Source organism: Notothenia rossii, assembly GCF_949606895.1.
Source record: "Notothenia rossii genome assembly, chromosome: 1".
In the NCBI taxonomy this organism is placed as follows: Eukaryota; Metazoa; Chordata; class Actinopteri; order Perciformes; family Nototheniidae; genus Notothenia; species Notothenia rossii.
Window position 1 is genome coordinate 88,253,918 of NC_136912.1, and position 70,806 is coordinate 88,324,723.

General features: G+C 40.2%; 7 protein-coding genes and 2 long non-coding RNA genes across 12 annotated transcripts; 3 read left to right on the top strand and 6 right to left on the bottom strand.

Annotated features, from left to right (window-relative positions):
* Positions 1-8,995: 8,995 nt before the first annotated feature.
* Positions 8,996-11,285, bottom strand: org (oogenesis-related gene). Its single transcript, XM_079659972.1, has 6 exons — positions 11,129-11,285; positions 10,920-10,994; positions 10,626-10,845; positions 9,580-9,743; positions 9,210-9,314; positions 8,996-9,123 (listed from the first exon to the last, which is right to left on the bottom strand). The coding sequence occupies exons 1-6, from the start codon at positions 11,189-11,191 to the stop codon at positions 9,076-9,078; spliced, it is 675 nt and encodes a 224-aa protein (XP_079516098.1). The 5' UTR covers positions 11,192-11,285; the 3' UTR covers positions 8,996-9,075.
* A 4,546-nt stretch (positions 11,286-15,831) lies between these two features.
* Positions 15,832-19,189, top strand: LOC307047632 (inactive tyrosine-protein kinase PRAG1). 2 transcript variants are annotated; one of them, XM_079694684.1, is made up of 4 exons: positions 15,832-16,262; positions 16,455-16,594; positions 16,954-17,513; positions 17,846-19,189. In XM_079694684.1, exons 1-4 carry the CDS (start codon positions 16,198-16,200, stop codon positions 18,875-18,877), a joined length of 1,797 nt encoding a protein of 598 aa, XP_079550810.1. In that variant the 5' UTR covers positions 15,832-16,197; the 3' UTR covers positions 18,878-19,189. The 2 variants fall into 2 exon arrangements, with proteins under 2 accessions (XP_079550810.1, XP_079550809.1); XM_079694683.1 differs by having other exon boundaries at positions 15,836-16,262; positions 16,452-16,594.
* Positions 19,190-20,782: 1,593 nt separating this feature from the next.
* Positions 20,783-25,950, bottom strand: oaz1a (ornithine decarboxylase antizyme 1a). The gene is given in 6 exon segments (XM_079666612.1): positions 20,783-20,932; positions 21,119-21,204; positions 21,614-21,789; positions 23,225-23,311; positions 23,313-23,379; positions 25,765-25,950. Coding segments are annotated over 6 exon segments (666 nt in total). The 5' UTR covers positions 25,884-25,950; the 3' UTR covers positions 20,783-20,801.
* A 1,179-nt stretch (positions 25,951-27,129) lies between these two features.
* Positions 27,130-29,632, top strand: LOC307021945. Its single transcript, XR_013803274.1, has 5 exons — positions 27,130-27,283; positions 27,517-27,577; positions 27,663-27,800; positions 28,479-28,555; positions 29,400-29,632. It is a non-coding gene; the product is annotated as an uncharacterized lncRNA (long non-coding RNA).
* Positions 29,627-36,690, bottom strand: amh (anti-Mullerian hormone). 3 transcript variants are annotated; one of them, XM_079654462.1, is made up of 8 exons: positions 36,536-36,690; positions 35,870-35,953; positions 33,730-33,975; positions 33,476-33,645; positions 33,247-33,358; positions 32,992-33,091; positions 32,479-32,903; positions 29,627-30,815 (listed from the first exon to the last, which is right to left on the bottom strand). In XM_079654462.1, the coding sequence occupies exons 2-8, from the start codon at positions 35,946-35,948 to the stop codon at positions 30,418-30,420; spliced, it is 1,530 nt and encodes a 509-aa protein (XP_079510588.1). In that variant the 5' UTR covers positions 35,949-35,953; positions 36,536-36,690; the 3' UTR covers positions 29,627-30,417. The 3 variants fall into 3 exon arrangements, with proteins under 3 accessions (XP_079510588.1, XP_079510587.1, XP_079510589.1); XM_079654461.1 differs by lacking the exon at positions 36,536-36,690 and having other exon boundaries at positions 35,870-36,045; XM_079654463.1 differs by lacking the exon at positions 36,536-36,690 and having other exon boundaries at positions 30,644-30,820; positions 35,870-36,041.
* A 4,165-nt stretch (positions 36,691-40,855) lies between these two features.
* LOC307019764 (uncharacterized protein) lies at positions 40,856-42,833 on the bottom strand (the record flags this gene model as incomplete). The annotated part of the gene is made up of 2 exons (XM_079650864.1): positions 40,856-41,275; positions 42,300-42,833. The coding sequence occupies 2 exons, from the start codon at positions 42,831-42,833 to the stop codon at positions 41,066-41,068; spliced, it is 744 nt and encodes a 247-aa protein (XP_079506990.1). The 3' UTR covers positions 40,856-41,065.
* A 5,379-nt stretch (positions 42,834-48,212) lies between these two features.
* LOC307017803 lies at positions 48,213-52,229 on the top strand. Its single transcript, XR_013802259.1, has 5 exons — positions 48,213-48,353; positions 48,575-48,635; positions 48,721-48,858; positions 49,531-49,607; positions 51,589-52,229. It is a non-coding gene; the product is annotated as an uncharacterized lncRNA (long non-coding RNA).
* Positions 51,816-56,595, bottom strand: LOC307017798 (muellerian-inhibiting factor-like). Its single transcript, XM_079647572.1, has 7 exons — positions 56,409-56,595; positions 55,409-55,654; positions 55,156-55,325; positions 54,927-55,038; positions 54,672-54,771; positions 54,159-54,583; positions 51,816-53,001 (listed from the first exon to the last, which is right to left on the bottom strand). The coding sequence occupies exons 1-7, from the start codon at positions 56,542-56,544 to the stop codon at positions 52,607-52,609; spliced, it is 1,584 nt and encodes a 527-aa protein (XP_079503698.1). The 5' UTR covers positions 56,545-56,595; the 3' UTR covers positions 51,816-52,606.
* Positions 56,596-58,654: 2,059 nt separating this feature from the next.
* On the bottom strand, positions 58,655-61,595 carry LOC307013158 (piggyBac transposable element-derived protein 3-like). Its single transcript, XM_079640414.1, has 2 exons — positions 59,823-61,595; positions 58,655-59,669 (listed from the first exon to the last, which is right to left on the bottom strand). Exons 1-2 carry the CDS (start codon positions 60,874-60,876, stop codon positions 58,939-58,941), a joined length of 1,785 nt encoding a protein of 594 aa, XP_079496540.1. The 5' UTR covers positions 60,877-61,595; the 3' UTR covers positions 58,655-58,938.
* Positions 61,596-70,806: the final 9,211 nt, after the last annotated feature.

Below are 70,806 nucleotides of genomic sequence, written 5' to 3' on the forward strand. Positions count from 1 at the left end.
GGATATAAGATCGTTAATGTCAACAAAAACTAAAGATAAAAATGAACCCTGAAGTCACATTTATTTTCTTTGAACCGCCAAGCCAGAATCAGAATGACAACAACTGTCCATAAAAACTCCAGGTAAAACTGGAAAAGACAACACACAAAATAAATTAGCTACTGAACTTCAAATGATAAACCTTTACACTACCGGACACTGGAAGCTGTAATTAGTTACAGGTAGGGATGTCCCGATCACCTTTTTTTGCTCCTGATCCGATTCCGATCATTTGATTTTCACAATTTGCCGATAACGATTTTTCCCGATCCGATCTTTATGCAATGCATTAAGAGAAAAAAAAGGAAAAAAGCGTTCAAGTTGTCCCTTAAGGTTATTTTTTTTATTTAAATTGGATATTCTATCCAACATGGATATAGCTTATTTTTTTTACAGTAGCATTGGATCAGTTCAGTTGTGCAGCATTAGATCAAAACAAAATAAAGCTTTCAGTACTCGTTAGCTTACTGCTACAATTAGACACTGCGCCCTGCCCACTCTGTTGCCAGATTTGAGAGAAATAAGCAACCAGGTCTATGAAAACAAGCCCCAAAGAAGCAACACATACATGATGTTGTGTCATTTGAAACCAAAACTAAGGCCTCAGGATGACTTTAAGACGTGAACATGGTCATTTTTGTTTTGTAACATGGAATAAAAAAAATAAAAAAAGTATTTAAAAAAAAAAATTAAATCCCGATCCCCCCGATTTCTTTCTCACGATTCTGATCTTTTGAAAATCACGTGATCGGCTCCAATCCCCGATCACGTCATCGGATCGGGACATCTCTAGTTACAGGGCAAATGAAAGGCTCTGCACAGCCTCACAGATAAACAATGATTAAAAAAAAGAAATGAATCGATGCATGGAGGAGGTGTCCATGAAGCAGAGTAGATGCCCACACACTTTCCTGAGAGGAATTACGCAGCATATGTGAAAGAGTGTGTGTGGGCGGACTAATGGGTGAGCAGGGGCTGTAACTTTTACAAAGTATAATTACTTAATAGAATGGGATGTTTATTATTTATCTAACAACCAAGCAGCATAATAAGCTCTATCTCGACCAGCTACATTCAAATGTTGCTTATTTATTTGATTATTACTGGTAATCAGGGTTCATACACTTTTTCACCAATGATTTTCAATGACTTCTCAATGACCTTACCTTAGAAATTACTCTTCCTCAGCGGTACCACTGAAAATGGTTTATTTTAACATTGAACAGGAAAATAAGGTCTGCATATGAAACATGCTGTGCCTAATCCAAAACAAATCAAATAGTAGGCTTACTAGCTCCTACAGACGTGATTGTAAAAATCTCTCACCAGCAAAATACCTCGTCAGTTAAATGCCATTTTACGTTTCATTACTATACCATACAGCATTTATTATCATTATAGTATTTCTATTTCGGCGATTAGATCAAATATAAATTATATTTGATGCAACTTTTCCATGACTTTTCCAAAACTTTGGGAAACATATTGTTTTCCATAACTTTTCCAGGGCCTGGAATTAGCATTTTGAATTTCCATGACTTTTCCAGGTTTATAATGACCGTAAGAACCCTGACATCTATACTTAGACTTCCTATGTTTATATGGATCTACATTTGTATTATCTTTCATTTTCTTTTATGCTAAAATGGATTAAATGTCACAAAACCCAAAGTTCTGAATTCAGATTTTATTGTATTGATTGAGTAGTCAATAATCAATAGGATATGAACAAATATAAAACTGAACTTTTTTTTTGGTTTTACTCAACCCATTTATTAGAAGGCAGGACTTTTTATTTTAAGAGAGCTTTTTTACATTTAAGAATGACTACTTTGACTTAATTAGCTCCTCTGTTTTTCATCAATGCATATATATAGAAAAGTCAAGATTTTAAACCCTGCTGAGAAATGTAGAAGCAGCAACACGTACAGCATGTACTGTATGCCCAACCTCTGCCACAGTTGAAGATAACACGGGATGAAACCTGCCAAAGCGTCTTTCATTCAAGAGCTGCACAAACTGTCAGCCCCGTGTTGAGACGCTGACATTTGACACTTTCTCTCCAGGTTAGAACATTTTATACTTTTCGAGCTCTGACTTTGAGACGTTGTGCCACTCTTACTTGTGACATGTTGTGCATTTTTATACTTTAAAGTTCTTTATTGTACAGTTTAAGGCATAGTCAAACTAGATATAATAAATCAATTATCACATCTTATCAATATATTTATCAAAACATATTTTTAACTGAACATTTCTGTAACAATTATTCCTTCCAACAGAGGATTGTGAATGAAAATATACCTGAGAATAAAGCTCTTTATAGCAATGTGTCCATTATAAATGTAGATATGAAGTATGTCACATTTACTCTTGCTACATCTGGCAGACATCATCATACAAAGCAGCTTACAGTGCTGCTCAGTATTCAGGAATAAGACACCAGCAGAGCAGGTGAAAGTGTGTCATTGAGTTGATAAGGTAAAGAGTTTAACGAGTGTCCTGGAATAAACCGCTTCTGATTAAGTAAGAATTTCCATTTTTGTTCCTTTTATTTTGTAAGTCATTTTTGTTCGTCCTCTGATGGATTAGAATTCTTTAAACTTTCATCAGCTTGTTGTCTCCAAAATGATGTGCATGTGTTCACCTGTGTGTATTATACTGTGTCTTGCATAACAAAAAATGCATGTTAATGTCAGAATTGGTTTTATTACCAAGTAGGTTTAAACCTATGGGGAATTTGCTTTTATATGTTTGCATCTATATACTTGTACTGCGTGTGTATATAAAAAAACAGAGGAAACTGAATTCCTCTCTAGGGGGATTATTATTTATTTATTTAGCTCCAGTCCAATAAAGTTTGCACAAAAAAGCAACATAACTAGAATTTGATTTTTCACACAATGTGCACACATTAAATGAAGCATAAGCAGAGAGAAATGAGTGAAGTTAATGAAACATAATAATAATATAAGGTAAAAGAGTAAAAGTCCAGCACTGAAAATGCTACTTAAATAAAAGCAATAAAAAACTAAACTATATAGAGTAAAAGTATTCGAAGCAGAAAAATGTATAAATGCATTACAGTGTGTTTAAAGGGACATGAAAAGAGAAATCCGAAGTATCTCCAATTTGTACTTAACTACAGTCGTTTTTTCCCATGCTGAGTGATTTACTTAATTGCTCATTCGAAACAGGCTTCCACAACATCACTAGAGGACAACAATGTGCCATAAATGATGTTTCTCAGCTTGAGAATAAATGTAATAAGCTGATGCTAACAGTGCAATGAAAAACTAACAGCACCACACAGAGAGAAGAAGCTTTGAGACAAACAGCGTTTTGTTGAGATCTACATGATTGACATTTGACCTCTCCGAGTCTGTCACATTCAGTCTGGCTTGTAGTTAACACAAAGTGACAGAAGTCCTCCAGCTGCTGTGAACAAATGAAACAAGAGAGAGAGAGAGAGAGTCTAAGGTCAAAGAAATCAGAAGCACTGAACCTCCTAATTGTGAGCAAAGATTTTAAAGCGGTGTGACTTTCAGAACTGTTTCTCTGAATACCCTTTCTCGTCTGGTTGTTAGAAATCTGGCTGCGTCTCTTGGCTGTGTCTCAGAGAAGCTTCATAAATGTGTGAATGGATTTTCTCAGCAGGAGCGCTGCACAATTTGCTGTGAGTCCGAGGTATCGGTGACCTTCGAGCAGACAAGGACAAACACAATCACAGATAGCAGCAAAGCCTTTAAATCCTGCTGGTTTGATCAAGGAGAGAGATGAGACGTATAATACACTCATCCAGATGAGAAGCTGAGGTGATGCTGCCGTGTGACTCTAAAGGGACTCAGAGGATAAGCTGGCTTGTGATAGGGGCGTCAGATTATTATATAAAAACAATTTCAAGGGACAAAATAATATCTGAGAGGCCGAGGTCAGGCCTGGTTGCTTTTGTCTGGGAGCTATCAAAACACACATTTCCGAGATAAACAAAAAAAGTGATTATAAAGTGTTATATAGGTTTGTGTGCATGTAAATGGTATGCAAAGGATAACATGCCAGTTCCTCTCCCACACACTCCCCTGAAATGCCTCCATTGGAGTCTTTTGTTTACTTCTGTAACATAATGACTGCTAATGAGTGCTTCAACACATTGTACGTGATACTAAGCACGCAGTATGAGAAAAATAAAGACCTTTTTGAACATTAAAGCATGGAGACATGTCACTGCAGTGGCACACAGTTGCCCATATTCATGAGACTGAATTCATCCAACCCATTATGATCACAAAACAATAAACCAACACTGTGGGGGAAACTTCTGAAGTAATTGGAAACAGGACTCAGAGAGACACGAGGAGAGCTGGAGCTTTGATGGCAAACACTGGTGGTTTATTTGGAGTTACGGCCGGAGAGTTGACAAGACAGGTGGTGTGTCACGAGTTGACACAGCGGTTGCCAAACCACTTCTGAAGAACTCTTTCTGCAGCTCGAGGTTTTAACTAGTTCGGAGTGTAATGATCCAGTGTGTCCCATACATTGATTTATTTGTGGCGGGCCGCCACAATTAAATATCGTCCGCCACAAATGGATCTCATAAAAAAAAATATATATATATATTATTATTCTTTTTTTTTATGTTATTTTTTTTTTTGTGGTCTAATGGATAGTGAGGTGGGCTGATGATCGGAAGGTTGCGAGTTCAAATCCTGCCTGGAACACCACTTGCCCTTGAGTAAGGCACTTAGCCCTCAGTTACTCCAGGGAGAAAGTCCCTGTAATTGGTCCTTGTGAGTCACTTTGGAATAAGGCGACTGCTAAATGCCTAAATTGTAAATTATATTTTTGGAAGAATAAACCCCACAGATCCTCAACTCTGGTGTGTTTCAATCATTAACAACGCAACACAGAGCGGTGCGGTGCCCGCAGAAATAGAATCAAATTCTGTGGGAAACACTGTAATCAACAGTCTTTATCAGTGAGACTAAACAATTATGGACCGTGAATCTAACTACAGCTCTCGTCCATAGAAAAGAATATGCGCCAGGGGCGGGGGGGGGGGGGGGGGGGGGGGGGGGGGGGGGGCAGCCGGCACCTGCTGCTATTCATTCAAGGTGACAAAAAGCCGATGTCACCACCTTGCTGTGGCTCTGCGGTGTATCCAGCCTCTAGGCTCTAGGTGTGTGTGTGTGTGTGTGTGTGTGTGTGTGTGTGTGTGTGTGTGTGTGTGTGTGTGTGTGTGTGTGTGTGTGTGTGTGTGTGTGTGTGTGTGTGTGTGTGTGTGTGTGTGTGTGTGTCTCAGAGGTTTTATAACCATCTGTGCAAAGTTGCTCACATGAATCAGGTAAAATGTCATCAACAAATGACATAAGGTGGTGCAGGAATGAGTCCTAAAAACCTGAAATGAGTCAGCATTTTACCACATGCAGTTTAGTCGTCATGAAGTCAACTCTTTTTAATTAACATTTTGTTTCAGATGCTTGAAATAAGGTCTGTGGTTAACACAAGCTTTAGAGATTTTCACGTTTTATTCCACGGCATAAAACACGTTAGTAAACAACGTATTTGTACATTTCAGAAACGACTCAATGAGACTAACATCATCACAAAGAACTTTAGCTGCCTTTAGCTTAGCAGAGGTTACGTGAAGTTATTTGACCTTGATGTTATTCTTTTATAGCCTTAGCTTTTTACTTAAAAAGTGAGAGAAGTGGAATTAATATGTTGAGATTATCCTGCTGAAACAAAAACTTAAAAGTTTCAAAAACGTGTGTTTGCCACAGAGCTTATTTTCTGCAACGTTCAACTGCCAGGTCAGCCTACGAAAGATAGTCATTACTGCACCACTATAAACGAAAACCCCTGCTGTAGAAACCACCCTGCATATGAACTGTTCACCTGGACAAATCACTCTGCATGCATCCAGCCATTACACAACAACACCTGCACTGCAATCACTGCATGAGGCAGGCAGCTTTTGTTCTGCGGGACACCTGGGACTGTGCATGAGGTTAACAGCCCCTTTCCAGACACTGTGTTTCACCTTGCTTGTTGAAAGGTAAAAACAGAGCTTTTAGGTTTAAAAGCGGTCTCCAGCTGGTTACAAACAGCAGAGATAGAGGTCGATGCTCTCTAACGCTGAGCAGTCTACCCTTCAAACACTCAGACAGCCATGAGGGACCCCAGAGACGTTTCTGTTCTGTATCTAGCTCTCACTGCTGCTGCCCTTCCCACAAACACACAATCACACACACACACTGAGCATTTAATTCATCAGTGTGCTGCTTCAGTAAAGGTCCCGACTGCCTTCGCACCTGAGCGTCAAGAGGTGGAAAAAACACCTGAGAGGAGAAGAAAGAGAGAAGACACACAGTTCACCGTCGAAACAACTTCATGTGCTTTCAGGATTTAATTGAATTGAAGGCAGCCTGATCTCAGTGTTGACAGATGAATCACATCCCATTTATACCTGAGGCTGTTTTAAAACTCTGAACTTTCCTCACAAAAAAGACGGACTAGACAAATTAGCCCAGACACCATTATATGTGGCGCAGAGCTGTTTAATAAAGCCTATAATAATGTTACCTTCCTGTTTTTGTCACTTTTTGAGACACCGTTTCCTTTGCCACAATATATAATTTAGCTGTGGTTCAACCAGACACCAGCAATTCGGCCCCTCCTCTGTGTAATCTAGGCATACGGGAAATTATTCATTAAAAAAAATGAATTTTTAAGATCGGAAAAAGCTATTTTTCTCCTAATGACTAATAAACTGAACTTTATGTAAAAGATCAGTAGCTTCTAGGATAAGAGCTCTCGGTTGATGAGCGGTTCCTCTCACTTTAAACCTTAAGGGTATGTGCATATAAACTAGAGGAAAAAAAACCTTGTGCACAGGATTAATAGACAAAAGGGAACAAAAGCCCAACATTTGCAAACCTCCAACTATGATCTGCTCCAGCTTCAGCGTGGGCGAGCTGGAAAAGGATGAGCACGGGTTCATTCATTTCAAGAGGTTCATTGGGTTCTTCACAGTAGCCACCCACCTACTCCAATAACCACAGCACACACACTCAGCCCCGAAGAGACACACTGCATGTGTACAAGCGGACAGCAGAGCAACAACCCTGTGGGCAGCACAGTATTACCCTCCAAAACCTCTTTATCTGAGGGATAAATTAAACAAAAGACGAGGATGTGTTCACACTCAAGAGACCATCAGCTAGGTGCATTTAAGAATGAGGTTCATCTCTGGTTTTATAATCCTGTCTGCAAGTCAAAGAGATGTACTTTTTTCAATAAAATGAACTCCATTTAGGCTGATTTCTTTTGGCTGGATGACTGACTGTGATTTGCTTCTTTTTCTAATCAGATGTTATTAGCCGAGCTTGAAAGAGAATCAAGAGTATTTTTGTTTAAACCAAGCTGTAAACTTTTTTGAAAATGGGGAATGTAATAAAACGATGGCCACTGTTACTGGTGAATTGTTAACCAAAAATAAAAGGCAAAGTCCTCAAATCCTCTCCTGATGCCACAACAGAGCTACATGGCAGCAGCTAACGCCTCACCTGCAGAGGGAGAGAGCCAGAGGCAGCGTGAGCTCACGGTAACACTCGTTTTCTGCTAAAACTTGGGTCAAACAGAGGGTCACATGTTTAAAGTAAAAAAATAGCACCGGTTCATCCACTGGTAGTGATGCGGTGTAGTCAACATTCCTTTTGTTTGGCTGACAAGATTCATCACCATTGCCACATCATATTTGCACTATTGATGAAAGTGAAAATTTGAATTCAAAAGCTGAGAATAATTTACATAATGATGCACTCGCATGTAAATCTCGGTAAGCTTACAATCTGATCATCGATTGCATCTGACATTAATCTGTGAATAACTCCTTACAGTTGAATCGAGAGAAACTGAGCGAGAAAAACTCTTACCAGCTAAAATTTGGGATAAACTCCAAGGAACAGATCAGAAATGTTGGCGTTATCATTGACTGACCTTCATTTGCAGTCCTAAATTGAAGGAATATTGCGAGTGTCAGAGGGGATCTCACAGGCAGACAAGTTAAAACATGCCTTTATCTCCGGCAGGCTGGACTAATGTAACACATGTCTGTCGAGGAAAGCTTTTGGACAGGTTACAACTCGTACAGAACATACCCGCAGAATAAACCCAGTAGAGCCCACGTTGCTTCGATCCCAAAATCTTTTCATAGCCAGTCTGTCACAGAACTAATTATAATCGTTTATTGAATCACCGAATGGCTCGGCTTCTTGTCTGACATGTTTAAAACCTGGCTGGATGTTGTAAAGGCTTTTAGTTGTCACATCTTTTACCATTGTTTTTCTGCAGAATTTTACCTGATGCCATCTTGTCAAAGCTTTCATTTTTTTCCCTTTAGCATACATTTTGATCATGTCATTCCACATTTAATGCTTGTTTGAAGAATAGTGCTATACATTAGACTAAAAACTGATATTAGGAAAATGTAAGAGGGGTCCGAGGCTCATTAGAGACAAATGTTGGGAAACTGACATCCTTTAAGCCCTGATTTGAATATTGATAGTTTAACACTTAATCAGGCACAGTGCGCTTTGCAAAAAGTCAATGCGTTTGTTTGTTGCAGTGATCACAGGCAAAGCTGAAATATGCCAGCAACCAGACTCAGGTTTAATTATGTTCAAGTAAGCCGAGAGCAACTATACTGGTGCAGCTTTTATACCACTAACAGTGTTGGTTCTAAGCTGTAGAAAACCACTAAAAATATATGAGCAACCTCAACATGTTTGTAAAATGCAGGGCTATTGAAATACCAACTTGTGAAAGCTTTTAAGATAAAGGCAATGTGATGTCTGTCTAAACAAAAGGAACATGTTATCACTAATGTCGACGTCGTGTTGCTCCACTGTGAAATAGAAAACTCATTACTGCCATCTAGTGGGAGGCCAGAGTAATGTCAAGGCAAATAACAATTTTATTGAATTAATACATTAACATACAAAAGCATCAAATACAACATTCTTCAAGATGACCCATTTAAACAGCAGGGTAAGACACTTCATCTGGAGTTGACAGCTCAACACCCTGTAAACACACAAATTAAATTAGTGAAACAGTCGTGTTCAAATTCACAGATGCTGGTTAAAACATTATGCCTCCACCGATCTTACCGTGTTCACGTCTTCAATGAGCACTGCTTTCCCCTGCATCTCAATGTCGCTTTCCGTGTCATTGTGCGAGCAGTACTCTTCACTCTCAGTCTCGATAGAACTGGGCTGAGAGATTTATCAGCATTAGGATGGTGTTTGCTCCATGTGGCATTAAAGGCTTTTTTGTTTTTATAAAAAAAAGGGTATAGATTTCACAGGTTCACAATGAACAAGGTACTTCTAGCAATAAAGTCAGCCACTTTCAAACACCTTCACTTCCCCTCAGAAATGGGAGGAAAATGAAATGTTTACCATTCAAACACAAGCTTGCAGCTCAGTTAAAAACTGGAAAGAGCCACGATCATGCGCTGCCTTGACCTTTAGCACTAACCTCATAGTCGGGATCCACCTCGGGGCCCTCGTCATCAGCGAGTGCCTGATTAAGCGCCTCCACCCAGGTCCGACTCTCCTCTTCTTCTTCTTCATCCTCATCCAACTCAGCCTGCTTTCTCTTGCTGCCCTTTCCACACGGTTTAGTAGGAGAGACTCTGATTTCTGTGGGGAAACAAGCATATTTAGAAAGGTGGCTGGGGAGAGTCATGGTCTTGCATGACCATCAAAAGGTCAAACCGTAAATCCTTTTTCCACATCAAGCATGACTGTTACACCAACATTGACCTGATCTGAACTCAGTTTGACATCGTAAAACATGTTTGTTTTGGTGCTGCTTAAGAGGGGAACCTTGTTAACAAAGCGATTACATTTGCAATGTTAAAAAAAGCAAAAACTAACAGTTTTCTTTCAAAGTCAGAAAATGCTGCACTTTTCAGGGAACAAAAATCTAGCACTGGTTTCCCTGAGTAGTTAGTTAAATGTTAACTTCTCCTACACTTGTCAACAATGATAGACCAAGTATCAGGGCAAACAGTTAACAACATTACTAGCCAAATAGCCAGTAGGTTCAAGTCACTAGCCAGCTTCCCCAGGACACTTAAGATTAGCTGTTAAAAACAACAACCTTAACACGCTTTAATGAGGCCAAAGGAAACATCCTTCCCAATGAGAACAATTAGCAATAAATTATCATTGCATGAGTTGGGAGCAGTGGTGTAGATTTACACAAGTACAATTGTGAGATACTTTACTTGAGAATCTCCATGTTATGCTACTTTGAACTTCAATTCAGAGGTAAATAGTGTACTCTTACTTCTGGTACTTACATTTTGAATTCAGGACTTTTACTTCTAACAGATTAGTCTTACACTCTGGTACTACTTTTACTGAGGTACAAGATAGGATAACTTCTCCCACATCTGGATTAGAAACTCATAAGCTAACAAAATAAAAATGGGGCAACGTTTTTGGTATTGTAATTTAGTGGACAACAAACAAGGCGTGCTTTCCACAGAATAAGATTTTTTTCACAACTCTTGATACCTGGTGAGAGGGAGAGCCCGATGCTGCTAGACACCGGGTATCCCAGTTTACTCTGCACCCAGCGGGGCAGCACGGACAGCAGCAGGCGGGTGACCCGATGCAGGCGCTTGCGGCCGGAGAGGCTCTGGCGTCCGGGGCTGAGGGCCGAGGGGCTGAGGACGGCCTTCTCCTGCGGCTTTCGGTAACCCAACACCCACCAAAACCCGCGGTATGTGTAAACCTGTAAGTAAGTGCCATTTTAGAGTGCATGTAAAGCTAAGTTGGATGCAAAGGTGACTTAGCTGCAGCTCTTACCACGATGCCGAAGGGCCAGAGGAGGCCGCGCAGAACGGAGCGAAACACGCCACCGCTTCTCACTACGCTGTCCTCCTGCAGAGACAAAACAGGTGAGAGCTACCATTTACGAGTTGTTACGTTAATTCATATTATGTTCTCTATGAGTAGCATCTATAACACTTGTGGAGAACACCGAGATTTGATGCGTCTTTCCACCATTACGTTACCTCAGTAAGACTGTTTTCGACCTGCTCCAGCTCCACGCTTTCAGTGGGGATTTCACAAGTCATCCTGGTGGGTCTGCCGGCCTGCGATGATAAGGAAGAGGCGTTAAAGGGAGTACTGGGTGGTGTGTCTGTGTCTATGTGTGTGAGTTTTGGAGGGTAATATGTAGGCTACCCTGAAGTTGCATCTGTTTAGCCAATCAACAGGGACGAATGCACCTGGCGCAATCAGAGAGGACCAATGGAGAAATCCCGCCAATTAAGCTGAAACCGGTCACATGACCAGTTTGAATTCAAAAAGAGGTCACATCATCCCAGAAATGCATAGTGAATATGCTGCAAAAATAACTATAAAACCTATCAACTAAGATAAGAATAAAGGTTTTAAAATGAATCAAACTAAATTATCTAAACTTGAAAACAAACATGTATGTTGGTAAAACAAAACTTGTCTTGATAAAACATTTTAAAAGAGGAGAAAACAGTTTACTGTAGCATTTCCTTTCCCACAGGTTGCAGCTTTATATGTGTATAAAAAAGGTTTTTATATGTGTATAAATAAGGTTTTTATTTATTGATTGATTAAGTCCAAGTGATATGAACTATTATACAAATAAACTGTACCCTTCCAGCAATAGGCTTTATCAACTATTTTCAGACATTTTTAGACCAAACCTGACTATAATGGAAAATATAACCAGCAGATTACTGCTAATAAACATAGTCAATAGATTTAGCTTATTGCAACCATAAACATAGCCGTAACCATGAAAAGTCAAATAGTTATTTGGATAAAATTAGTAACATGTTCTTTCCTGACGTTCTGAGAGGTAGAGAGATGATGCATGTCTGCTTGTTTGCATATGAAGAGGTTTAAGAGCGAGGCCCACCATTATGTTCCCTCAAGCTCCCTAATTGGTAACCGTTTCCGCTTCTGGCTTTCGTCACATTTTGTTGATGCATTTGGTGGAGGACAAAACGTGCAAAGTGGAGATGTATAAAAGCTGCCTGTTATCCCCCCTTTGCCAGTATACAACCGAGCCTGTTTGCAAAGACAGTGAAAGACGTTCAGCGATGGATCACAACACAGTCACACGGACCTTCAGTTATGGAGCTATTGGCAGTAGGACTGAAGCTCTGGAGGATTGGTCCACATCACGCAGACACAGCAGCGCAGGGATCCGTGCACTCCTGTGGGCTACCAGCAGTGCACGGTCCCTCGGGCGTTCACTAGGATCGGACTTCCAGACCAGCCGGGAGAACATTTATCCAAATATCCTGACACCTGACAGTATCCCACAGTTCACTATACCAAGTCTGTCTGTGCAGAACAGCTTCAGATCATTCGACAAAGAGACATACGAGGATAGTGCAAAGACAAATGATGGCTTAGGGAGTTCTGGGACTGATCTGGAGTCATCTTTATCTGCGTCTCTGGCCTGCTCCACGCTCTCATCAACCACATCTTCCAACAGCCTCACTTTGGTTCTGTCAGATCGCAGGGCCGAGAGGAGTCTCTCCGACCCCTATTCCCGGAGGAAATCTATTCTTCAGAGGGAGGCTTCGTATGATTGCTCCTTCTCCGAGGCCCAGCACTGCCTGGACCCTTCCAGCAGAGCCGCCCTCTCCCTGCCACACTTAGCCAAAGTCACCACCCCGTACGGCTTCGTCACCTTGAGCCAGAGCCCACAGATGGCGAGCGAGGAGGCACTTCTCTGCCAAGCTGGGCCGAGGCGCTTAAACAAGGGCGAGGAGACTGCATGCGCTTATAGCAAAACTCCACTGACAAGGACAGTATACAACAAAGGCAACTCCCTTTACCTGTCAGAAGACAAGAAGAGAGTGTTTAAAAATTCAACAGACTCACAGAACAAAGAAAAATCAGTTTCTTCAGAGATAGAGGCTGCCTCTAACAACAACAACACAACAGTTTCATCCTCTTCTACACCCAAACAACCAGATGGCAAGCGTAAAAAGCAGTTCTACAATGTGATACGGAAACACTTCATCTCCCGCCATTAGAATTTCATCTTGGGACTGATTTGTAACCATGCAAAGTGTGTTTTAAACGTTTAAACTGTGTATTTATTCATGTAAAAACATGCCAATGTACAGCAATGTTCTTGTGAAATACAAAGCATTTGTCTAAAGCTGTGAAAAATGTGTGGAAAATGTATCAATTGTCACTTAAAAAATAATAAACAACATAAACAGACTACTTTTATATTGTGTGTACTATGTTAATGTCTTATTCATTTAAAGTTCCTGTTTCATGTGTTGAGTAGCCTGGAGAATCACCTTATAACCATTCTGGGCAGAGTGAGTACTTCAGATCCACCATAGTGCTTAAGGTTAATGAATTCCTCCACCGCTTTCAGGATCTTAAATGTCACTCGCTCTCGGGCTGTCGGCTCCTATTCAGCCCCTTGTTGAATACGTCTGTGTAGTTTCCACGGTTAGCTGGATCTCTAAACCTGCATGAATGTGTGCTGGTTCGTCCCTCAGGCAATTGTTGCTCCTCAGCATACGAAGTGCGTCAGTGAAGAGACCCTTAATGATGGTCGACTAATGCATCCTCGAGGAGCCCTGCGCCCTCCACACTCCCACACACTGAGATTTAGTGGGTAAATATCATTATGATGCAGAGTGCTCGGCTCTTGGAGCAGTGGAGGGCAATGAAAATACAAGAATAGGTGTGTGGAGAACATCTAGAATGATAATCACTCGCCATAAGGTTTGTTTATTCGCATGATATAAGTGATTCTACATTCACATTGTATGCCTCAGGGTTTCCGCTACCATTTAATTCACAGCTCATTTCAGTCACTTAAGATAAAGAGATTGATGATTTTTTTTTTCAGAACATTAAGCAATAAGACTTAAACCACATTTAAACCCAAAAGCAAGTGTTATAGTTGTACATGCTTTATTTAGCCTGTATCTTTGATCTGTATTGTGTTATAATATTTAATTTACCCCCAGGCCATTATATCCCAATCATTTAAATGGGGTGAACAAAATGCAGAAAATTCAAACCTTCTAAAAGCTATGGATTTGTTAAAAGTATTTATACAGGAAATAAAATGCAACAGGCACTCGATTCTACAAAATAATAATGAAAAGAAAAAAACGTCAAGACCGAAATAAATAAGATAAAAAGGTAATATAATTGGTAACAGAAAAGGGAATGATAATAATTCTTGAAAAAAAGTATAACCTGTTAACACACACTTTAAATGTAATTAAAATCTTAACATGTTTAAGACTGCATTTGTTTTAACTAAGTTTACCAAATAAACTTGCTACTGAGTATATATCTGGAAGCCAAGAAAATTACTTTATTATATAACAAAAGTCAATCAATATCAATCAATACATAGATCAATTTAATAAATGTATATTGATAGAGGAATCAAAATCAAGGAGAGTCTTTTTCATTGTCATGAAATATTTTTTCAAACATTCCCATCTCCCTCCGGATGGATTGTAAGAGGTCTTGTGACATTTTGGATTTGATTGACACTTATTTAATGACCATAACCATTTTTCATTTCTCCTCTGTAAATATAAGTCCGTCCAGTGCTTCCTTTTCAAAATGATGACATTAATGGACCATGACTGTTACGGACATTTTGATTTACACAAAGCTTGTTTTCAGCTCTATATTTTGAGATTTGTAAAATACATCAGTCACAAACATGTTTACACGTTGTCATTGTGATTTAAATGAGACAGTGTTATGATATAAATATAGCAGAAATTATTGTGGAAAACGCTTTGAGAGACTATCACCCTTAACCCAGAGGATGTGAGGGATGGGAGTACTTCAATAGAACACACTCAGGAATACACTCCAGCGCAACAGCACACACAATGGCAGATAACGTATCATAGACACATGCGTGGGAGTTTTTCTGTGGATCACTGACATCACAAAGGTGTTGTATCATCGCAAGATGGTCTCTAGTGCTGTTTTTCCAGAGCTGTGCTACAAAATTAAAGATGGTAATGTTGAATATTCAAAAAGGTCTTTATGTTTCTCATACGGCCTGTGCTGCAGCAGCTCTTTTCACCCTCTGTCCAAAACCAGAGCCCTGGTCAGTCTGCTCTGATTTGTTAGCTGGGCGGCACTGTTGTCATTGGTGAACCGCTTAGAGATGCCCCGCCCCTTATCCTATCAAGTATAATGTGTTGGAGCGCTAGCCAATAGAAGCACAAGTGTTACATAGTGATGTCACCATGTTAAACAAAGGAGTCCAATCGAGACGTTTCAGGCAGGGGGGGGGGGGGACACACTGTGAAACTCCCTCTGAAGGGAAATTTGGGATTATAGCCTTTGCAGACCATTTACATGCACATATTACACAAACCTATAACACACTACAGGAAAGGAGCACTTCCCTTTCCATCTTCATAGTGTGTAACTACTCCTCTCATGTCATCATAGGTCATAAGAGAATGTATCTCCCATTGTTGCCATATATTGTCAAGGTTAAGCTGCTTGTACTTTATCTGCTAAAATATGTAACCTTTCCTTTAAAGTCAGTGAAAGCAAACACTCCTAAATGCAAGCACCGAGTCTTGAAGAGGGCGTTGCATTTGTTGAGACTTAAAACTGCATCATACAAAAGAGAGAAGTTCACTCTGAGCATACACATGGCGAACGTAGATAAACTGAGAGAGAACGAGACGTCAGAGCGAAATGAAGGGGCTTTCTGTAACTGCTCTTCCTCGTTCTGCCAAATTGAGGTTAGCTCAGAGAACAATTTTGCCCTCAAAACAGACCCCACTTTTCCGGTACCCACCTCAAGTACATAAGTGAAAAAAAAATATGTGCAAAAGATAATCAGGGCAGAACATTTACATTCAACTACACAGACGAGAGGCAGAGCAAAAGTGTCAGAGGGAGTTACTGAGCTAAACGGAAAGTATTTCGGAGAGGCACTGAGTTAGCCCTCTGTAAGCTACACACACACACACACACACGCACACACACACACGCACCGCTTTCAGTGTCACAGCAGTGAACAGTGAGAGAGGTGGAGGTGAGGTTGTAACTTTATAGATTTCTGATGGCGTCTGGACCTGGCAGCAGAGAGGAGGAACAGCCACCAGCACTGCCTGTCAAAAAGCACAGGTAAGAGGAACAAACTGACTCTTAATAGAAGTGTATGAGTATTTAAAAGATTCTCTTATTGGGTTATCTTTAGATCTAGTCCATAATCCTCAATAAGATCCTTATTTATTAGGTAGGACACTCATTTGCTTATGTCAAACCTCCTGCAGGGCTTGCACTTACATGTGTTTTTGTGATTCTGCGCATCAGTAGCCGTTCTTCCAGATGCTCCAGTGTTGGGTCTGATTGCCTGACGCTCAGCCCTGTTGGACTCCAGCATCAGAACTACACGTACAACGACGTCTTCCCTGAACCCACCGATTGTCACGCAGCCCAGTGCCCCATACACTACGGTAGGTTGACAGAAGGTAAAGTGACTAAAGGACGTGGGAAAGTGCTCCATTGTTCTAAATGTCATTGAAACCACAAATCCATCATCTACTGGTGCGTGGTTCTCTCATTCGGATACAGCTCAGAGCGATGGGAAGAGAAACTTCTTACGATAATATGAAGTCTTCTCAGTTCGTCATTCTCGTGAGAAATGAAAGCGAGGAAGTTCAAATGTGAAACTCTTACTTTCAATAACATTCATTTAGTATTCTGATAGATTATAATGAGTTGCAGACTGTTAATGCTGACACACACTCCTCAAATGCGTGCATGTTTATTGCTTTTGCTCACTGACCCAAATCTCTGTCCCTGTGTTTCTCAGATCCCTCCCAACACCTGGTGAGATTTTTCTCCGATGGCACCCCGCCGCCTGTCCCAAAGAAGAGGTTAGCTCGCACCCTCTCCCTCCCTTGCCCCAATCTGCCTCCACTCTCCCCTCTGTGTCCCCCGTCTCCACTGCAAAGACACCCTCAGAACTTCGACAACCCCCTGTACATGCTGGCACCCATACCTGACATGCTTTTCAGAGAGGAGACAGAAGAGTTTAAACCTGTCAGTGGGAGTAACGTCTCTTTACTGCATCTATCCCAGCTGTCCTTTGACACCCCGGATGAACACCTGCCCTTCCTATTCAGTAGATTTGACGACCAGAAGGTTATTTCTCAGGGGATTCAGAATCGACATCTACTGTTTTTGAGAAGCGTGGCCCAGAGTGTGGAGGCTGGGATCCTGCTGCAGGGAGAGGCCTCAGAGAGGAACGTGAGCTCGTACCAGCCTCAGGATTTCCTGCTGTGTGAGGGCAGCGGGCCAAAGCAGATCGGAGACACGCGTTTCTACAGCCTGCACAGCCCCAAGCAACCCGGGAGGACGCTTGGTTTAAGGGTAAAGTTACAACTCTTTTAAATAGAGTACTGTACGTTCTGTATGATAATATAAAAAGCTAACATGTTCTGTTGTAGTATTCTCTGTTCACTTTGGGTCACATTGCAATTGAGGTCATCTGCAAAGCGAAGTGGTTTGCACATTGCTAGCAGTAAAACAAACTTGATCTTTATCACGATTGGCAAATGTGACACTGACTTGCGGTACCCGAAACACTTCCTCTAAACTGTCATCAGGTGTCATAACTGCAACAGGAAGGCAAGAGAAGATATATTATTGCTATGCATGTTTTTTTTTATTATGACTATGGAGTTTTCGGTCTTTCTGTGCAGGTACACAAACAGCCTGATGAAGCCTCCTTAGCTCACACCAAACACCAGCATGTCAACGTTCAAGATATGATTGCTTATTTCCAAGCAAGCAGCGCCCTGAGGGAAGATTCCAGTAAACTACAAACTCAAGCTCCCTCTCATCCTCTGAAGTCAGACTGCAGTGCTGCTCCACCAGCAGGTGGAGGCAGCACTGAGTGTGCCACAGTTCATGTGAACATGAATCTGCCCTCTGTTCAGTCTCTCCTGCAGAAAGGACTCTCAGTGGGTGTTGAGAGAGACCTTCCTCACGCCACTCTAGAGGACTTTGTCCAGGTTAACAGCTCACTGCAGAGCACTGACTGTGAGGCCTATGACAGACAGGTATGTGCTCTGTTGCTGCAGATATTACTAGGCTCAGAACATCTGTATGACATCGGAGCCACAGCGGCTGAGCTCAGACCTCAGGGCATCTTTTTAGTGTGGCCCTACAGGGATAATGAAGAGGGAGAAGACAAGGATGATTCTGAAATGAAGAGCGGTTTCACAGAAAAAGGGATCCAGATGTTATTCAGGACACACGGTTCCCCTCGTGTGGTCTTAACCCCGGTATCATCTGCTCCAATACCTCACCTCTCCACCTACATAAAAACCCAGATTGCAGCTCTGATTGAATACTGCCTCCACTCACAAGAGAGTCTGGCCTCAGGCCTGTCCAAGTCCTCGTACCGCAGAGGGCTCCTCTTCCTGGGGTCTCTGCTCCACTCTGACAGCAGGGGGCCGCAGATGGCTGACATGGTGGCCCTGCTTCAGGTTCTCCTCTGGGGGCCGCGAGCCTCCATCTTCAATCAAAGCGGCTCTATGACCACCGCTGTGCACAACTGGCTGACAGTCAAGCGAGCGCTGCTGGTGATGAAGCTGGCAGAGAGAGGGCTGATCCAGGATCAGTCTGCACTGAGTTGGGAGGACTGTATGTGCCTGCAGTATCTGTCGTTCACAGACCCGGAGACAGTCCTGAGTGTGACCAGTCAGCTGTCACTGGACGGATCATCGTGAAGTTAAATCATTATTTTGCCCACTCTCGGGTATTGACAGTCCAAGATCATTTCAATTGTCAGTCTGTATTATGCAGAATAGTCAAAAATACACTGAGAAAGGTTTTCCAATCCATGCTTTAAAAATACAAAACATCGATATTCTTCATATACTGCTCTTCATCTTCATGTGACATTGATTTAATAAAATGCTGCACTTATTTCTGCTGTAATATTTTATATTAAGTGGCCTACATTTGTATTTCCCAAGCAGCTTTTTGCTATAAGTGAAGGAATTAAAAAAAAAAAATGTATTGTAAAAAAAATTAAATAACTAAATGACTCACTACGTTTTTTGTGTGTATTTTTCACGCTAAATATTGCACTCAAAATATGATTGATTTAAAACATGCTAGCTCTATATCACATGTAATATTAACATGATTTGTTTGGTGTTAAATATCAGTTATAGTCACTACTCATACATAGCAATACCTCTAGATGAAATTTAATTGAATAGAAGTTGTTGAGTCCATGAGATTTCATTTTTTTTCCATGCTTTACAGATTTTTTAAGACACATATTTGTGAGGGAATAATTTGCTTGGTTTGAAACAGTTAATAATTTTCTCCTCACACTGTTTCCTTTCCCACGGCATAGGTCTACGGCCTTGGGTATTGCTGCTATCTCTCTTAAGGGGGAACAGCTTGGGCACATTGTTGTCGCCAGTCTAGGACAGAGCACAAGCCGCCTTGAGGTAGTTTACTGTTCAGGGACGAAGGTTGCCTGGCGCACATTCTTTCCTATGGTCGAGAGCTGTAGTTAGATTCAGGGTCCATAGTGTTTAGTCTCACTGATAAAGAATGTTGATTATTACACTCCGAACTAAGTGAAACCTCGAGCTGCAGAAAGAGTTCTTCAGAATTGGTTTGTCAACTCGTGACACACCACCTGTCTTGTCAATTCTCCGGCCGTAACTCCAAATAAACCGTCAGTGTTTGCCATCAAAGCTCCAGCTCTCCTCGTGTCTCTCTGAGTCCTGACTCTCCATTGCTACAGAAGTTTCCCCCACAGTGTTGTGAGCGTGACTGTCCATAACGACTCCATTGTATGCTTATTCCTAATCAAATCAAGATTAGTGATACACTTAAGGTCTCCGTATGCACCAAAGGAAGTGCTTTCAGACCAATATGCAACCATAAACCTCTTTCAAACACCAAGATTGAGTCAATTCAATGTATCTGACTAAATAGACAATTATGCCCGCTGATCAGTTGTGAAGATGTGAGTCAGTTTAGACCTTTTTCTCAGATTTTCAGACACCCACTACTATCTTGTAAAATAAGTTTGACGCCATGAATGCAGCCCCAGGGAGGCTAGGTGACAGCAGACGTGTGTCCATGTGTAAACAAACACTTTACATGTGGTCAGAAACCTTATAGGATTAGATAAACCACAGACACCCCTTTCTTAGGTGAGCACTTTTATTTAGTAGTTACAACATGCAGATCTCTATCACGTGAACTAAAGCAACAAATGAGAATCATGTGCACGTTTAAAAAAAAAAAAAATTGAATCAACTAGTACTTGCTATTGAAACATTTCTACTGACAGGAGTAGGATTAATTTAAATGTACTATAAATATCACACTGTGGAGATGATCATCGGAGAGAAGGGGGGGGGGGGGGGGGGGTTGGCACTACACATCATGGATACAGTTGAGGACACAATGCCCGGATATTAAGTGGGCACTTACTCTACATTCCTGGTACATTAACATCTTACCCTAGTGCAAATATAATTGAAACACAGGTGAAGCAAACAAAGGAAACCTCAAGCACACTGTATTTGGATAATATATTCATTTCCCGTAAGAATCATAAAGCTGTGTAGCGTATGGATTGAAATAAGAACAACAAACATCTGTAACTGCTCAACTGCTCATTTAATCGTCATCAGAGGAGTCTCGCTCGATGCTGTAAGCCATGAAGAAAGCATCGGGGCGGGAGGGGACGAGGGGATGACCCGGTCTCACAATCTCAAAGCCCAGGAAACTGAAAGTACGCAGCAGGGAAGCTGGGGAGGAACAAGAGGGACACGGATGTAAATAAAGGACCGTGATCCAGAGACGGCACCTTCAAAATGCTGTCAGAACGGCCAGTCTGGTGTACATATAAAGTATATTACAGCTTTGAGTAAACAAAGCAGTTCAAATGAAGAGTTTAACATAATAAAAACCCAGTTAAAAAAAAAAAGTCTCACCTCTGTCGTCACGGCTCTTGTGGAAACAGATGAACGCGTGATCAACCTGCAGCTGCTCTTCTGCAAATTCCAGCAGAAGAGCAAAACTGTAGAGAAACAAAGCAAACAGACGGGTGAATGTTTCACAGGAGGAACTTGAAGTTACAAAATAGGTATTCATTATGGTCTAAGCACAAGAGTAACATTCAACAAGAAAACCAAAGCATTTAAACCTTAACTTAAAATACTTATTTGATCAATCAGGCTCACCAAATGATCTTTTACACATTTATTTATATTAACATTCAAGTTTTAGTTAATCTACTGTACGAATAAAAAAAAACCTTAATGGTCTGTTATTCCCCGAGGTGTAGACAATCTATCAATTTCTTAGTATTATTTGGAATTAGTACATAATGTACATTTGGTCGCCCATCAATCATATAGATAGAAACAAGTTGAAATGTTTGTACAAGAGATTTCTTTTAAATGTTGAAAAGCGTTCTGCCCACGGACCTTTCTTTGCTGCCCTCGGGCAAAGCTCCAGGAGGGATTTCCACATAAAGATTCTCTCCCTTCAGCGCCGCCCTCCAGACACAGTGCTTGCCCTCGGAGCGACGGGGCTCGAAGAGCAGGAAGCGCACTCTGCCGTTGGCAGGGGGGGGCTCCTCAAGAACCAGCAACTGAGTATCCTACAAGACAGAGAGGACAACATGTTCAGAGGACAGAGTATAACGTTGCAGAATGCAGGATACAAATAAATGCAGTTAAGGAATCTTGATGAAAATTACAGAAATACTTTAGAGTTGGCAAGGAAACCACAGCTGACCCTGAAGCCTGAACCGGAGAAGCGGTAAAGATAAAAACAATCAGGTGAATTAACTTCAGAGCTATAAACATACAGTAGATTGGTGGCTTTGATAGACAGGATGAGCCTCAGGTGAAGAGCGGCTTCACATCTTTCCAACTTTTAAAAAAAATCGGCATTATGGTTTAGTTATTTCTGCATCCTTTTGATCAGTTTATTTCATCACAATCATTTCAAATGTTGCTTATTTTGGGTTCATTTCAGTGTATTGAACCAGATTAATCAAACGCACTAAACATTACATGTCACATGTTAGACGCTTTTATCCAAAGCGACTTACATACTCAATACTGTGGGCAATCCCCACAGGAGCAATTTGGGGTGAAGTGTCTCGGGGACACAACGACATGCAGTGGGGTTTGAACCTGTGCTCCCCTGGTGCCAGCCCCTCCCATTTGACATTCCTGCCCTCCCCCAATAAACACGTTTTATTTTATTTATAAAAATGTGTTAAATATATATATATTTTTTTTTTTATTATAAATAAGCTGTGAACTTTAAGGCTACGATGTATGTGATGTCAGAGAGTAAGATAAGAGTAATACATGCAAAACAGGTATGAAATACTATATGGCAGTAAAACAAGAATACAGTTTGAAAGGGGAGTGATTTGTAAAATATCCATAAAGAAAAAGAAAATCTGCTTACAGTTCTGTTTCATATGGGTGTTGAGAGATGTATCCATAGACTTCTTCATTTTGCTCTCAAAGTGCACCAGATTGATGCTTTTAACTTCAATATTTAAAAAAGAAATAGCACTTTACCCCTGCTTACACCTATACACCTATTACAGCTACCCCACAGCACCCCCAAAAGAAAATCTCGGGCACCGATACTGGCCGCGGCACATGGCGGTTTCGTGTGCCCTCCCATGAAAATCATATGCCCTCCCTGTAGATTTGTTCTGGCGCCGGGTCTGCCTGATCTGAACACCAACACACTAGCACCACAGCCCCCCACTAAACAAATAGTCCCATGGTGAATTTCCGTAACGTAAGTAACAAATGGCAAAAATGTACTTTGAGTTTGATGTGAACTCAGCAGTAACAATAAGACCTGCTGATTTACTGCAGCAGTATAAAAGCCTAGCAAAACAATCACATTATTAGCTGGGTTGAAGATGAAGATTGAAAAGAGCAGAACTGCAAATAAGTTGTTTGTCTTTCTCCTAGTTGTATTATTAACTTATCTGCGTTGATAGTTCAAAGAGGTTGCTCTCTGTATTTCTAAAAATATTAAAAAAGTGCTTTTTAACTCACAGAATAGAATAGCTTAGCTGAAAGATTGCGATCCCTCTGGTCATTCCCTCGCCCACCTGGGATCTTCAGGGGTGGGAGAGGGGCATCAGGAGCACCACAGAGGCCCCGGACACGGGTTACTGCAACAGCGGGAGCACCTCCTGGGATTGGAGATACTGGAGTGTGAAACAAACGCACACACAGAAGGAGCCATTATTAAATGGAGCATTCACTGGAGGTTCTGCTACCCGACTCCCGATATAAACAACAGGGGTTAGACATTAAACTGTTGAGTTACTCATCTTCAAAACTACGGTTAAACAGTGGCTAAAGTTGAGTGAGTCCTAAGAAACTAAACATAAGGCAGATGGGAACAGTTCAATCAGTAACTGTCCTCATCGCCAGCAGACAGACAGGAAGCTGAAATAGTTTGAGTAACACTTCCACATTTGAGATGTCCCATGTGAATGTCAACAAGAGGCAAAATATTCACGACAAGACATTTTTGTTTCCAATTCACAAAGTCCCAATCCTAATCCCTGTAACCTTTGGAAAAATAGGCTAGTTGTTCACGTAAGAAGCTTGACGTCTTTACTTCCAAAACCAGATTTGTGTGGGGTAACTTTAAGCTTGTCACATGATTTCTAGAGGAAGGCCGCCAGAGGATCAGGCTCTTATTTTTCTAAAAATCTGCCTACTTCAGTACTGCTGCACTAACAATGTCCCCCCCCAGGCTACCACAGAAAAACAACCGTTTAGCAGGTGAGCTGAGCTATATTAATTTAGAGGCCAGCCAATGAGCTCTGTAGAATTAGCTTGGCTTACCGGCGCAGATGTCTGTTTGTACGGTTGCATTCATTTACAGCATTGTGGGTAGGTCTGTTCTCAGGGTTCATATCGGGAACCTATCCCATTAGCAGCGTTACCACAGCGATGCAAATGCTCTCACACAAACTCACTGATGCTCTCCTACGCAAATGTCACCTCTATGCTATATGTGGAGCAATGTGTGAAAAACATTGTCAATCACATAACTCAGGCTAACCAAGTGCACACCCATGTTGTATTGGCTAAGACAGCTGCTCTGGTCACATGAGTGATGATTCTCTCAAGCTTCTGCTGCTGCATAAGAGCACCTTTGTCATGTATGAATATCATACAAAAAACACTTATCTCTAGGGGGGATATCATAATGCAAGTATCATTGCTTCAGATGCTCTTTAAACTATGGATAAAAAGAGAAAACTGTGTCAAATGATCGCAACATATTTTAGACAATATATGACAACATATATGCTGTTATTGCAAAAAATCTCCTGGCTAAACAGTCATCGCTGGACTCAAAATTACCCATACCACCCCCCCTCGCAGTGCAGTGGAAATTTCCTACGAGTCCTTCACCACACAAACAGCCTCGACAAAAAATCATGTTAGGACACGAAATAGATTAAAACACCACAAAGGTAATAATTCACAGGTTGTGTAAAATGATGCTACATATTTGCAGTAGGGTCAACCCCACTCTATAATCTTATTTCCAGTCAATGAATACATTTAAATTGGAAATTCCCCAACAAATAAGCAGTCTCCGGCTAGAGTCCAATGGCTGGCAGAGGCTCACACAATGGTTAATATAATACCCAGTTAAGATAGCACATAGCAAAGGTTATTTTATATGTTAATTAACTATCTGCACTATTGGAAGAAAATTGCTTCATTTTAACATTTCGTCGATGCAAAATTGCAACGCTTGCAAGCACCTGATCCCGAGAGCAAAATGGGAAAAAACAAACCTTGAATCCACAAATAACCAATTCAGCCATAATTTAACTACGAACAAGCTCCATGTACATAACATTATATACACATTTGTAGTGTGCCTTTATTATTTGTATGTTTTTAATTCAATTGCGAAATATTGTATTGTTGTTTGTGTTACTGCAACGGCTGAGGTATGAAAACATCCCTCTGATGTAACTGCTAACGTTCGCGCTAGCCGTATGCTAACAACGCTAGCAATTCAAACCGTTAACATTCAGATCAAAGATAAACAAACACTACAGTATCGACACAATACAGTTATTAAAACGTTTTACACATAAGATTTTTAAAGATTTGACATGGATAAAATGTCTTGAATGTATAAGACGGCAACATTAAATGTTAGCTAGCTAGCATCTCATATTTTAGGTAACGCATTTCAATGGCATTTCACATTAGCTAGCAAGCTAGGGCATGGATATTAACAGCAGTGATGATTATATTTTTGTCTATTTGCTAGATAAATACCAATGTTACTTGAATGTCAAACATTCAGGATAAATGACAGGAATGAAGAGTGGATTTTTTTAAGACATTTTTATAATATTGTATTAAACCAAACTTGGTTGACGATGTAATTTGGAAACCTGAATAAATAGTGCTGTTATGTAAACAAGAAGCCCAGGTAATAGTACTAGCACTCCAGGAAATATACGGCTCCCTTAGCTAGGCCGCGGCTTTTAAATGTATCCTAGCTTGCTAGCTTATGACAACAATTCACAACGACTACAACAACATACCTTCCACTTTCAGGTTTATTACTGGATTGTTCAATAACAGGCATTTCGGTTAAGTTTCTCTCTTTTTCTCTAACAAAACAATGACTATTCAAAATCGTCTGTAGGTTAGATTTAACCATAAGGCCAGCGTCCACACCAGCGGCTCTCTGTCTCTCCTCTACCCTAATGCTGCGCTCAGAGCCGGCTGCAGTATTTCAGAGGGGAGGGTCCTGCCCTGAATGACGTGCTGCTGTGAAAATATGACGCATAATGAACCACTTCACTAATAAATAAACAAGCACATTTATCTTAAGAAAGCATCAGAATGAGAAATCCTTTGTTTGTGGGAAATTAGAAGCATGGATGAGAGGCACACATGAATTAGGCTCATTTATTAATTTTAGAATGATAAGAAATCCTTTATTTGTCCGACAGCAGGGAAATTAAAAGCGTTGATAACTCGTAAAACTAAGCACATTTATTAGTTTAACATACATTGTGTAAAACTAATCATTATGTCAACATTGGGGGCTTTTTCTGATAAAATTGTGAGCATTTAATCTTAAATGTCCAGGTACACCTATTGATCATATGGTATACTTTACATATAGTACATGTGAAACAAGTCATTCTATTTGAGTCTTAAATATACATAACTATTAAACAAAAACTTGTAAAAGGAAATCTTTAGTAGGCCTAAATAATAATGTATACTTTTTTGGATAATCTGCCTGACTCCTTTACCTAACTGTAGGACTCATGCAAAATTGTAAAAATATTTGTATTTTATAGGTAACAAAACTGTTATTAAACTGTTGTGTTTAGTGAGGTTGATTTGGATAACCTATTTATCCATATGCAGTATTTAAGTATTGTGGAGCTTATTGGAGTGGAGCTCATTTGTGCTATTCCACACACTATTGGGTTTAACGATTCAAAAATGCATTAATAGCTTATCATTTTTGTTAATAAAGTAATATCGTCCTTTATATATTGGTAACTCTAACTCTCCAAATATAAAAATACAAAATTACCCTTTGAAATCCAATTGAGTATAGTATAGCGCAATGGAAACAGGTAAATGTTAGTACCTCAAATTTGCAACCCAATACAGTGTAGTACATGAGTAAAAGTACTTCCACCTGTCACTTACTGGTACTAAACAGACTTATTATAAGGTACAAAAGAGAAGCCTTATTTTGGACGTTCCCAAAAGAGCAATAGTTTTATTATTTGTATACCATTAGGCATCTAACTAAATGCAATTAATTAGTATAATAGGCTAATGCTGTTTAATGCTCTTTAAACTTGTCCACCCATAGCCTGGTAACTTACCAGTGGTAAGTATAAACAGTCTCTGTAAATGTCATTTTCCTTTTTTCAACAACTGTCATCTGTGCCTGTCAATCAAGGAGCAAAGGAGCATGGTGCATGGTGCAGGTTGTGTTTAACGCCGTCTCTGGTGCCTGCAGAACTGAAAACACTGTCAAAACAACCTCCTTCATTTCAATACTGAGACACAACTGAAGGCTCAAATCAGGTACGTTTCTTAATGTATCAAGATGCTCATATATAACCTAACGCATTAAATATCAATATTGTGATTAGCCAAGTGACTATTTAAAGCTGGCTTATTTAAGCCTATGAGACACTGGACCATTTTTAAGACTGTGCACACAGCAATACAGGCGCATATACTTAGACTTTCAATTGTCCTTATGCATGTCAAAAACTCAATTTCTTATCTTTACTTTACTTTAATTTTGTGACCAGCTATTAATATCGGAGTACAGGAATTAAGGAGGGAGCGTTGGAGTGTCTGAAAACATCATAAGTAAGACAAATATCCATAATTTAAAAATAAATACATTGTGAATTGTATTGCAACAAGCCTCTGACTTGTTCGTGTTTGTCCACAGTGTCGGGTTATCACCGTATTTTGTCCCTCGAACATTTGAGTGATGTTCCTAACCCATGGAAAGGTTTTACCATGAACCGCTGCCTAGTGCTGGCTCTGGTTATTCTGCTGGTGAGCTCAGGAGTCAGCGAACTGCACGGTGAGTCATGATACACAACGTTTTATATGGTTTGTTTTCAGTGGTGGACTGTGATAAAGTACATTTACTCAGTTACTATTTTGACATACTTGTTCTTTACTTTAGTGTTTTTATTCAATGTTTCATATACATCTGATTTACTATATTTCGGAGGCAAATATTGGACTTTTTACTCCACTACATTTATGTAACACTCATAGCTTTTAGCTACTTTGTACATATAAAAACACATCATATACTTACATAATATAATGCATTGTACAATCTACCCAGTATTTAAAAAAGTATCTAGATTTGGCTCAACATTGGCAAACTGTAACATTAAAACAATATGTATTTGTTTATGTTAAAAAAACTGAATTATAATGTTCTACAACACCATGAAAAGAGCTATTAACCGGGTACTTTTTTGATAGTAAAAAGTCAATTTTTATGAAAATACTTCTGCACTCTAACCTTATTGAATAAAGTAAAGGATCTAAGTACTTGTTACGCTACAGTTTGTTTCGTCTTTATGCAGTAATACAGTATGCAACTTGCATGGATACTTCTCTCTACGACATATATGTATTATTGTTACAGTGAATTATTTTAATAGTTTCTACACAAACTATTTCTCCTCTGTTACATCTAGCAGGATTTGTTTGTGTTTTATACAGTATATATATTTTTTTCTAGATGCAATGGATTCTTTTGTTGAGGAGACAGGAATAAGGTCTTTTGTTGGAAGTCTGCAGGATGGTTCAATATTTCAGGTATAGTCTTTCTCTTTAATAAAGATTACCCAAACCTATTGGTTTCTATGTTGAGTGATTTAAAGGGTAAGATTTTTGTGATGTTATTTAGATTTCTTATCTACTCAGTGGTATAAATCAATAGAGGCCTTGTTTATACTGAATCTCTGTGTGCAGTTTAAAGGTACTTTATACTGAACGATGAGACTTCTTGATGTTATCCCGTTTGCATGATGTGAATGTGATCCGAACAGTCAATAGTCAGCACTAAGCTATTACCTTTTTTTCATCAAGCTTACAGAAGTTTAAAGAAAAGATTGTCAAAATATGGAAATAAAAGAGACCCTAAAGCATTTACTTCAGTTATTTTCATTTAATCATTTATTTGAAGAGGGACGATGCATATTGAGGAAAATTTAAAACAAATAATGCTTTAAAACGTAAACATGCTGGATTTTAGCTTTGAGCTAATTTCCATCCGTAATCCCTCACATTCAACATTTCTACACTTCTTAGGCCCATCATTTAGAAATGTAGACATGCTTACAGTGTTGAAGTGTTTGTAAATCGCTTTGGATTAAAGTGTATAATACAAATTATAACAATGCTGTTAGGCCAATAAGTTCAATGTATTAGCGATACACACTTACTATTGGTAAGTATTGGTCTCACTGGATTGCAAGTATGACTGCACTTCATTGCATCACTATATACGTGACATTTTTAAAGGGTACACGTAAAAAAAACTGAACAAAACTGAAGTGAATTTATAAAGATATGTTCTGCTTTCATGTGGTGGTATATTGTGTGTATTTGAGGAATCACTTGTGAACTCAGACTGTTTTTTCCTGTTGCCTGTCTGCAGATCTCACTATGGGACAATTTCATGGGGTGGTGGGGAACTGAAGAACTCGGAGCGATAAGAAGAAGAAAAAAGCCGATTGGAAACAAGTCGATCCTGAAACCCAAACCTAAAGTATGATTTGAAAAAAATTAATGTAATCAACTTCCACAACAGCATGTTTCCAAATTGAGAACACAAATCATGTTCATTAAACAGTACCTTGCATTTAATAAAATAAAGATGCAGAATGCTAATCCATTTTTTATTTCATTTGTCAGACAGGAAACATTAAATCTACCTTTTAGCATCACTGATTTAGAACTGTAATTTACTGCCACAGTGCAACAAAGTCTTATATTGTCTGTAAAGTTTGCCTTTAAAAACATTGTAATAAAACATATTTATAGAAAAATATGATGATACTTATATTTAACTGAGTGTGAAAATACTGCAGATAATACATTGTCTTTATACTGTATATGAAAGCATATAGCATAAAGAGACCTCTGGGAATGAACACGCACATTTACTAAAAGCAGAGGTGGACAAAGAACTCAAAACCCTTATTGAAATAAAAATAGTAATTTGACAGTAAAATTACAAAAGTAATAGTCAAGTATATTTAAAACACCAAAACTGGACAGTATTCATTCTGCTGCAATTGCCCATTTCAAAAATGAAATATGTTATATTATTGGATTATAATTATTGATGCATCAACGTGTTCACCATTTTAATGATGTTATTGTAGAAAGAGAAGCTATTTTTTAGGTTGGAGTAAAGCACACAATATACTTGCCTCCTAATCCTAAAATAGAAGTATCAATTAGCAAGAATTGTAAATAAGTACGATTCCCTCAAAATAATACGTATGAAAAGTACATACATGTACTAATGTACTGTCCATTGCTGACTCCCAGAGTATTAATACTGTAGGAATAAATAAATGATAGTAACGTGTGATATTTAAAATAGTTTTACAAGTTAAATATGCAAAACATATTTTGTGTCGTAATAAAACTACAAGACGAAAACATACTCAGCGACATCCGCAATCCTTCGCCAACATGTTTGGTTCGAGGTAGATTTCAGTCCCTTCTTTGGTCAGGCTGACCAAATACAGGGGATCGTAGGCTATGGGCACACAGCAGGGGGCCCGCTCCTCCACGTTCCCATTCTCGATGTAGGATTTGATCAGCTTGGCGTGCTCGGTGGGGTTGACCAGGGGGAAAACGCACAGGCCTTGGCAGTTGTTGATTCTAGCCGTTTTGGGATCCATGAATGCCTTGAGCAGGGACACGGTGAGGCTCTTCAGCCCGCACGAGGCGGTGTCGCCAGTGCTGTCTCTGGTGGATCGCAGGCTTCTCTGCATCTCGTATCCACGGGCCACCGTCTGCAGGGCCCTCAGCAGAAGGAAAGCACGGTACTGGCTCGCTCCTGTTCTAGAGGGAACACAAGCACCAGTTACAAAGTGAGTTTCATACTGCCAGGTATCTTTATTGATTATAGTGCTTCTTATCTATTAGATGATTTATTTATTTATTTCATTTATTTTCTAGTATATGAATGTGCAAAGTAACCCAAGCTGTCAGATAAATGTAGGTGAGTAAAAAGTACAGAACAGTACTTGAATAAATGTCTACATTGTTAAAGGTGACCTATCATGCAAAATGCACTTTTGTACGTCTTTTATACATGAATATGTGTCCCCGGTGTTCCAGGGAACTCACAAAGTGTCAGAAAACACAACCCTCTCTATTTTCCTCCATACCCAAACCTCTTAAAAAGGGGCTGCAACGGATCTGATGCAGACTGATCCAGATTTGAACACTTCTATGACGTCACAGAAGTGGCGCTACGGCTATTGGGCCAACTCCACCAATCAGGAAGAGACAGCCACGGACATTGCCGTTCGAAAGCGCTGGAGACGCTGTAGTACATATGCCAGGCCTGTAGATGGTGCTGTTCTCACAGAATCAGCCCATGAAAAGACAGTGTTAAATTGAGCGAAATGAGGAATGGCTAAAATGCATGATCTGTTTGGTATTTTGAAAAATAAAAAGTATAAATATGTCTTATATAGGTATGGTCCTACACTATATTATTCAAATATAGCATGATAGGTCCACTTTAAGGACTGTGATTTCCAGGGGCTTTAGTTATTTTGCATGTGAGAAGACTGAAGAAGGTCAACTCATTTGAAAAAAATACATTTGATCCACATATTGAGTGAGCTATGAAACTAAATATCAAATATTGCATATCAATATTCCATGAACAATAATTAAAAACAATTATGCTTTAAAAAGAAAAACTATGAAATCCTTGAAAAAAAAGAGAAGGGGTGCGATTAAATAAGTGTAAACTTCTTCCCACCCCTTTTCGGATGTGTAATTAAGTAGATTATTTGTTTATACATAATTTAGAATCAGTAATATTTTTGTATATTAATTTGACACTGATTAGTTTTGTATTGTATAACAATTCTCATGTAAAAATGTTATATTAGTGTTTTACACATTCGAAATAAATCCAATCAAATTAAATCTTCCATAAAAACTAGTTGAGTAAGCATTACCAAAACCAAGGGATACATTGAAAATAAGTTGATGTAGTAAGCTTGAAATAGTGGTTGAAATGTCTAGCTTAAAGCTAGAGCAATGGATACATGCAAATAAAAGCAACGGCTGAGTATATTTAGTTACTAAAAAAGCAGCAAGTTGAAATAGTAAACTTAAGGTGTGGATTCGTTGAAATAGTTAGCTCCTAATCCTGTAAGGGTAATATATAAATACCTGAAATGGATGAAAAAAAACATGTCAGCTTAAAGTAATACATTAATGATTCAAATATCCACCATCTGCCACCTTAAGTTGTTGAATGAAAACCTTAACCGACCAAACATTGATAGACCAAATATATGGGAAACATAATGTATTGCTATCATATTATTCAATGTAAAAGGAAATCCACCTTAACTTAACACTGTGGAACCTGACAGGAGGCTTGATTAGGGGTACTTGTGTTCATCTGAAGGGTCTGTAGCTCTGACAACAAAGCTTGGGAACATCTGCTTTAGGAGTTTTCTTGAACACATCACCTGCTGCAGGTTCCTTCTCTGGAAACGCACTGAGTTCGGTGAGCCTTCGCAGCCTCTTTGTGGCTCTGCAGCCGACCTCCCCCTCCCCCTCTATGACCTCCGTCACCTGCGTCACAGTCTGCTGCAACCTCTGCTTCACCTCCTGCAGCAGAGCAGGAGACATGGCCAACTCCCCAAGATGCACCTGAAACATGGAGCCCCGGCTGGTGAAGGAGAAGATGGTCGGGGAGGAGGAGTGGATCAGTTCAGCAAGCAGGGTGTCACTGGAGGACAAATCGAGCGGCAGGGGGGGCAGGAAGTCTAAGGAGTCCAGCTGCAGGGCGGGGGACTCAGGGGGGTCCTGAGGCGGGACTTCATCCAGGAACCTCTTCAGCTCACAGAGAAAAGGGGTCTGTGAGGAGGCCGGGGATGAAGTGTGGGTATATCTGAGAAACAGAGTGAAACATGTTGCTGAGCATCTCTCTGGCAATGGTTGAGTAACATGTCAACAAGGAACATGAAAGCCAAGAAAACCTTTTTTCTGTTCCTCCTTCCCCAGAGAAAAGCAGAAGTGGAGTCATGCTGGTGGTACTTCCTGATTTTCCACCAATAAGAATGTCTCGTAGGCTTTGGTCTGCAAAGAGAGGAAATGTGAGGTGAGGGCACATGAAAAAAGACATGATATCAAATGTCATATCTTACACAGGTCATATCTTGCTAATGTCTTATCTTATTCCTACCATTCACTACTCATGACATATCTTACTAATGACTGATGTTACTTCTTACTCATATCAGGCTTTTTTGTTTCAATAGACATCCTCCATCTGTGGTGAACGCCGCCCTCTGATGCTTTTCCTGTAAGCATTATGTACTGTGTTTTCTCTGAAATGCACACAGACTAGAAGAGAACAGTAGTAGAAAAGAAAGAAGAAGACAACCATGATCATCTACAAAAGATTTAGGGACATCAGGACAGTTTTAAAACAGGCAATATTTACACAAGGCCTGTATGTACCTGTGTGTTAGGATGCAGCGACGGACTGGAGAAAGTGACGTCCAGGTTTCCTCCTGTGAGCGGACTTTCAAACACCAGGAGCAGCACGGGGTTCGGCTTGAGCAATGGAGACGGTGGGAGGTCAAAGGTCAACAAGAGCGCTCCTCTTTCATTTTCCTCTGCCAAAATCACTAATGGAGAAATCAAGACATGCTTTAAAGATAAAAAAACAAACAACATTCAGACAAATGATTGTGTTCAGAGAGCAATAATACCTCCAGTTGGAGGCAAAAGCTCCAATCCATCCCTATGGTTTCTCCGTGTTTCCTTAGCAAGCTGCAGTAAGACTGATGAGCGTTCAGATGCCGTGCAGACTCCAAACTGATACACACTGGAGTTTGTGAGTTCATCATCGTTACCAACACTTTCACGCAGCGCTGCAAATATGTCATCCACAAAGCACGGTGCATAGTGAGGGGCGGGATGAGAGACTGTGGATGCTGTTGTTGGAAAGCTGTGCTCTGAATAAAGAAAAAATACAACAACATTACAAACTAAAATAATATGTATCCTTGGAGATTATTCGTCTGTGGAATATTTACATCAAGTTGGCATTATTACTATACTAAAATGTACATTTAGACAGGGCCGTGGGAAGTAGGGGTGCTGAGGTTGCTGCAGCACCCCCTGGTGGAGGACAGGGGATCTGCACTTCCACGAGATTAAATACAAATATAATTTTTAAAAAAATGAATTTTCAGCCTTGACGTAACAACATTCATAATTAAGTAAAGATAACAACCTTTTCACCCCGGTTACATTTTCCATTTGCCCCGTACGATGGGCGCTTTAAGTGATGAAAGTGGGGGATGTTGGCTTATCAGGCGCCCGCAGCTCACAGCCAGCGTGAGAGAGAAATAGATAGAGAGAGGGGGTGCACCTGTACCGGCGGGGAATGTTGTTAGCTTCTGCTGCGCTAACGGATATAAGAAGCTCTTTCTACAATAATGTGGAGGGAGAGCTCTCCTGTCAGACTGAGAGGCTCAGTGAGGTAAAGGACTCTGAAAGTTTAGATAGTTCACTTTAGTCTAAGTTATCTCAGTGGCTCTCAAACGTTTTGATCACAATTTATGTAAACAAATATTTCCAAGGCACTCTTTTATAATTATTAGGATAAATAAAAACAGGTTTGAAATCATTCCAATGTATACTATAGGACAGTAAACCAAAAATATCGTTTAAAACTGGAGAGATTAAAAAATATGCATAAATAAATAAATGTTAACTGATAAAATAAAATATAAATTAACCACAAAAATAAAACAAGTTAGCCTACATTTATTTGTTATTGGCTATGGTAGGTTATCGGTTATGTTCACATACTTATTTGATTATTAAAATGCAAACCGATCTTTTTCATATGGGTGTTTAGAGTTGTATCCCCTAGATCAGTCTCTAGTAATTGGGCGCTCAAAGTGCACCAGATTGAAGCATTTTACTTTAAAATGTTAAAAACAATCTTCCCGGGGGGGCACCCCCGGACCCCCCTAGAGGATGTGAAGTCCACCCCCCAATCAAAACATGTTCACTGTTCATGCAATACTAAATAGTATACATTTGAAGCCTTTTTATATAAGCTGTCCACCATGTCAATATGTTTCTCTGTTTGTAGTGTCTTTTGTAGAGGTTTTTCATTGCCAGCTAAAATCTTGCCTATAGGGCAGTAAATTGGTCAAAACCAGCCCTGGTGTCATCCCCACAGCCCCCACCATTTGAAACATGTTCCCCCGGCTATGCATTTAGAGCAACTATCTGGTTTTCAGCATTACCATTATTAATAAATTGCGATTGTATTATTCGTATTTTTACATATATATATATATATATATATATATATATATATATATATATATATATATAGTTGTTTTATATTTTGGACAAATGTGCACATTGTTACTTGGACTTCTCTCATTTCTATAAATGTTTTTATTTTATTGAAATGTTCAAATGGAGCGACTGTTATACAATTAAATTCCTAAACATATATTGTGTTAAACATATGTTTACATGTTTATTGTTGTTATATATTATGGAACAATATGCACATTTGTACTTCTTTACGTTTAGATTAATTATTTTGAAACATAGAATTGTATTTTATTTGACATAATCTATTGTCTGGTTTTCTTTTGATTGCATTTTCATATTAAAATGGAGCACCTTTTAATAAATTCAATTTCCCGCTGAGGTTAAAAAGAGTATTTCTAATTCTGATTGTAAAAAATAAACGAGAACTTAAGGCATGCAAACAATCCAAAACACACTTATTGACCAGATAAAAACATAAAAATAAAGGCATTGCACAGAACCGCATGAATATTATTGCAAACCGCACATCATTGTGCAGAGTCTGACCTGTGAGTGAGGGGCTGCGGGCCGGGGGCCGTCCATGGGAGAGGTGCAGGCCAACAGAGAGCCTGGAGCAGCAGAGCATCAGGGCTGCGACACAGAACACATCCACAAACATCTTCATTCTATCTGTCTGAACCATAGACTGGTCTGAACATGTCTGGTCAGACCTATCTTTATCACATGTTATGAATGTGTCAAGCTCGGGAGGTATATGCTCCCACCTTCTCTTCTCACTAACGTGGTCACGTGCTGTCAAATATTTGGCCTTGATCATTTCACGGTGGATTCTTTTTTAATTGTTTGCTGCACAGAAATATGTGTCTTTCACCTCACAAAGGCAAGTTGAAGTCTGAAAATGGGAGCGAATGAAAGGCAAATAAAAGGCAATATTGTTGGTTTGGAGCTTAATGTGGGTAAATTCAAATGCATATCCAAGTATATATTATACACAAAAGAGATAAGAGGAACGTTCACACCAAGTCCTTTTCCCACAATAGTTCATGAGAACTCAGTTCATGAGAACTCTTTTAGCTCTGATGAACTAAAGCAGATCGCGTTCACACCGCAATAAATCCCTGGGGGTGCATTAGGCAAATGAAGCCGCTGACGTCACTTCTTCTTCTGCTGCTTTGGGTTTACTGGCAGGCCGCAAACAACTTATGTCCCCACCCGAAGTCCCCGTCCGGAAGTCCTCGGAGTTGGGGACTGGCTTTAAACTGAAGCCTTCCGAGTAAATCGCCAGAACGGACACCTCCTCATCTCCACCGCTCCCATGTTTTCTTTTGTGTTGCCATAAGTTAGTCTCTCTACGTTTCTGCGCTGGGCTAATGCTAATGCGAGTATAATAAAATGGCGGCTTCACAAAGCTTTTTTTTGTTTTACGGGGCGTGGTAACTGGGACTGAAAAGGTGGTAAAAATGGTTCTGATGAACTAATTTAATTCAGGGGGCTTTTTGGTGTGAACGCAAATATATCTGAGTTCTGTTGAACTATTGTGGGAAAAGTGCTCCGGTGTGAACGCGCCAAAGGTGTTTTAACCCTTCATGATTGTATAGCAAAGCTTCACTGAATGTAGAAAAGACACAGATGAGTTGAATGTTGTTTTTCATAAAAACACCTGAGCTGAGCAGCTACATTAAAAAACAACAAGCTCTATTGTGTTTGAATCAAATCAAAAAATACAGAAGTGTAAAAGATAAAACAAATAGCTGTGTGTTGCATATGAAGCCAGAGCCAGAGGATGGTTAGCTTAACTTAGCATAGCATATGGAAGCAGTTTGAAACAGCTAGCCTGGCTCTGTCCATAGTTTACAAAATGTGTCTACCAGTAGGCTACATCTCACTATTCAACTCGTTATTTTCAAGACTACAACAAGGAATTAAAGTTGTACATGGAGTTATTAACAGGACTATTTCTTGACTGGATGCAGGGACTTTCTGAAGTCTTGAAGGCCACCAGTAGAGACTTCAGGAAGTTCCTGCTTAGAAATATTCAATGTTGGTGACCCTATGTAAAACCACAACAATCTAACACTGCATTATTTTGTGTACACAATAAATAAAATGTTTATTAGTGAGATTTAGAGCTGTTGGTAGGCTCATTTTGTTACTTTTAGCCAGAGCTAAGCCAACCGTTTCCTCTTGTTGGGCTCTCAGGGCTGTGGGAGTGGATCACACTTCTCATCCTACTAGCAAGTACTAAAGCATACGTTACACAATGTAGACATATTCCTTTGGTAAAAAGCTCTCACGGTGACAAAAGAGCTGAATAAAACATGTTTATCTCGTAAATGTGTCTCATTGATCTGCTCTTATTCATGATAGAGTGGGAAAACAAGTGAATTAAGTCCTGCTCCCATAAAGAAACGTAGACATGAGGCCTGACTCCTTTCATAGCCGTCACTCCCACCATCTCTCTCACAGCTGCACTCCTGTTGTGCAGACAGTCAAGGTCTCAGATGTTTGGTAGCCGTGTATCCCGAGAGATAACACCAAGGCTCATTATTGTGCATCACAAATCTTCATTGTGGAACGACAAGAACAGTTCATTATTTTCGAATGGCTGCAACATCCGCCAACACTGTTTGTGGGACATTCACAGGAACCACTTCATCGTGATGTTCTTGAAGAGTGAAGTATTGCCTGGTTGTGTGACATTCACAGGAACCACTTCATCGTGATGTTCTTGAAGAGTGAAGTATTGCCTGGTTGTGTGTAGGCCTACTGTGGGAATCAGGAATCATTCAAAAGATTTTCATTAAAAACACATCTATAATCTCAAATAAGAGAATTTAGACAATACTTTTGTAGTCGTTTGAATGTGTAATGTAACTGTGTGTTTTATATTATACCTGTGTGCTTTTTTTATTTATTAATTTTAACATATGTAAAGTGCCTTACTTTTTAAAAGCTCCAGTTGTAAAAAATAATGAATTATTCTCCTATACATACAGCGCTATTTGGACCCCACTAATTTATCTTCAGTGTTGGTGAAAACTTTTTTTTTTTAAATGTACAATTCTAATGAAACCATAAGGAAAGTTTGGTACGAATGAGTGCAAATATTCTTATATTAATGGGAGGTATGGCTATTTGTGAATCATTCAATCAAAAACAATGAAAGTTAATTAAGTTGGCTTTGTAGTTAAAACACATGTTAGCCTTTTTTAAATATACAGATGAATTTTCATTACAAGATGTGTCATTTTGCTTGCAAAACTAATTAAATAACAAATCCTATCGTTAATAGTGGCTAGAATATTTGAAAAATATTTATTAGACATTTAAAAATAATATAAAATAACAATTCGATCAGACAAAAATGCCACTAAACACAACATGAATTCAAATATTCGAAGAAACATTTTTATTAATAATCATAAAACGCAGGGGAGAAAAAATAACAATGTTTTTCATTTGTTTCATTATAATAACATCTTAGGATAAAAGCACCAACATCGAACAGTAAGAACTCATGTAAATGCAGTGCCTTTTGCACCCATCAGACATCGCTGTACACATCCTGTCACATGTCCGCCCACCAAACAATGGGAAGAGTCCCAACAAAGGACCGTGAACCTCTTTTGTTTGACAAATTTAGACGAAGGCATTTGTGAGATGAGGAAGATGCTGGAAGCCATTTCACAGCATCTGGATTCTAAAGCTTTATGAAGCTGGATTCAACCGGAGGCGCTGGATGTATGTGACAGCGAGAATACATCTGAGGTTTGAATTTTACCTCGCTTACTCAGGCATTGTCCTGGTCCTGAGTTTGGTTACAAATAGGACTCAATCATGCCACGAGATGGAGCATACGTTTATGACATGCAGTAGTTTTAAGAAAATTGTTTACATAATTTCAAGCCATGTGGGAAGTTCCTGAGTTACGACCGTTGGCAGGATTTAGAGTAAACCGCCTCCACTGCTGAGCTCTCACAGACTATTAATAATGTATCAGGATGGAGCATGCGGGAGAACTGCATAGAGGCTTTATTTAAACCATGCTCATACACCAAAGGACTTGAATAACAGCACCTCATCCCTTTGACTGATTATATAAGCAGCTATAAAACTGGTTGAAATCTGTAATGATTGTACATTTGTTGCCGTCTCCATAAACTGTTCTCACTTCCACATACATCACGCTGGCACTCCAGATTCGAGAACATTTCTGGTAAACTCGTGTTGAAGATTATTAAACCATAAAACCCTGCAGCACAACAGGAGGAGAGTAGTATTTATCAATAGCTGCAATTTCCTTGTTTTAAGTGAAGGAGAGTACCGTGCTGTCGGTCTGAATAGTAGTATAACAAACTGACAGGAATCTGAAGACACGATTAAAAGCATAACATGTGTCTGCAATTGTATCAAACACCAAGAATAAGAAAATCAAAACAGCATCAACAATAATTACAAAATACCTCTCAGTGCTGGTAACAAACGGACTAGTCTCTAAATGTTGCACTAAAATGATTTTTTCTTCTTTTATATTTAAAACAGTCGCAGGTGAGAAACACATTGAGTGCACAGGACAGGCGGACAATAAAGCTTTGATTATGAATCTAATCTTCCCTTAGATATGCACCGGAGAGTGGGGACAAAAAGCACACACAAACTGAGCTATGTGTTTTCCCACTATCAGAGCAAAGGGAAGCTTGGATGCTCTCACTCCCAACAAAGTGTTACACATACAGTGGGGCAAAAAAGTATTTAGTCAGCTACCAATTGTGCAAGTTCTCCCACTTAAAAAGATGAGAGAGGCCTGTAATTTTCATCCTAGGTATACCTCAACTATGAGAGACAAAATGAGAAAAAAAAAATCCAGAAAATCACATTTTTAAAGAATTGATTTGCAAATTATGGTGGAAAATAAGTATTTCGTCAATAACAAAAGTTCATCTCAATACTTTGTTATTACCCTTTTGTGGCAATGACAGAGGTCAAACGTTTTCTGTAAGTCTTCACAAGGTTTTCACACACTGTTGCTGGTATTTTGGCCCATTCCTCCATGCAGATCTCCTCTAGAGCAGTGATGTGTTGGGGCTGTCGCTGGGCAACACAGACTTTCAACTCCCTCCAAAGATTTTCTATGGGGTTGAGATCTGGAGACTGGCTAGGCCACTCCAGGACCTTGAAATGCTTCTTACGAAGCCACTCCTTCATTACCCGGGCAGTGTGTTTGGGATCATTGTCATGCTGAAAGACCCAGCCACGTTTCATCTTCAATGCCCTTGCTGATGGAAGGAGGTTGTCACTCAACATCTCATGATACATGGCCCCATTCATTCTGTCCTTTACACGGATCAGTCGTCCTGGTCCATTTGCAGAAAAACAGCCCCAAAGCATGATGTTTCCACCCCCATGTTTCACAGGAGGTATGGTGTTCTTTGGATGCAACTCAGCATTCTTTCTCCTCCAAACCCGTCTAGTTGATTTTTTTTTTTGGCACTGCAGGATTTGAGTCCCTGGCGGCGTAGTGTGTTACTGATGGTAGCCTTTGTTACTTTGGTCCCAGCTCTCTGCAGGTCATTGACTAGGTCCCCCCGTGTGGTTCTGGGATTTTTGCTCGCCGTTCTTGTGATCATTTTGACCCCACGGGGTGAGATCTTGCGTGGAGCCCCAGATCGAGGGAGATTATCAGTGGTCTTTTATTCAGCAGGGACACGTTGTTACCCCGTCTTCATATTAATGACGAGTTTCTTACCGTGAACTGGAGCTGTCGGCAGGGTATCCTGAGTCGTCGTCGTCAGAGCTAGGGGCCGAGGAGTACCGGCCGGCCCCTTTGAGCTCCAGGGGGCGCTCTCTCTTCAGGACGGGGGGCTGGTCCATGTCCGGCCCAGCGGGGCTGCGGCTTGACTGCTCTGGAGAGGAGATGGCAGAGATCTCCAGGGGCTGGTTGATGTTGTTCACCTGAGGGACAAACAACATAAAGGCTTCGAGTAATGTGAAAGCAATCCAATGTCCTTGATCCATGGGGAAAGAATGGTGGTAATGCACTAAAGAGGTATTTCTGAGTAAAGTGTTACAAAATCTAAGCTAGAAATATTGTTTAAAAATTCATGATTGAACTACAAATAAAATAAATAATCATACAGGCAGTCAAATTAACCCATATTAATCAAAGTAATGTGATACAGACATATGTTCACTGTTTACTATAATGTGTACACATATTTACTAATTCTTGTAAGACGTTCTGAGATCAGAAATTATTTGTTCAAAATGTCTTCTTCCTGTTCATTCATGGTTTGGATAATATTCCTTTTTAATACATTTAAACTCTTGAAAATGCATTAATTAAAGTGGTTGTATGAGGAACACCCTCACATCACACAGTGGATAGGGAAAGGATCCTTTTCAGTTTTATGAAGATTGTAGTGCATTTATACCCTACTCAGGTCCTGGTTAGCCGCTTTTCCACTGTTGGGCCATCTAAAGCAAGTGGCATCTTTCAGCCAGCAGCCGCTGTAAATCTGCCAAGGCCCCAAGCCACGAGAACAAAAACCACTCGCTTAACTTCTATCGAGCTGATCATATTTAGCTCACAAGAAACCGCTCTGCTTCACAGTTAACACATATTTATTTTTGGTTATTCTTTAGTGATGAATCCCATCTTCCCCCCAAAAGACAGATAAGCGCTCCCTATGCCCCCCGACTTTGCCCCCAGGCCACTCTTAGCACTAGCTGGCCTGTGTGCGGAGCGACAGTGGAAAATGCTCACGAGTAAGAATGGGAGGCTTTTTGGTTTGGCGTGTGGACAGTAGATGTTTATTTTCAATTCATTGTAAGTGTACATTCCTGTTTTGTATTGTCTTGACCTTTACTTTAGTCATGGACTGTAAAGTTGTCGGTGTTTTAAAAAAAAAAAGAATTATATCATCACATCATGTCAGGTCCCTGTGTGTGTTCTCTCTTCATGCTGTTGGGGACTCACCATGGAGTTAATGTTGAGAGGAGACCCTGAGGAGCGGTTGGAGGCGAGCCCGGGGAAGGACCTCCTCTTCGGGGACCCCCCCGCCGTGACTGACACGGTGGAGTTGCGTTTCCGTCTCCCCCTCTTACGGCCCTGCTGAGCGCCGAGGCCGTGAGAGGAGTGTGACGACGATGTGTGTGTGGGTGTGTGTGTGTGCTGTGTGCCGGGGGACTGGTGGTGGTGGTGATGGTGGTGGTTTCCATGGTTACTCTGGTATCCCTGCTTGTCAGTGTGATGGTGGAGGCGTAATCCTCCGGCCGCGCTGCTGCCCGAGGAAGAAGAGGAGGAAGAAGAGAAGAAGATTCTCCTCCGCAGTTCAGTGTTGTGCGGCTCCGTGTCGGATTCACCTCCGTGACGATCCTGTCCATCTTCCGGAAGAATCCGAGGGGGTCTGCCTGCATACTGGAGCACCCCCCCAGTGCCCAGTGGAGGGCTCTGGATGTGACCACCCCGTCCCATTGGTCCTGTCAAGGGAGCGTTGGGATGCGTTTGCATCCCAACTTCATCACCTTAAGGTGATGAAGAAGCACCATTATGGTCATCAGGTTGGGGACCGCCATTCATCAGCCCTGAGCCCGATAAATATCCTAAACAGAAACAAACAGACAATTAGAAAGATGCACAGGAAGAACATTAAGTAAAAAATAAATATGATATGCATTTTATTAGTAAAAAATAAGCTTCTAATCATTGTGTGGTCAATATAATACATTAAGTAATTAAACGTTATCCTTACCGTTGGTTTGACCCGACTGAGATACAGGCACTGTTCGAAATGTGGGGGAGCCAGGGGGAGCTTGGCTCCCCCGAAGAGGGAGGGAGCTCCCCTGAAGGCTGACTTTGACATAAATAGGGGGAGCCTAAAACAATCGTGCATATTTGTGTCACACAGATTAGAAATGTTGAGTTTCTGTAAGTAAAAGTTCTTGAAATAAATAATAGTTATTGTTCATTACAGTTTCTGAATATTTGTTTTATATTTGTGAATATTTCTGGGTGTTGCCATCTGTACGTGGCGGCGCTGCATTCTTTACGCTACTTACGTTGCTGTGGTTACGGTGGCGATGCCGGCGCGGTATTTGCAATGTTCATATTGATATTTTTTTAACTCTGGCTTTGTGATAACAAATATGGCAAAACGAAAACAGCCATGCCTCGCAGCTTTTGGATTCACAAGCAAAGAAGCAAAGGAGTCTAATAATGACAACGTGAACGGAAAACAACTTTTAGTTGGCCGGCTGTAAGCGGCGTTAGGGTCGAGTTTGACAGCGCCTCACCGAGTTGAGTAAAGTTGGTTTCAGATTTTACGGATCAATAACTCATGAACAAAACGTTGTTCGGACACAAAGTAAGTCTCCTAAGTACCGTGGTAAGGTTGACAACGAACTACAATCACATTTTAATTAAAAAAAAAAAAGCCAATACGTGCTGTCCTCCAAACTGGACACATTACATTGGTCTATCCGCAGCCGGAGAAGAAACGAGTGCTCAGGGACCGTCTGCAAAGTGCAACTCCGAAAAAACAGAATACAATAATATTCAATCACTTCACATACAGTTATATACAGTATATTTCTACCAAAACTCACTACACACATCAATAGTCTCCTGTTGGTCATACTACAGCAGAGACTTTGGAAGAATGTGCTTTTGAATAATTTTGGGGAATAATTATTATGTAAAATCTTCAATAAATATGGTATAATCTTCAATATCTTTACTATTATACAGTGGAGTGCTACCAAATTCACTACACACATCAATAGTCTCCTGTTGCTCATACTACAGCAGAGAGTTTGGAAGAATGTACTTTTGAAAAATGTAGGTGAATATTTCTAATGTAACATTTTCAATAACCATGGCATCATCTTCAATAACGTTACTATTATACAGTATAAATATTCACCAAAATTATTCCAAACCATATTCTTCCAAACTCTCTGCTGTAGTAGGACCAACAGGAGACTATTGATGTGTGTGGTGAGTTTGGTATAAATATAATAGTAACGTTATTGAAGATTATACCATATTTATTGAAGATTTTACATTTGAAATATTCCCCAAAATTATTCAAAAGCACATTCTTCCAAACTCTCTGCTGTAGTATGACCAACAGGAGACTATTGATGTGTGTAGTGAGTTTGGTAGTAATATACTGTATAATAGTGAAGTGATTGAATATTATTGTGATCTCTTTTTTCGGTGTTACACTTTGCAGACGGTCCCTGAGCACTCGTTTCTTCTCCGGCTGCGGAAAGAGACCAATTTAATGTGTCCAGTTTGGAGGACAGCACGTATTGGCTTTTTTTAAATCAAAATGTTATTGTAGTTCGTTGTCAACCTTACTGCGGTACTTAGGAGACGTAATTTGTGTCTGAATAACGTTTTGTTCATGAGTTATTGATCCGTGAAATCTGAATCTGCCAATATCGTTCTAACTTTACTCAACTTCCACACCGAGAGAGGCCTGCCGATGCGTAGCCTGAAGAGGCTTCAACAACGGCCACAGCCGCCGGCGTAGTGACACCGTCTGTAGTAGTTAGCAGAGTGATTTTATAGCAATTGATCGAATCCGCGCTGCTGCGCGAGTCAACAGAGCGTGCGTGTGATATATTTAGTAGCAGGATGTGCACTGAAAAATAGGGCTCCCCCGAAAGCAAATGGGTAATTCGAACACTGGATACAGGACTCGGAGTACTCCTCTGAAAAAATAAAGTCAATTAAAATCCAAAGAAACAATATCAAACTTAAATGACTACGACTGGGTTGTATTCCTGTATTCCTATTACAGTACGTTTGATAAAGTTGCAGTAGGCTATATATTCATTTCCTTACATAGTGTCATCACTTTATCCACTGGGAAAGTCTAATAAGTGGCATATGAATGATTTAATTAGGGCCCAAAATGTGTTTTGAGTGACCTTGACAATCTGAGTTCAACTCCAAGTCTAAAAGGGAAATCTGTGGGCCGTGGGAAGTAGGGGTGCTGAGGGTACTGCAGCACCCCATGGTGGAGGACAGGGGATCTGCACTTCCACAAAATTAAATACAAATATAATTTCAAAAAAATGAATTTTCAGCCTTGATGTAACAACATTCATAATTAAGTAAAGATAACACCCTTTTCACCCCGGTTACATTTTCCATTTGCCCCGTACGATGGGCGCTGTAAGTGATGAAAGTGGGGGATGTTGGCTTATCAGGCACCCGCAGCTCACCAGCGTGAGAGAGTGAGAGAGAGAGAGAGAGAGAGAGAGAGAGAGAGGGATAGATAGATTGAGAGAGGGGGTGCACCGGTACCGGCTGGGATTGTTGTTAGCTTCTGCTGCGCTAACGGATATAAGAAGATGTTTCTACAATAATGTGGAGAGAGAGCTCTCCTGTCAGACTGAGAGGTTCAGTGAGGTAAAGGACTCTGAAAGTTTAGATAGTTGAGTGGGTCTCAAATGTTTTGATCAGAATTTATGTAAACAAATATTTCCAAGGCACTCCTTTATAATTATTAGGCTGAATAAAAACAGGTTTGAAATCATTCCAATGTATACTATAGGACAGTAAACCAAAAAATATTGTTTAAAACTGGAGAGATTTAAAAATATGCATAAATAAATAAATGTTAACAAAAATAAAACAAGTTAGCCTACATTTATTTGTTATTGGCTATGGTAGGTTATTGGTTATGTTCACATATATTATTTGATTATTAAAATGCAAACCGATCCTTTTCATATGGGTGTTTAGAGTTGTATACCCTAGATCAGTCTCTAGCAATGGGGCGCTCAAAGTGCACCAGATTGAAGCATTTTACTTTAAAATGTAAAAAAAAAATCTTCCCGGGGATGCACCCCCGGACCCCCCAAGAGGATGGGAAGTCCACCCCCTAAATTAAAACATGTTCATGCAATACTAAATACATTTGAAGCCTTTTTATATAAGCTGTCCACCATGTCAATACGTTTCTCTTTTTGTAGTGTATTGGTCTTTTGTAGAGGTTTTTCAATGCGAGCTAAAATCTTGCCTAGGGCAGCACATTGGTCAAAACCGGCCCTGGTGTCATCCCCACAGCACCCCCCATTTGAAACATGTTCCCACGGCTATGGTCCTCAAGCAGTGGCGGCTGGTGGAATTTTTTTTGGTGGGGCTATGGAAATGGTGACAAAACCATACTAGGGCATTTAAAATCAGGAGACTAAATACGAACATTGTGTGTGTGTGTGTGTGTGTGTGTGTGTGTGTGTGTCATACTTGCCAACCCTCCCGATTTTCGCGGGAGACACCCGCATTTCTCCCGATTTCCGACAAAATCAGATTTACTCAAGATTGTTTCCACTCGGACTTTAATACAGGTACACCATTGTTTGGTTTCCATGGTAGCGCGTCTCTTTAGCAGCGCGCGCAACTCAAAGTCTGAGCGGGTGAGGAAGAGGAAAACTGAATAAGAATCGACAACTCGACCCTCTGATCACTCCTTTCCTGTAAAATACAGGTCCAGCCCACACATATGCTCCATGGTGCCACAGGCCTTGCCCTTACAACTACAATAAGCATGCAAATGTTAATCTACAGCTCCGGCGATCCACTAGCACCGGAGTCTACAACTGCAGACGCAGCCATCCCCTACTGTAGCGTCACCTTGGATACGAGTCTAAACAGACACATAGGCCAGGGCGCTGAAAGGGCGCCCTTTGAGCATCAGATCTGACGACGCTGATTGGCTGAAATTATGTTTCGGCGGCATAGTTTACAGACAGCAACGGTCAGCTTGTTGGTTGCAGCTGCTCTGGCTGAGGGCTCTTTTCTACCGCCCGGACGAGAGAGGGTAATCATACACGCTGCTGCCAGGCAGGAAACATGTGACTTATCAGTAACTTTAGACATCGTAAAACAATTTTAAACAAGATTTTATTGTAGATTATACATTTTACTGATACCAAGTATATAATATTTACCTTGTTCTTTAAAAATAAAAATAAAAAATATATATTTTTGGGAAATATATATTTTTATGAATTTTGAATTTTGAATGACAATCAAACATGTGGGGAGAGGGGGGGCGGCGCCCCTAGCGCCCCTATGGACCGGCCGCCACTGTCCTCAAGGATTTTCTGAGATATTGTGTTCACGAGAATGGAAGTATGTACAGACATATGAATGCAGAGGCATAAAGGTCACAAAAATCTTACATTTAAAAACTAAAATCGATGTATATTAAGGTGAATTAACTACAATTATATCCGCCATATCTCTAACCTGCGCATCCTACTGAGCTCTCCAATTCTTCACAAGTGAACCTTGGAGCAGCAAAGCACTAACGGCCCCTACACACGGCGGCGAGCGTTGTCGCTTGCCGGCGGGCATGTCTGAAGCTAGACCAACAACCAATCACATGAATCTCCCGCCCCGGACACAAAAGCAGCAGTTTGATTGGCTAGAGCTTGTACTGGCCTATGATTTGATTGACTGACGCTTCCGTCGAAGCTTCAAAAGTAGAACATTGCTCTACTTTTGCAGCGAGCAACGCTTTGCTCCCACAATGCAGTTCGGCAAAGCGTGACGTCACCCCATTCAAAGTGAATTTGCAACTCAATACAGTGTAGTACATGAGTAAAAGTACTTCCACCTGTCACTTACTGGTACTAAACAGACTTATAAGGTACAAAAGAGAAGCCTTATTTTAGATGTTCCCAAAAGAGCAATAGTTTTATTATTTGTATACCATTAGGCATCTAACTAAATGCAATTAATTAGTATAATAGGCTAATGCTGTTTAATGCTCTTTAAACTTGTCCACCCATAGCCTGGTAACTTACCAGTGGTAAGTATAAACAGCCTCTGTAAATGTCATTTTCCTTTTTTCAACAACTGTCATCTGTGCCTGTCAATCAAGGAGCAAAGGAACACGGTGCATGGTGCAGGTTGTGTTTAACGCCGTCTCTGGTGCCTGCAGAACTGAAAACACTGTCAAAACAATCTCCTTCACTTCAATACTGAGACACAACTGAAGGCTCAAATCAGGTACGTTTCTTAATGTATCAAGATGCTCATATATAACGCATTAAATATCATTATTGTGATTAGCCAAACGACTATTTAAAGCTGGCTTATTTAAGCCTATGAGACACTGGGCCATTGTTAAGACTGTGCACACAGCAATACAGGCGCATATACTTTCAATTGTACTTATGCATGTCAAAAACTCAATTTCTTATCTCTACTTACTTTAACTTTGTGACCAGCTATTAATATAGGAGTACAGGAATTAAGGAGGGAGAGTTGGAGTGTCTGAAAACATCATAAGTAAGACAAATATCCATAATTTAAAAATAAATACATTGTGAATTGTATTGCAACAAGCCTCTGACTTGTTCGTGTTTGTCCACAGTGTCGGGTTATCACCGTATTTTGTCCATCGAACATTTGAGTGATGTTCCTAACCCATGGAAAGGTTTTACCATGAACCGCTGCCTAGTGCTGGCTCTGGTTATTCTGCTGGTGAGCTCAGGAGTCAGCGAACTGCACGGTGAGTCATGATACACAACGTTTTATATGGTTTGTTTTCAGTGGTGGACTGTGATAAAGTACATTTACTCAGTTACTATTTTGACATACTTGTTCTTTACTTTAGTATTTTTATTAGATGTTTCATATACATCTGATTTACTATATTTCGGAGGCAAATATTGGACTTTTTACTCCACTACATTTATGTAACACTCATAGCTTTTAGCTATTTTGTCATATAAAAACACATCATATACTTACATAATACAACGCACTGCACAATCTACCCAGTATTTAAAAAAATATCTATTTGGCTCAACATTGGCAAACTGTAACATTAAAACAATATGTATTTGTTTGTGTTAAAAACTGAATTATATTTTTCTACAACACCATGAAAAGAGCTATTAACCGGGTATTTTTTTGATAGTAAAAAGTCAATTTTTATGAAAATACTTCTGCACTGTAACCTTTTGAATAAAGTAAAGGATCTAAGTACTTGTTACGCTACAGTTTGTTTCGTCTTTATACAGTAATACAGTATGCAACTTGCATGGATACTTCTCTATACGACATATATGTATTATTGTTACAATGTATTATTTTAATAGTTTCTACACAAACTATTTCTCCTCTGTTACAGTCAGCAGGATTTGTTTGTGTTTTATACAGTATATATTTTTTTCTCTAGATGCAATGGATTCTTTTGTTGAGGAGACAGGAATAAGGTCTTTTGTTGGAAGTCTGCAGGATGGTTCAATATTTCAGGTATAGTCTTTCTCTTTAATAAAGATTACCCAAACCTATTGGTTTCTATGTTGAGCGATTTAAAGGGTAAGATTTTTGTGATGTTATTTAGATTTCTTATCTACTCAGTGGTATAAATCAATAGAGGCCTTGTTTATACTGAATCTCTGTTTGCAGTTTAAAGGTACTTTATACTGAACGATGACACTTCTTGATGTTATCCCGTTTGCATGATGTGAATGTGATCCGTACAGTCAATAGTCAGCACTAAGCTATTAACTTTTTTTTATCAAGCTTACAGAAGTTTAAAGAAAAGATTGTCAAAATATGGAAATAAAAGAGACCCTAAAGCAGGGGTAGACATTAAGGGTAAAATGCCACTGGCCCTCCGGGCTGGTGGAATTGTATTATCACTGGCCCCACCATTGTAGCCACTGGCCCGGAGCATTCGTCCAAAGAAAAATCGAATTATAATGAAAAAGATTAACACATTTGTTGCAATAGTAATTTATGCACTAACTACATTACTACTTGTACTACAACATTTGAATCATCAGTTCTTCCTCATTTTCCTCAATTGTTCATATTTGGTTTATTAAAATAATGATATTGTGGTCACTGGTCATTGTTAAAAAATGTCTGCTATTATTATGAGTATTATTATTTGTATAATGCACTTTCTGCCTTCCTGTCATTAGGAGTTAGAAACGTAATGGCTATGTCATAGATTAGATTACAACCTTCATTATCCTAAACTGCTGGGACATTTCCCTATAGCCAATACCTTTATATTTTCTACTCTTCACTTACTTGTCAGCATAGGTCGGCATTGATGTACAGAGCCGACAGAAGACCTTGTTTATATTGGCATCATATTGAGAGGTGCAGTGACGCGTCATAAAACCAGGAAGTAAGCTACTGGTTCCCTCGACAAAATGCAATGGGATTTCTCCACAGGGTTTTGGAAAATAGCTGGAAATAAGGTCTGTGGAAAATAAACCTGTTGCACGTTTTGTTCAGCCGGATAATCTCCAAGTTTTGTTACCCTACTTTTATAATTTGCGAATCATAAATCTAATCGATAGATTATAAAAGGGTCGCGTAGGACGCGTTACAGTGTGGCTAAAACCTTCTCTCCCTCTTCTTCTCATACTCCCTGTCACTCTCCTTTAACTCCTCCGGTGACTTTCTTTTGTTTGAAGATTGTTTTTTGCCCGGCGCTTGGTCGGTTACCGCTGGTATTAAAAACATTTTTGGCGAATGGTTAGGTGGCGCAATAGTCTTTAGTGAAGAAGGAGCGCGCTCCCGCTCACGGGAGCCTGCTCGCGCTGCGCTCCTCAGCAAACAGCTGTTTGCTTTTCACCCAACAACGACAAAACGCCTCACGAAACGCTATGTTGTAGCGTTAATAAACGAAACAATTCAACTAAATTGCTAGTCAAAATACCAATACCACAGGACAATTTTTTTTTTAAAGCAATATTTTTAGTGGCCCGATCGGGCAAGTGGAAAGTACGTTATGCTGGCCCGGGGTGTCTAAATAGTGCTTCCGGGCCAGAGGGCCATTTATAATGTGGAGCCCTGCCTAAAGCATTTACTTCATTTAGCTTTGAGCTCATTTCCATCCGTAGTCCCTGACATTCAACATTTCTACACTTCTTAGGCCCATCATTTAGAAATGTAGACATGCTTACAGTGTTGAAGTGTTTGTAAATCGCTTTGGATAAAAGTGTATAATACAAATTATAAAAATGCTGTTAGGCCAATAAGTTCAATGCATTAGCGATACACACTTACTATTGGTAAGTATTGGTCTCACTGGATTGCAAGTATGACTGCACTTCATTGCATCACTATATACGTGACATTTTTAAAGGGTACACGTAAAAAAAAACTGAAGTGAATTTATAAAGATATGTTCTGCTTTCATGTGGTGGTATATTGTGTGTATTTGAGGAATCACTTCTGAACTCAGACTGTTTTTCCTGTTGCCTGTCTGCAGATCTCACTATGGGACAATTTCATGGGGTGGTGGGGAACTGAAGAACTCGGAGCGATAAGAAGAAGAAAAAAGCCGATTGGCAACAACTCCATCCTGAAACCCAAACCTAAAGTATGATTTGAAAAAATAAATGTAATCAACTTTCACAACAGCATGTTTCCAAATTGAGAACACAAATCATGTTCATTATACAGTACCTTGCATTTAATAAAATAAAGATGCAGAAGCCTAATCCATTTTTTATTTCATTTGTCAGACAGGAAACATTAAATCTACCTTTTAGCATCACTGATTTAGAACTGTAATTTACTGCCACAGTGCAACAAAGTCTTATATTGTCTGTAAAGTTTGCCTTTAAAAACATTGTAATAAAACATATTTACCAAAAAATATGATGATACTTATATTTAACTGAGTGTGAAAATACTGCAGATAATACATTGTCTTTATACTGTATGTGAAAGCATATAGCATAAAGAGACCTCTAGGAATGAACACGCACATTTACTAAAAGCAGAGGTGGACAAAGAACTCAAAACCCTTATTGAAATAAAAATAGTAATTTGACAGTAAAATTACAAAAGTAATAGTCAAGTATATTTAAAACACCAAAACTGGACAGTACTCATTCTGCTGCAATTGCCCATTTCAAAATGAAATATGTTATATTATTGGATTATAATTATTGATGCATCAACGTGTTCACCATTTTAATGATGTAATTGTAGAAAAATAAGCTATTTTTTAGGTTGGAGTAAAGCACACAATATACTTGCCTCCTAATCCTAAAATAGAAGTATAAATTAGCAAGAATTGTAAATAAGTGCAATTCCCTCAAAATTATACGGATGAAAAGTACATACATGTACTAATGTACTGTCCATTGCTGACTCCCAGAGTATTAATACTGTAGGAATAAATAAATGATAATAACGTGTGATATTTAAAATAGTTTTACAAGTTAAATATGCAAAAAAAATATTTTGTGTCGTAATAAAACTACAAGACGAAAACATACTCAGCGACATCCGCACTCCTTCGCCAACATGTTTGCTTCGAGGTAGATGCAAGTCCCTCTTTCGGTCAGGCTGATCACATCCAGGGGATCGTAGGCTGTGGGCACACAGCAGGGGGCCCGCTCCTCCAGGTTCCCATTCTCGATGTAGGAGTTGAGCAGCTTGGCGTGGCAGGTGGGGTTGCTCAGGGGGAAAACGCACGGGCCTTGGCAGTTGTTGATTCTAGCCGTGTCGGGACCCCGGAATCCATTGAGCAGGGACACGGTGAGGCTCTTCAGTCCGCACGTGGTGTTGCCAGTGCTGTCTCTGGTGGATCGCAGGCTTCTCTGCATCTCGTATCCACGGGCCACCGTCTGCAGGGCCCTCAGCAGAAGGAAAGCACGGTACTGGCTCGCTCCTGTTCAAGAGGGAACACAAGCACCAGTTACAAAGTGAGTTTCATACTGCCAGGTATCTTTATTGATTATAGTGCTTCTTATCGATTAGATGATTTATTTCATAGTATATGAACGTGCAAAGTAACCCAAGCTGTCAGATAAATGTAGGTGAGTAAAAAGTACAGAGCAGCACTTGAATAAACGTCTACATTGCTAAGGACTGTGATTTCCAGGGGCTTTAGTTATTTTGCAAGACTGAAGAAGCTCAACTCATTTGAAAAAAATACATTTGATCCACATATTGAGTGAGCTATGAAACTAAATATCAAATATTGCATATCAATATTCCATGAACAATAATTAAAAACAATTATGCTTTAAAAAGAAAAACTATGAAATCCTTGAAAATAAAAAGAAGGGGTGCGATTAAATAAGTGTAAACTTCTTCCCACCCCTTTTCGGATGTGTAATTAAGTAGATTATTTGTTTATACATAATTTAGAATCAGTCATATTTTTGTATATTAATTTGACACTGATTAGTTTTGTATTGTATAACAATTCTCATGTAAAAATGTTGTATTAGTGTTTTACACATTCGAAATAAATCCAATCAAATTAAATCTTCCATAAAAACTAGTTGAGTAAGCATTACCAAAACCAAGGGATACATTGAAAATAAGTTGATGTAGTAAGCTTGAAATAGTGGTTGAAATGTCTAGCTTAAAGCTAGAGCAATGGATACATGCAAATAAAAGCAACGGCTGAGTATATTTAGTTACTAAAAAAGCAGCACGTTGAAATAGTAAACTTAAGGTGTGGATTCGTTGAAATAGTTAGCTCCTAATCCTGTAAGGGTAATATATAAATACCTGAAATGGATGAAAAAAAACATGTCAGCTTAAAGTAATACATTAATGATTCAAATATCCACCATCTGCCACCTTAAGTTGTTGAATGAAAACCTTAACCGACCAAACATTGATAGACCAAATATATGGGAAACATACTGTATTGCTATCATATTTATTCAATGTAAAAGGAAATCCACCTTAACTTAACACTGTGGAACCTGACAGGAGGCTTGATTAGGGGTACTTGTGTTCATCTGAAGGGTCTGTAGCTCTGACAACAAAGCTTGGGAACATCTGCTTTAGGAGTTTTCTTGAACACATCACCTGCTGGAGGTTCCTTCTCTGGAAACGCACTGAGTTCGGTGAGCCTTCGCAGCCTCTTTGTGGCTCTGCAGCCAACCTCCCCCTCCATCTCTATGACCTCCGTCACCTGCGTCACAGTCTGCTGCAACCTCTGCTTCACCTCCTGCAGCAGAGCAGGAGACATGGCCAACTCCCCAAGATGCACCTGAAACATGGAGCCCCGGCTGGTGAAGGAGAAGATGGTCGGGGAGGAGGAGTTGATCAGTTCAGAAAGCAGGGTGTCACTGGAGGACAAATCGAGCGGCAGGGGGGGCAGGGAGTCTAAGGAGTCCAGCTGCAGGGCGGGGGACTCAGGGGGGTCCTGAGGCGGGACTTCATCCAGGAACCTCTTCAGCTCACAGAGAAAAGGGGTCTGTGAGGAGGCCGGGGATGAAGTGTGGGTATATCTGAGAAACAGAGTGAAACATGTTGCTGAGCATCTCTCTGGCAATGGTTGAGTAACATGTCAACAAGGAACATGAAAGCCAAGAAAACCTTTTTTCTGTTCCTCCTTCCCCAGAGAAAAGCAGAAGTGGAGTCATGCTGGTGGTACTTCCTGATTTTCCACCAATAAGAATGTCTCGTAGGCTTTGGTCTGCAAAGAGAGGAAATGTGAGGTGAGGGCACATGAAAAAAGAAATGATATCAAATGTCATATCTTACACAGGTCATATCTTGCTAATGTCTTATCTTATTCCTACCATTCACTACTCATGACATATCTTACTAATGACTGATGTTACTTCTTACTCATATCAGGCTTTTTTGTTTCAATAGACATCCTCCATCTGTGGTGAACGCCGCCCTCTGATGCTTTTCCTGTAAGCATTATGTACTGTGTTTTCTCTGAAATGCACACAGACTAGAAGAGAACAGTAGTAGAAAAGAAAGAAGAAGACAACCATGATCATCTACAAAAGATTTAGGGACATCAGGACAGTTTTAAAACAGGCAATATTTACACAAGGCCTGTCTGTACCTGTGTGTTAGGATGCAGCGACGGACTGGAGAAAGTGACGTCCAGGTTTCCTCCTGTGAGCGGACTTTCAAACACCAGGAGCAGCACGGGGTTCGGCTTGAGCAATGGAGACGGTGGGAGGTCAAAGGTCAACAAGAGCGCTCCTCTTTCATTTTCCTCTGCCAAAATCACTGATGGAGAAATCAAGACATTCTGTAAAGATAAAAAAAAAAAAAAATTCAAACAAATGATTGCGTTCAGAGAGCAATAATACCTCCAGTTGGAGGCAAAAGCTCCAATCCATCCCTATGGTTTCTCCGTGTTTCCTTAGCAAGCTGCAGTAAGACTGATGAGCGTTCAGATGCCGTGCAGACTCCAAACTGATACACACTGGAGTTTGTGAGTTCATCATCGTTACCAACACTTTCACGCAGCGCTGCAAATATGTCATCCACAAAGCACGGTGCATAGTGAGGGGCGGGATGAGAGACTGTGGATGCTGTTGTTGGAAAGCTGTGCTCTGAATAAAGAAAAAATACAATAACATTACAAACTAAAATAATATGTATCCTTGGAGATTATTCAACTGTGCAATATTTACATCAAGTTGGCATTATTACTATACTAAAATGTACATTTAGAATAACTATCTGGTTTTCAGCATCACCATTATTAGTAAACTGCTATTGTATTATTCGTTTTTTTACATACATATATATATATATACATATACACACATATATATATATACTATATATATATACATATATATATATATAGTTTTTTTATATTTTGGACAAATGTGCACATTGTTACTTGGACTTCTTTCATTTCTATAAATGTTTTTATTTGATTGAAATGTTCAAATGGAGCGACTGTTATACAATTAAATTCCTAAACATATATTGTGTTAAACATATGTTTACAAGTTTATTGTTGTTATATATTATGGAACAATATGCACATTTGTACTTCTTTACCTTTAGATTAATTATTTTGAAACATAGAATTGTATTTTATTTGACATAATCTATTGTCTGGTTTTCTTTTGATTGCAATTTCATATTAAAATGGAGCAACTTTTAATAAATTCAATTTCCCGCTGAGGTTAAAAAGAGTATTTCTAATTCTGATTGTGAAAAATAAACGAGAACTTAACGCATGCAAACAATCCAAAACACACTTATTGACCAGATAAAAACATAAAAATAAAGGCATTGCACAGAACCGCATAAATATTATTGCAAACCGCTCATCATTGTGCAGAGTCTGACCTGTGAGTGAGAGGCTGCGGGCCGGGGGCCGTCCATGGGAGAGATGCAGGCCAACAGTGAGCCTGGAGCAGCAGAACATCAGGGCTGCGACACAGAACACATCCACAAACATCTTCATTCTATCTGTCTGAACCATAGACTGGTCTGAACATGTCTGGTCAGACCTATCTTTATCACATGTTATGAATGTGTCAAGCTCGGGAGGTAGGGAGGTATATGCTCCCACCTTCTCTTCTCACTAACGTGGTCACGTGCTGCCAAATATTTGGCCTTGATCATTTATCGGTGGATTCTATTTTTAGTTGTTTGCTGCACAGAAATATGTGTCTTTCACCTCACAAAGGCAAGTTGAAGTCTGATAATGGGAGCGAATGAAAGGCAAATAAAAGGCAATATTGTTGGTTTGGAGCTTAATGTGTGTAAACTCAAATGCATATCCAAGTATATATTATACACAAAAGAGATAAGAGGAACGTTCACACCAAGTCTTTTTCCCACAATATTTCATGAGAACTCTTTTAGTTCTGATGAACTAAAGCAGATCGCGTTCACACCTCAATAAATCCCTGGGGGTGGATTAGGCAAATGAAGCCGCTGACGTCACTTCTTCTTCTGCTGCTTTGGGTTTACTGGCAGGCCGCAAACAATTTATGTCCCCACCCGAAAGTCCTCGGAGTTGGGGACTGGCTTCAGTATAAGCTGCTGGGAGTCCCAGAGTGAATGTAGTAAATCGCCAGAACGCTGACATCTCCACCGCTCCCATGTTTTCTTTTGTGTTGCCATAAATTAGTCTCTCTACGTTTCTGCGCTGGGCTAATGCTAATGCGAGTATAATAAAATGGCGGCTTCACAAAGCTTTTTTTTTGTTTTACGGGGCGTGGTAACTGGGACTGAAAAGGTGGTAAAAATGGTTCTGATGAACTCATTTAGTTCAGGGGGCTTTTTGGTGTGAACGCAAATATATCTGAGTTCTGTTGAACTATTGTGGGAAAAGTGCTCCGGTGCGAACGCGCCAAATGTGTTTTAACCCTTCATGATTGTATAGCAAAGCTTCACTGAATGTAGAAAAGACACAGATGAGTTGAATGTTGTTTTTCATAAAAACACCTGAGCTGAGCAGCTACATTAAAAAACAACAAGCTCTATTGTGTTTGAATCAAATAAAAAATACAGAAGTGTAAAAGATAAAAAATAGCTGTGTGTTGCATATGAAGCCAGAGCCAGAGGATGGTTAGCTTAATTTAGCATAGCATATGGAAGCAGTTTGAAACAGCTAGCCTGGCTCTGTCCATAGTTTACAAAATGTGTCTACCAGTAGGCTACATCTCACTATTCAACTCGTTATTTTGAAGACTGCAACAAGGAATTAACCCATAAGAACCTGGACCAATTTCTGGCTCAATAAAAATTAGTGGGAGCATAACACAGGTTGAATAGAGCACATAGAACACATGTCTAAAAAAAAAATCTAAATTCCACCACCAGATGACAGAGATCTGAAAAGTGACATCAGTGTCACTGCAGTCTTATTTGATTGTTAAATTAAATTATTAAATGTACAGTGTTTTCTGACATTTCTGACATTCCTGAGCACATTCCATTAACTCTGAAGCTTCCAAAGATGTTACCATAGGCATATTATGTATGGTTGGAAAGCTGAGAAGGAATGGAATCCATTTCAGATGACTTAGTCATGGTCAAACCATCTCAGAAAGAGCACAGAGAGAGAAAGGAGTATTTGCATTTCCGATTGCCCCCAAAAGGGCCCGCATGCCATTATTGGCCCCAAAAGTGCCCCCACCAAACATCTCTACACCTAGGCATGCCATATGTTTTTTAACATCTACATTTCCCAAGGAACAATTATATCAAGTCCATTCCCCAAGGTCCATAAGACCTTCCCAGAAGGAGTTATCATCAAATAAAGGTCAAGTGTTGTCGCCAGAGCACCACACCTGCAGCAAGGGACTGATCATTAGTGCTCACCTGACTCACCTGTGTTGATAACGCAATTGCACTCTATTCAAAGACCATGTCCATGTCCCACACTGTCCTCAAGAGACAATACAATATGTATTATATCTATTATATGTAATATGCCATGTATTACTAGTGTAGAACAAGTGCCATTCATTCATTTTTCACACCAGGTGTCTGACATTTCAAACTGGACCAGGTGAGAGGTGGATCTTTGTCTGTTAGGTCAATGTCAATCTTCATTTGTCTAAAATTAATCAGACTGAGAATGTAGCTGACTTTTTATTTTTATCAACATCCAATGCCACTTGAATAATAAAAAAAACAATGTCCGGCTAGAAATTATTTCAGATCAACAGCAGGAAAAGTACAATCTGAACAATAGAAAACATGTTGCCTGGTAGATTTGGAACCATTTGGAACACGTGAAACAGAGTGTCAATAATCACCAGGAATATTTTTAATTCCACAACACCTACATCTCAACAACTTCCCGTTCCTCTTCTCCTCCCAGTCATCCTACACTATCCTTTCCAAGCCTACTGCTGGCTGTTTAGAAATGGTAGCCTTTGAAGCAGTTTCTCTCTTCTGTGAAGCAGAGATGCACGTCGCATTTCTCACACAGGGTGGTGGTTGCATTTGTTTTGCAGACTGTGCAGCGGCCACGCTCGGTAGATTTCACGGGCCAGTGTCCAAAGTGGTCCTTACGGACATCATCAGGAACTCCAACACGGACTCTCTTTCTCGTGGGAGGTGCTGAAGGAGATGGAGTGTTCATGTCAAGTGATGGGCGCCCCCTTCTTGCCTGGATGAGGATGAGGCAAGTTGCCACCTCTGCCTGGAATCTTCTTAGATTCAGTGCTCTCTCACCGATCAGCTTGCAGTCGTTCTTGTAGATCAGCCACGCGTTGACCAGGGCTACCATGAGGGTGTGCCAGAAGAGGTAGATGTACCATCTCCGTGATCTCATGTGGTATTTGTACCGGAGAAGGCATCTATCCATGAGATCCACCCCCCCCATGAAGGTGTTGTACTCTTTGACGACATTAGGCCGGATGACGTCAAGGAATGCCTTCTGGGGTTTGCTCCAGCGCCTAGCTTTGTCTTGTGGTTCCACTGCTGTTTGAGAGGAGATCAAGGTGACAGGTCTGTTGTCATGCCACTTTACTATGGCCATGGACCCCTCTTTCTCCACCCGGCAATCGAAAGATCCTCTGCCTCTCTTGGCAAGACTCTTGTCATCCTCAAGCTGACATCCAGCCAGGCGACTGCTGCGGACTGTTCCTGTAATACATAAAGAATAAGACAAGATGAGTCAAAACTAGAAACAAAGGAGAATGAGACCATAGGTATGTTGTTATTACCTGTGTGTGTGTGTGTGTGTGTGTGTGTTTGTGTGTGTGTGCGTGTATGTATGTGTGTGTGTGTGTGTGTTACCTGTGTAGAAGATCTGCCGCTGACGAAGCTCTCGCACCAGTGCGGCTGAAGAGAAGAGGTTGTCGGCGAACACTTTGTAGTTCTGGCCTGATGGAAGAGTTTCACACAACTTGACGACCACATCTCCTCCCATTCCAAGTGTGGTTCTTTTCCCAGTGCCACCTTCATAGACCTGGAAATCACATAGGATTCCGTCGGATGAGCAACGGGCCCAGATCTTGAATCCCCAGGGGTGGGGTTTGCCCTTCACATATTGCCTGATGGGGCAGCGCGTTCCTCTGAACGAGACCATCTGTTCATCGATGGAGTTGTGCTCCATCGGGGTGATCTGGAGACATTGTTTGCGGAACATGTCAAGCCATGGACGGATCTTCCAGCACTTATCCCCTTTTTGCCTGTTGGATGGAGCCTCGTTGTCGGTGAAGTGGAGAGATGTGAGGAGGGTCTGGAAACGGTCGCGTGACATGTTGTCAGCGACCATGCCAATCCTTGTGTCGTTTTCCCAGTAGACACGGTTTCCTGGAAGCTGGCAAAGTCCCATGCGCAGGTACATGCCGATTAGGATTTCCAGCTCCTTTACTGTGGTCTGCACGTTCTTGTGGGTGGCAGAGGTTTGAACGCTGTAGAGGTTGGTTTGCTCCATCATTGCCACAAGCATCTCATCTGTAATGAACCTCCTGAAGTACTGCAGGGGAGTGGGGAGCTCATCTGGAGGTTGGACCCTCTCTCCTTTGAAGGTGTGGTCTGGTGTTTCAAAAGCTTTTTTTCGCCATAAGAATCTTTCTTGGCCAGTAGAACGGTGGGATGCTGCAGTCGGAGGTTCTTCATTAGGAGGTTCTTCTCCCTCTGGTTGAGGTGGTTCCTCTTCCCCTATGTCGCTTTCCGACTCATATGGCTCCTCCTGATAATCAGGATCTAAGACAGGATCATCAAATTCATCCTCATCTTCATCCTCACCACCTAATCCCTCCACCTCACTTTCGTTTCCATCCAGGATTATTTCCAGGATCTTCTGGATGTCCTTGTCTCCATCCCACCTATTTTTCCTGTTCATCTAGAGAAGAAAATATGGAAAATAATCATGACTTTCAGCTGATGTCATCATGTAACGTTGGTAGCACTTTACCCTACAGCACGGTAATTATCATTTCCAGCTGTGAGGTAAAGTGCCACATGACGTTAGTCCTAAACCTGCCATGTTGTAGGTAGCTAGCTAGATAGTAGTATAAGTAACTAGTTATTACTAGTTATAGCTAGCTATATATATATAATATAATAACAATATATTACTGAGTATAATTGAATTAAGTAAACTGATCAGATAATGACAAGTTTTCTAATTGTGACATATAGGTCACAACACTTATTTTTTTTACCAGTTTAGTCTAAATGCCTGCAGTGACGTCTATGTCACACACATATTTACTTGCTCTTTTACCACAGAATAAAAAATAAAAAGTCTAAACAATGATTTATATTCGACAAACAACATGTTATCCAATATTTCAACCATAGGATTTGATGGATCTTACCTTTTATCCTCAGGATGGGCAGAGGGGCAAATTAGCTGGCAGACTGAAGTTAGCTTGTGGAGAAAACAGTCAGGAAAGGTGGCTGCTAATTGAACATGAGGTCATCCCAATGGTCACATGACCTTTCAGAAATGTGACTTGGGTGTCGCTTCAGGACTATATGAGTTGAAATTAAGGGTATACTTGAAGTGACACCCCTGCTACACCCTAAAATTGTGTGTGACATGCGCGTCACCTCAGGTTCTTATGGGTTAAATATGAACAAATAGCCCTCTGTTTACGGTGAAGAAGGACCTTGGGCCAGACTTAAAGAGACGCTCCTCGTTCTCCTGCTGAATACTAAACATGGACTTTGGATGCGTGCAAAACGGCGGATTAGCATGGGAACAACATCCACTAAAGGCAGGGTAATTCACTGGGATGTCAGCAGCAACATGCACTGTGCATACATGCTCATACAGAGGCTTTAGAAACACACACACACACACACACACACACACACACACACACACACACACACACACACACATACATACATATTTTCCTGGCAGTAATCAGAGTGCAGTGTGTTTTTCTCTGTGGTGTAATTCATCAAAGTGACGGATGCCAATGAGTCTCAGTCAGCCAGACAGCCATGGCCAATCAATCATCAATCTACCTGCTCTTTGTTTCACAGCCCTCTGCGGGCACCTTATTTCGAACACACACACAAACACACACACACACACACACACACACACACACTTTCTTTACAATTTGTGTGGTTCCTCCTTCCTGTCTGGTTCAGTGTGTAGAATCAGGCACTACTCAATAAGGGTTGGGGGTTTATTTCCCCCAATTAGACCACCTAAAGTGAGTAAGTAATCAAGAAGAAGTTCGTTAAAGGGTTAATTGGTGGGTATTGAGTCATATAAGTTAACACGTCTGAGGTAAAGCAAGTGTCAGGAGTGGGATTTGAACCCACGCCTCCAATTGGAGACCAGAAGTCCCTTTGATCAGGAAGGAGTCGATCCTTGAGTCTGGCGCCTTAGACCGCTCGGCCATCCTGACTACTGCTTCTCTCACTGTTTCTTCTGCAAAAAGGAACACCTAATAGTCCTACTTCAATTATATCTGGGACTTAATGAGATATCTCAGATTACTATTAGATAGATTGCCATGCCAAACACTCCAAAACCTTCAAAAGTCATGTCTTTTCAAACCACCAACAGAACTTCTTTGTGTTGATATACCCGTCCTGCTTATATTTGACTCAGATAACAAAGATTACTAAAATCTAAAGATTACTGGACCTATAGGAGTTTAATTATGTAATGTACCGCACTGAAACCAAGTATACTACCCATTGATACTTTACATACATTTCTACTACTACTACTACTACCACTACTACCACTACTACTACTACTGCTACTACCACTGCTACTGCTACTGCTACTGCTACTACCACTACTACCACTACCACTACCACTACCACTACCACTACTACTACTACTACTACTACTACTACTACTACCACTACTACCACTACCACTACTACTACCACTACTACCACTACCACTACCACTGCTACTACCACTGCTACTGCTACTGCTACTGCTACTACCACTACTACCACTACCACTACTACTACTACTACTACTACTACCACTACTACCACTACCACTACTACTACTACTACCACTACTACCACTACCACTACTACTACTACTACTACTACTACTACCACTACTACCACTACCACTGCTACTACCACTGCTACTGCTACTGCTACTGCTACCGCTACTACCACTACCACTACCACTACCACTACCACTACCACTACTACTACTACTACCACTACCACTGCTACCGCTACTACCACTACTACTACCACTACTACTACTACTACCACTACTACTACTACTACTACTACTACTACTACTACTACTACTACTACTACTACCACTACTACTACCACTACCACTACTACCGCTACTACCACTACCACTACCACCACTACTACTACTACCACTACCACTGCTACCGCTACTACCACTACTACTACCACTACTACTACTACTACTACTACTACTACTACTACTACTACTACTTCTACTACTACCACTACCACTACTACTACTTCAACATCTACAGGACAGATTGAAAAATCATTTGGCTCAAGGGTTCATGGTTCCCAGATGATGAATCCTAATGATTTTGGTGATCGTCTCACTTCTCGTCTAGTGCCATAAGTCACTCTTCACTTTGGTGTATGACTAAATACTTCCAGAATTAAGATTATGACATGCTTTACTTGGGGTAAAATGAGACCACTCGGCGATCCTGACTACTTTAAAACCTATCTTCGGTCTTGGATTACCGACCTATAGAAGCTAAAATGTTTTAATAATCTACGAAGAATTGTACCCCACAGAAAGCAAGAATACTAGTACCCATTGATACTATACATACTTTTCTACTACTACGATCCACCAGAGCATTTCCATCAATACCAGACTGTTACATTGTGAATTAAAAATGCCATTACTCCTCCTCCTCAGTATTTGGCAGCGCTGGAATGATAAATAAATCATTCCCAGCACCTTGGACGTGTTGTTAACAAGTCGCGTATTGATGTAAGTGAGATATTCTATTTGTTCTCTAATGGACCTAGAGAGTCGCTCAATTTGTTTTTTTCATAATTGCCAAGAAGATGAACATGGTTCTGTATTATCGATCAACACTCACTTTCCAATCCTGCATCCTGGAACATAAATTTGACCGTCAGCGAATTGAGTTTGGCGAGGATTTAAATAACCTTCATCACACACACTCGATTATTTGTTTTATAAAGTAAATACATTCGTTATTAGACAAAATGCTTTCATGTAATTCAATGTTATTTTCTGTATCTGAAGCACAGTTGAAGACGAGGCCACATAATTTCCTTCGCTCTTCCTCCTACGAAACGTTGTTTTTCTGTCTCTTTCAAGGGCTTAATTAGAGACACACGAGAGAATATGTTTTTATTCACACAGAAATGGAGTGAGGGGAGTGGGAGTACAGCAGAGACACAGCTTCATTACACCGAGCCAGAGTGAATGAGGTTTTTAGATAACATCCCAAAATGCACTGTGGTTCTTTGTCCCTGCTTTCCATTCAATTTGCATCCCACTGCCTGATTTTGTACCTGCCGTTCTTCTTTTTCATTTTCTCTGACACATCTCAGGGGGAGATCGATGGACTGTGTTTTGGTGTCGTGATATATGGAGGCAATATTTGGTTTGAAATCATGGAGGGTCTTTTTGTTTCTCCATCCTCATCTGCAGTCACACCAGAGTTTCCCTGCTCTAAGATGCCAAGACACCTATAATGAATACATTAGTCTGGCTTTCAGGGCAGAGTTACACCACGTCCACACTAATGCGGGTACATATGGAAAAGCCTCTTACATCATGCTTCCAACCTCTAAATCTTTGCATTTCGAAAATACCATACCTCTTACTTTTCACCAGGATTCACTAGCATTGTTTAATAATGAAATAAAAAAATTATATTTACTACCACTACCACTACTAATACTACTACTATTACTACCACTACTACTGCCACTACTACCACTACCACTACCACTACCACTACTACTAATACTACTACTACTACTACTACTACTACCACTACCACTACCACTACTAATACTACTATTACTACTACTACTACTACTACTACCATTACTACTACTACTACCACTACTACCACTACTACTAATACTGCCACTACTACTACTACTACTACCACTACCACTACCACTACTAATACTACTATTACTACTACTACTACTACTACTACCATTACTACTACTACTACCACTACTACCACTACTACTAATACTGCCACTACTACTACTACTACTACCACTACCACTACCACTACCACTACTAATACTACTATTACTACTACTACTACTACTACTACCATTACTACTACTACTACCACTACTACCACTACTACTAATACTGCCACTACTACTACTACTACTACCACTACCACTACCACTACTAATACTACTATTACTACTACTACTACTACTACTACCATTACTACTACTACTACCACTACTACCACTACTACTAATACTGCCACTACTACTACTACTACTACCACTACCACTACCACTACTAATACTACTATTACTACTACTACTACTACTACTACCATTACTACTACTACTACCACTACTACCACTACTACTACTACAACTGCTACTACTACTAATACTAATAGATTTCCATTTATTTCCAGAATGCTTTTCATTAAATTGTGAATAAAAAATGTAATTAGCAGCACTTTTCCTCCTCAGTATTCGGCATCACTCAAATAATAAGTAATGAGTTATTTAGTCTGATTTTAAGTGCGTCACACCACGTCCACACTAATGCGAGTACATCTGAAAAAGCATGTTTCTTCTCTTGCCATCGGCTTATTTCCGTGCAAAACCTTGAAATCTTTGCGTTTTCATGGCACCATATTATATTTCTGGTCAAGTCAAGTACTACCTTGAAGTGTTTTTATGATACTCACTTCATGTCTTTGTTTTTTCCTTTGAGAGATGGCTGCACAAGTATGAAATAGTGATTCAATCGAGGGGTCAATGCAGCAGCTCAGGAATTAGATTGAAGAGAGGCTGGCAGGTAACATTTATGACCCTCAATCAAATCATTATTTGGTCGCTGTGTGAGAACAGAAACAGAGAAATATGCCAATAACAACCCCTGCTGTGGCGGAGGCTACAGAAAAGGAGCTCCCTGTGAGAGACTCAGGCCATAAATGTGTGAAAGGTCTGGGGCGGAAGTCATTTTGTTGACTGAAAAGGAAAAGATGAGGCTGGAGACGATGTTTAATAATGTTCCTGTTGTTTTGGTGCGTCAATGTGAACGTTGAGGCTTCAGGAAATATAAGCTGAATTAATTCTGTACATTGGAATAAAATACTGCTTTTTGTAATAACACACTCACATTAACACATTGTTTGCAAATATAGCAAACAATAAGTGGGAGGAAATTGAAACTGAACAAAGCTGTTTCTAGAGAGATAGATAGATAGATAGATAGATAGATAGATAGATAGATAGATAGATAGATAGATAGATAGATAGATAGATAGATAGATAGATAGATAGATAGATAGATAGATAGATGAGTACTTTATTGATCCATATTTGGGAAATGTTTCTTCTATATCACATTGAAAGCACTTTCTTCCCTCTGAAGTTTGTGAGATTTTGAGTCAAACCCCAACACCTCTCTGAAGAACCAGCACCTTACCGTGGTAGAGAGGTTTGTGTGCCCTGATGAACCTGGGGGCTGTGTTGTCTGGAACCTTATGTTCCTGGTAGGGTCTCCCATGGCAAATTGGTCTCAGGCAAGGGGCCAGACTAAGATTGGTTCACAAGACCTCATGAAAGACGACACACGAAGTGAGGATACCCGGCCCGGAGGAAGCCCGGGTTCACCTTCTGGAGCCAGGCCCAGAAGGAGGACTCGTCGGCGAGCGCCTGGTGGCCGGGCTTGAGCCCGGCCGGGCACAGCCCGAAAAGGCAACGTGGGCAACACCTCGGCTTCGCTGTGGTCTCAAGGTCCTAGGTGCCTCAAAGGGCGGTAACTTTAAGACATACTTAACTTGGGGTATAATGCATGTCAGAAGTGGGATTTGAACCCATGACTCCATCCTGACAACTGTACTTTCTACTGTCTGTCTTGGACAGGGCCGGCCCTTGGCATAGGCAGTATAGGCGAATGCTAAGGGCCCATCGGGGTCGGCGAAAATTGGGGAGAAAAAAAAAGTTATAAATTAAAAGAAAAATGTTTCGATCAACAAAGTACATCATATTATCTTATACTAACAGAACTACGACTATATTGCGTACAGCACCCCCCCCCCCCCCCCCCAAATCAAGTTGAACTGCCCCAGCCCCATAAAAACCAGAGGTTTATGTAAAATAGTTCTTTTTTTGAAATAATGACTTTAGTGTGCAATTATAGGTTTTAATTGTAACCTGCTTACAGTTCTGTTTCACATTGATGTTGAGAGATGTATCCATAGATCTCTTCATGTTGCTCTCAAAGTGTACCAGATTGATGCTTTTAGCTTCAATATTTAAAAAAAAAGTATCTTCCCGGGGGTGCATGCCCCCGGACCCCCCCTAGAGGATGTTAGGTCCGACCCCCACTTAAATCATGTTCAAATGGATAGTATACTAAATACATTTGCACAAATCTTGTGTCCATATTTTTCAGTTTTAGTGGTCATGCCACAAAGGGGTGGGGGGAGGTTGCGCCAGCTAAAATCTTGCCGAGGGCAGCAAATTGTCAGGGCCGGCCCTGGCCTTTTGAAAGATTTCAGGCATTCAAGGACGATTTATTTCCTCTATAACCAAAAATGTACAAAAGATGGCTAAAAACAACAATGTTTGACAATTGACCAAACAAGTCAGCACTTTCCTCTCACTATAGTTTGTCTGCAATAACCCAAATCAAAATGTCACAGTATGTCTTAATCTATTTGATCCCACTGGGAATGGAAATTATTTGAAGATATTTGATTTTCTGTCTTAAAATCAGTTTAAAATAGACAAGAAACACAAACTGGGCACATTGAGGTTTTCTTTAATGCCTGATAGCTGTACATGTTATTTCTACTACTGTCTGTGCCACAGTATTTATCTTTCTTGTGAACATATTTTTGGGGAAATCTGCATTATAGTATGGACTCTATGGACTATTCTACGCCTTCGATGTCTCAATGCCATCGACAAGGCTTGCATTTGCATTCACTGAATAGCTTCACAAACCCCCCCAGAGTCTTTAATTCTTCCTAAACCCTCTCTGAGATCTATAGAGCTCAGTATACTGCAGTATTTTTAGTGTTTTCCGAAAATATCCGCATTTAAATGCAGCTTCAGTCTCTGGGCTCTCTGTAATGTAAACAGTTCATTTAGATTATGAGAATTTCCATTGGCTGAAAACATAGCTTATGTTTATTGCACATTTGAAATGGATAATGGACTGAGCCTTAGATTGGCAGCTTTGACAGAGAAGGATATTATGTGTGTGTGTGTGTGTGTGTGTGTGTGTGTGTGTGTGTGCGTGTGTGTGTGTGTGTGTGTGTGTGTGTGTGTGTGTGTGTGTGTGTGTGTCGCTCTTCACTGTCCTTCAACAGTTCAACAATCTCATTTACATACTCATAAATCATTCATGTCTGACATCTCTCTCACTCACATTCACACACACACACACACCCACACACACACACACACACACACACACACACACACACACACACACACACACACACACACACACACACACACACACACACCTCTGGGCATTGTAATAATAAAGTGCTTAAATACCTATTTTCGGATGGATGGACCGATTTTTCTCAGTATCTTTCATCCAGATTCAGATCTTTGTGTAGACAATGCAATAAATCAAAATCAACACTGACCATCAGCAAATAACATATTTTGGGAAATATATGATGTATGATTATAATCTCTCTTAACCCTCCCTATAGACATTTGGGAGTAGGATTTGAACCCACGCCTCCAATTGGAGACCAGAAGCCCCTTTAATCAGGACAGAGTCGATCCTTGAGTCTCATGTCTTAGACCGCTCGGCCATCCTGACTGCTTTTGTTTCAAAGGTTTGTCTGAAATAAACTAAAAATACAAAGCAAAACAGAAGTCAGGAGTGGGATTTAAAGCCCCATTTAAACACGTCCAAAAGTGTGGGAGTTGTTGACCGTGGTACCTTTGGGAAAAATACGATACATGACTATATCCTCTTTAAATTAAGATATGCAATTTTTAACAAATGTGACAGAAACATGCTGAAATATTTGTTCATCTCTCAAAAATAATGGTTGTTTCGCATGATTAAAGGTGGGGTAGGTAAGTTTGAGAAACCGGCTCGAGACACACTTGTTGTTATATTCCATGGAATTCTCTTCACATCCCGATAGCAATGAATATTTTAAGTGCTTTGAAAAAAAATACATAAAAAACTGTCATCTGTGGAAGCCGTAGCGCTGTAAAAAGCACGACCAATCATCTGAGCCGGCTAAAGTAACTGGATGGCCTACCTGCCTGTCAGCCTTCCATCTGTGCACAAACTTATCTCGTGCCCTCATTGGTCATGTGCGCGTTCGTGTGCGTTGGAGGAGGGGCTCTGTGATGAAGTGGCAGATTTTTTCCAGCTGTGTATTTTCAAATTCTAGCGCACTCGAGCTGGTTTCTCCAAAATTAGGTAGCCCACCTTTAATGTTGACAATGACATATGTCAGGATGGCCGAGCGGTCTAATGCGCCAGACTCAAGGATCGACTCTCTCCTGAGCAGAGTGATTTCTGGTCTCCAATTGGAGGCATGGGTTCAAATCCCACTCCTGACTAAATGTATTTGAATAACTTTCAACCGTGCATTTTACTTTGACAACTGTAATTTACCAACTGTAAAAACAATACTGTTCTCTATAGAGTATGTATATGCTTATTCCAAAGCCCTATCATTCTTCATTGAATTAAATATCGTAAATCAAACCACCGCAGCCCGGCATAGCGTGGAATAATCTCAATGTTCTTTGCAGCATTTTAGACACATTTCAACAACGTTCAGCCTGACTTAAAGTCTGTGGGTTTGTTGGAAACCTTGAAACCCCTTTTAGAATTTAAATAACGGTCTGTCTGTTTGAATGATGACATGCTGCATACAATGCATTTGTTATAATGCAGCAGCTGAAGGGTCCATGGAGTTCAGAAATACTTTATTTTTCTTGGCATACATATTCCATTTAAATGATGTATTGGCTTTGTAGAACACATGGATTTTGTTCCATCTTCTTCCCACCTTTCTCCTTCAATTGACAAGAGACGTTGGTTAAATGTTGATTCTTTAACTAATCCTGAACAGTACATGCAATTAAAAACATGTATTTCTTCTCACAGGAAAGTGATTTGATCATTCTTGTTTTCACAGATTGTTTTTAACGAGTGTGCTGTGTCGTTCTGACCACTACAAAGATAATTGAAAATAGATATACATGCATTTAGCAGGAATGTGTGGTCCATGGATGATTGAACTGACCCTCTGGTGTGTGTGAAGGTCAGCAGACACACAGGGTCAAAGGTCATAGGTCAAAATTACACTGCGAGTGAGGGCAGATTGCTCTTAAGGCTGTGTGTTTGACGACGAGAGATAAAGAGATATCTGAAGAAACAACAGAAAACAAACGCCAAACAAAATAGATTAAGACGTTTGATGTTAGAGAGATGATCGTTTCAGGTGTATCGCCTTGAATGTAGAACTCAGTTTTCTCCATTTATAGAGTGTAAGAAAATAAAATGTTTAAATGACGTAATTTAGTTTAAAAATACTGTAAGCTTAAAACTGTCTTATTCTGGAAATACTTAATT

Coding starts and splice junctions, on each gene's coding strand:
- org (XM_079659972.1), bottom strand. CDS start 11,191: ATGACTTGTGAAATCCCCACTGAAAGCGTGGAGCTGGAGCAGGTCGAA. Junction 10,995..11,128: donor TCGAAAACAGTCTTACTGAG/GTAACGTAATGG, acceptor TTGTCTCTGCAG/GAGGACAGCGTAGTGAGAAG. Junction 9,124..9,209: donor TCATTGAAGACGTGAACACG/GTAAGATCGGTG, acceptor GTGTGTTTACAG/GGTGTTGAGCTGTCAACTCC.
- LOC307017798 (XM_079647572.1), bottom strand. CDS start 56,544: ATGGTTCAGACAGATAGAATGAAGATGTTTGTGGATGTGTTCTGTGTC. Junction 55,039..55,155: donor CGCTGCATCCTAACACACAG/GTACAGACAGGC, acceptor GTTCTCTTCTAG/TCTGTGTGCATTTCAGAGAA. Junction 54,772..54,926: donor AACAAAAAAGCCTGATATGA/GTAAGAAGTAAC, acceptor CTCTCTTTGCAG/ACCAAAGCCTACGAGACATT.
- LOC307013158 (XM_079640414.1), bottom strand. CDS start 60,876: ATGAACAGGAAAAATAGGTGGGATGGAGACAAGGACATCCAGAAGATC. Junction 59,670..59,822: donor GCGGCAGATCTTCTACACAG/GTAACACACACA, acceptor TATGTATTACAG/GAACAGTCCGCAGCAGTCGC.
- amh (XM_079654461.1), bottom strand. CDS start 36,005: ATGGTTCAGACAGATAGAATGAAGATGTTTGTGGATGTGTTCTGTGTC. Junction 33,646..33,729: donor GCTTTTGCCTCCAACTGGAG/GTATTATTGCTC, acceptor TTTCTCCATTAG/TGATTTTGGCAGAGGAAAAT. Junction 33,359..33,475: donor CGCTGCATCCTAACACACAG/GTACATACAGGC, acceptor GTTCTCTTCTAG/TCTGTGTGCATTTCAGAGAA.
- LOC307047632 (XM_079694683.1), top strand. CDS start 16,198: ATGGCGTCTGGACCTGGCAGCAGAGAGGAGGAACAGCCACCAGCACTG. Junction 16,263..16,451: donor CTGCCTGTCAAAAAGCACAG/GTAAGAGGAACA, acceptor TCTGCGCATCAG/TAGCCGTTCTTCCAGATGCT. Junction 16,595..16,953: donor CCAGTGCCCCATACACTACG/GTAGGTTGACAG, acceptor TGTGTTTCTCAG/ATCCCTCCCAACACCTGGTG.